This window comes from Alosa alosa, chromosome 9 (genome assembly GCF_017589495.1).
Source record: "Alosa alosa isolate M-15738 ecotype Scorff River chromosome 9, AALO_Geno_1.1, whole genome shotgun sequence".
Lineage (NCBI taxonomy): Eukaryota > Metazoa > Chordata > Actinopteri > Clupeiformes > Clupeidae > Alosa > Alosa alosa.
The window spans coordinates 33,932,406-34,000,081 of NC_063197.1; the positions used below are offsets into that span (position 1 = coordinate 33,932,406).

The 67,676-nt window shown below is 42.5% G+C and overlaps 5 protein-coding genes across 7 annotated transcripts in view; 1 reads left to right on the plus strand and 4 right to left on the minus strand.

Moving 5' to 3' along the window:
* Window positions 1-5,529, minus strand: part of xpr1a (xenotropic and polytropic retrovirus receptor 1a) — a 110,193-nt gene extending 104,664 nt beyond the window's left edge. For both annotated transcript variants that reach the window (XM_048252527.1, XM_048252526.1), the window contains exon 1: window positions 5,090-5,529. In XM_048252527.1, the coding sequence (XP_048108484.1) occupies window positions 5,090-5,158 (69 nt within the window). In that variant the 5' untranslated portion in view covers window positions 5,159-5,529. The remainder of the gene's footprint in view (window positions 1-5,089) is intronic.
* A 3,253-nt stretch (window positions 5,530-8,782) lies between these two features.
* LOC125301263 lies at window positions 8,783-17,670 on the minus strand. The gene is made up of 7 exons (XM_048253700.1): window positions 14,920-17,670; window positions 13,991-14,320; window positions 12,336-12,662; window positions 11,433-11,477; window positions 11,081-11,237; window positions 10,717-10,802; window positions 8,783-10,423 (listed from the first exon to the last, which is right to left on the minus strand). The coding sequence occupies exons 1-7, from the start codon at window positions 15,275-15,277 to the stop codon at window positions 10,410-10,412; spliced, it is 1,317 nt and encodes a 438-aa protein (XP_048109657.1). The 5' UTR covers window positions 15,278-17,670; the 3' UTR covers window positions 8,783-10,409.
* An 8,024-nt stretch (window positions 17,671-25,694) lies between these two features.
* On the minus strand, window positions 25,695-36,504 carry LOC125300802 (interferon-induced protein 44-like). The gene is made up of 5 exons (XM_048252932.1): window positions 35,313-36,504; window positions 31,132-31,144; window positions 30,709-30,875; window positions 27,294-27,394; window positions 25,695-26,951 (listed from the first exon to the last, which is right to left on the minus strand). Exons 1-5 carry the CDS (start codon window positions 35,536-35,538, stop codon window positions 26,664-26,666), a joined length of 795 nt encoding a protein of 264 aa, XP_048108889.1. The 5' UTR covers window positions 35,539-36,504; the 3' UTR covers window positions 25,695-26,663.
* A 3,484-nt stretch (window positions 36,505-39,988) lies between these two features.
* Window positions 39,989-52,202, minus strand: ifi44g (interferon induced protein 44g). The gene is made up of 8 exons (XM_048253025.1): window positions 52,040-52,202; window positions 50,175-50,355; window positions 50,014-50,068; window positions 49,173-49,392; window positions 44,462-44,614; window positions 43,820-43,991; window positions 41,066-41,166; window positions 39,989-40,817 (listed from the first exon to the last, which is right to left on the minus strand). Exons 2-8 carry the CDS (start codon window positions 50,347-50,349, stop codon window positions 40,602-40,604), a joined length of 1,092 nt encoding a protein of 363 aa, XP_048108982.1. The 5' UTR covers window positions 50,350-50,355; window positions 52,040-52,202; the 3' UTR covers window positions 39,989-40,601.
* A 10,486-nt stretch (window positions 52,203-62,688) lies between these two features.
* The window catches only part of LOC125300869 (interferon-induced protein 44-like), a 15,265-nt gene continuing 10,277 nt past the window's right edge, over window positions 62,689-67,676 (plus strand). For both annotated transcript variants that reach the window (XM_048253026.1, XM_048253027.1), the window contains exons 1-2: window positions 62,689-62,730; window positions 66,427-66,492. The gene's annotated coding sequence lies outside the window, so the exon portion shown is untranslated. The remainder of the gene's footprint in view (window positions 62,731-66,426; window positions 66,493-67,676) is intronic.

Consider the following 67,676-nt stretch of genomic DNA (forward strand, 5'->3'; position numbering starts at 1 on the left):
GAGAACGCTGGCCAATCATACATATACTCCAATCCACACACTCAAAAACACAGCATTTTATGACCAGCCTCTGATGCATGCATCTACCCTGACGGCACAGATTTGTACAGAGAACAAGGTTTGCAATCATGTCCCAACATGTAATGTAATTAGCATGCAATGTAATGAGCATGTGATGCTAATCTGCAGCAATTACTGTATGTGCAGGTGGATCTGTAAGAATCACTATTGTATGATTTTTTTCTTCCAATAGACATTCTTAGTGTCAATTATAAATGACAAAAGCATACTGTAAGCATATATAAGGTGATGTCTAAGCTAAGCATAAGGTGATGTCTAAACTAAGCATATATATAGTGATGTCTAAACAGGCCAAACATGACAGAACCGCACCAGCAGGGTCCTGTCTGATCCACAAACGTATCGTATCTGATCATCGGATCAGATCCTCACCTATTGTTTACCAGCAGCACCATCCGGCCCAGCTCTGGCTTTGATCCGGCACAGCTCCGGCCCAGCTCCACCTGACTCCCATCAGATGAGGGCCAGAGGTAACTGCCACCTGGGATTGGTCGGCCATTAACACCAATCACATGTTTATGGCTTTGGTTCTAAATAATATCGCTGCTGCACTGCTTTGGTTCTAAATAATATCGCTGCTGCACTGCTTTGTGTAGAGCCCGTTGAAGCCCCTGTGGCAATGCGAATACACACACACGGACACACACACACACACACACACACAAAAGCTCAGAGATGCGCACACATACACTAATCGACACACAGCCTTCAGGTCGCTCTGGCTAGACTTGACCGCTCACAGGCATTACTGTGGATGCGTTTCAACCCCCCATCAGCCCTCTGGCCTCTCCATATCTCAATCTAAACGAATCAATGTGCCCTTCAGTGGAAAAGCCCAGCTCAAACCCTGCACAGAGCACAGGTACTGCTAACCAGCCCGACGGTCCCTGACAACTCACAGCACAGGTACTGCTAACCAGCCCGACGGTCCCTGCACACAGCACAGGTACTGCTAACCAGCCCGACGGTCCCCGACAACTCACAGCACAGGTACTGCTAACCAGCCCGACGGTCCCTGCACAGAGCACAGGTACTGCTAACCAGCCCGACGGTCCCCGACAACTCACAGCACAGGTACTGCTAACCAGCCCGACGGTCCCCGACAACTCACAGCACAGGTACTGCTAACCAGCCCGACGGTCCCTGCACACAGCACAGGTACTGCTAACCAGCCCGACGGTCCCTGCACACAGCACAGGTACTGCTAACCAGCCCGACGGTCCCTGCACACAGCACAGGTACTGCTAACCAGCCCGACGGTCCCTGCACAGAGCACAGGTACTGCTAACCAGCCCGACGGTCCCTGCACACAGCACAGGTACTGCTAACCAGCCCGACGGTCCCCGACAACTCACAGCACAGGTACTGCTAACCAGCCCGACGGTCCCGACAACTCACAGCACAGGTACTGCTAACCAGCCCGACGGTCCCGACAACTCACAGCACAGGTACTGCTAACCAGCCCGGACGGTCCCTGCACAGAGCACAGGTACTGCTAACCAGCCCGACGGTCCCTGCACACAGCACAGGTACTGCTAACCAGCCCGACGGTCCCTGCACAGAGCACAGGTACTGCTAACCAGCCCGACGGTCCCTGCACACAGCACAGGTACTGCTAACCAGCCCGACGGTCCCTGCACACAGCACAGGTACTGCTAACCAGCCCGACGGTCCCTGCACAGAGCACAGGTACTGCTAACCAGCCCGACGGTCACAGCACAGGTACTGCTAACCAGCCCGACGGTCACAGCACAGGTACTGCTAACCAGCCCGACGGTCCCTGCACAGAGCACAGGTACTGCTAACCAGCCCGACGGTCCCCGACAACTCGTCTACATCGCAATCTCCGGCAATCTGCCATGTCCACTGTAGCTCCATCTTGAAGCCATTGCCAGATATCAAATCAGCCTCATTGATATTGACAATTTATTGAGGCTGCAAAACAGCATTCCACAAAGCTGTAATTGATCCCAAATCACTTTTCCTGGTCATGAATTGATCCCAAATCACTTTTCCTGATCATGAAATTAAGATTTAAGTTGTATATTTTCTGTCTCTGTGGTGGCAAACCCAATCTGGCGCATTTGCAACAGAGAGTGAGTAACGAGAATCCCATGCACATGGACACGCATGCACCTCCAGTGTCCCCACTGCGGCAAACATCAAGGCTGCGCTGCCCTGCACTGCCCTGCACTGCTGGAGAGACACAATCAGACGCAGACCTGCAAGAGCTCATTATTCACTCAATTAGTCGTCCATTCATCAATAGGGAGGGATGCTCGCTTAACCTCTCTTAGAGCAGACTTGTGAACACGCGCAATAGAGTGCACCACCCTCACGGATAAACACACGCCATAGAGTGCACCACCCTCACGGATAAACACACGCCATAGAGTGCACCACCCTCACGGATAAACAATAAAAGGGGAAGTGGAAGCAGCGCCTGTGGCTGCTGCGGATCACACACAGCCTGGTTCACACAGCACACACAGCCTGGTTCACACTCGGGGCATCTTGCTAGAACAAACCCACCAACAACACAGGCAGCACAGATACACACATCACCCAGCACAGATACACACATCACCCATCACACATCACACACATCACCCAGCACAGAGACACACATTACACATCACACACATCACCCATCACACACATCACCCAGCAGAGATACACACATCACACACATCACCCAGCACAGATACACACATCACCCAGCACAGATACACACATCACCCCGGGACATGGATGAGTATTTCACACCACAGAACCATAGCAGGAAGATTACTGCACTCAAGTGCATCTTCAAGATGGCTCAGATCAATTGAGAGATTCCAGGACCCTGTTGCATCCCATCAGCACAAGCAGCAGCTCTTTGCTTTGTGTGGAGCTACAGTATGAGCACATCCATGGAAACTGTACTTCATAACCACTTGTATTACACACACACACACACATTCACCCTGGTTTTCATTTGTCTTAATGAGGTCCACCAGATCTCTCTCACACACACACACACACACACACACATTTCCCCTGGTTTTCATTTGTCTTAATGAGGTCCACCAGATCTCCCAATCTATTTTGTTTGCTCTCATGTTTGTATTTGCATTCCAAGTAGATGACCAGTGAAGAGATATGAAAGTTATTTAATGTCACAATGCCATCGATCTTTTCATCCTCAAACCCTGAGATATGTGCAAGAACAAGCACTACACACTTTAACGCAGACAAAAATTCACACATGGGTCACAAACAATATCACAATGGTGGACAAAATGGTGGAAACGAAACCATTGTTTCCATAATCCTCATATATTAGACTATGAACAGCTTCAGAATGGCAGTCTGTCGTGAAATACACCTGAACAAATGTAATTAAAAAATCTCTTCCATAAAGGATGTCTTGTTAATTTCCTGTCCATTTGTAAAAAACATTTTTGAGTATGTGCTTTCAAATGGTGACGTGAAGACACAATTTTCCTTTCAGTAAACAACACTGGAACGAAGACCTGAAGAAAGCTTCCGCCATTTCAAATCATCGCATAACAGAGACACCAACCAAACTATGGCTCTGTCTACCTGCCGCTGACTAAATCAACAATATAAACCAGGGAGATGTACAACATTACAAATGAAAATGCCAGGAATGTCTTCTTAAAGATACAGACTTATATTTGCATAGTATTTCACATATAAACACCACAAGAGAAACATTTTTGATGAGGCAGTGGTGAATTGCGTGACATTAATTCTCATAACCTCTGGAGGACCTTCTGTCTGTTTATATTTTATAAGACTAAATGCATTTGTGCAATCCTGTCTTAATAGCACACTTACTATTTCAACCAGGAATTAGGTGAACATGGAGCATTTATATTTTATAAAAATAAATAAATAAATAAATTGTCAAATTGTGAACTGAAGCCAACCTATTATAACTTAAGTGTCTTCTGCTAAAACCTTAGTAATTATTTATAATCACGACTGTTCATGATGATACCAGGAGGCATTAAAGATGAGGAGGGAGAATTCTCTCCACCTCTTCACAAAGGAAAGCAATATCAAATGTGATACCAAACAAGGCTGATTGATAGGCACCTGACCAATGGATGGCAATTCCAGCTGTTTTATTTTCCAACATATCTATTTCGACAGATACCCATTTAGGCTATATTTAAGAGTGTAGGTTCTCCAAATTAAGGTTGGATTATACTATTAGGCTAATATTATATTATATAGAGGCCTATTCTTATATGTTAGCAGAGCGATGGGGGAATCCATAAATTATTTAACATTGTACTGAAGCTTAATAAATAAATGTAAAAAAAAAAACATAGTCAAAACACAAACCCCATGCATATAAAAAGACAGTGTTATATCTGAGTGTACTTGCTAATAATGAAATGCAAATTGACCGGTTAAGGGTCAGATTGCGACCCACCCTACGAATTAGCGACTGAGAGACAAAGAGCTCCACCGGCCACTCGTACTGACAGCTTGACCCACTACCGCCTGCGATCCCTCCATGGGCTTCTTATTCTTACAATGACATATTTCGCGACAAAACAGACTACACGTGGACAAAAGCTATTTAAAATGCTTTATCAACAACCTTGACACCAGTAGCATGAATGACTCAAGTAATGTAAATGTTATTGATGTTTATAACACTAGTTGAAGTAAAGCCATTTCCATAAGCAGAACTAATAACTCTTTCTTTTCGTTTTGCCAACAGACTCCTTTCTTTCAGTTTATAAGCAGAACTCATAAATTCATGTCATTTAACTCGGCGTACAGTTAGATGACCAAACGGATGCACTAAAAAGCGACCTGTAGTCCGTGCCACTAAACAGGTTTTACGCATTCGTTTAATTTTTGTAAAACCGGAATAGAATGCTCTATGGCTGAATTTAAATGTATTGTGCGATTCGTTAAAATGAAAAGTGTCGGGAAGAACAATTACAAAAAAAATCAAACATCCATACAATACATGATCGGCTACCTCATATTGGATGTATTGTTTTCTCCACTCCGGCGTAATGTGAGCCGAAATATGCTCTCCAAATTTCATCCTGCCGGAATTGCTATTTCCTCAAGCGCCTTAAATCCAGACGGGACAGTCTTCAGGTTCGCTCAAGCTTTGCTATTTATCCCAGCTAACTTGCTGGTCCACATGCGTTTTGCTCGCACTCCTGAGCAATCTGTTTTAGCCTTGTTCAAGCAGCCGTAGTCGAGACGTGCTCTTTCCTACATGCTATTTCGTGGTAGGCTAAGCGCTCCACACACGCAACACGAGGAAAGCTCCCGTCCTTTAACAGGTGGCCGAGTACGGTGCAGCGGCTCCGTTGCGACCGTCATGTAGAATGACTTTCTGTGTCCCGGTTGGGTCTGAAGTTATATCAATCCGCCATCACAGCCGGTGCAGCGTGTCTGCGTCACCGACGTGATCCAACGCTGCACTTCGACTCACAATAACAGCACTGCAAAGCCTTAAAATAGTATGAATTCTCACGACCGGGAAGAACAAATTTATAGGCGCAGGACGGCAGACTGTCTTTAGCCAACTGGCTGGCTATACGATAGCTGAATATGGAACTGACGCAATTGGAAAAAGACTTTCCAAATCCAGACCAAATAGGACCAATACATTAAGTACATATCCTGCTCATGGAGGTGTGATAGTCTACTTGATGTAGCCCTCGTTTAACTGGGTTCTCCTAAAAGATAAATAAGGATATTGCTAATTTAAATCCGCAAAATCAAAACAGGTTACTTTAAAAGTAAATATCTCCACAAAGCAAGCGCTCTGTACTGTTCAGACTGCCAACCAGAAACACATCAAATTGAGGCAGGTCGTTCTTTAAATGCGTCTTGCTTTAATTAAATAAATCATTTTTTACATCAAACATTTAGCCTTAAACGTGCCAAATGCTCAGTAGATATATAGACTTGCCCCCAAATGAAAACCAACCCTTTGATCACCTTGCTCTACAGATACATGGCAGCTATTAGATGCATGGCACCCCATTTTAGAGCCAGTTACTCTACTCAAGTGTAGGCCTAATTCAGTATAAATAGTTGAAGTCTAGCCATGCACAGAAGCCCTCTCTTACGCAGGGTTTTGACAGCATCGCATACCGCCCGCGCCACACCTGGGAGTCGCGGCTTTCACACAGCCGCATCATATGTCAACATCGCCACCCCGTGGTCAAGTCCGGTATTGAGAAGACGCGCGCACTAAGAAGAAAGGGCTTCTCTCCAGAGACGCCACCGGCCAAAAGCTTGTTTTAACAATCAAAGAAACAAAGATATAAAGAAGCCATATCAATATAAATCTGTGTAAGAGCTGGCTGTAGGATGTATAAAATATTTGAGGCCATAGACACAGTCACATTCTGTGGAAAGGCATGGGTTTGTCTGTATAACTGTGTATGTCTGGGTATGTCCGTATAACTGTGTATGTTTGGGTATGTCTGTAGGTCTGCGGACAGACATGGGTATGTCAGTATAACTGTGTTTGGGTATGTGGACAGGCATGGGGCAGTAGGAACGGCTGAATGCCCTTGAGCAAGGCCCCTCACTGCTCCCCGAGCGCCGCTGTTGTTGCAGGCAGCTCACTGCGCCGGGATTAGTGTGTGCTTCACCTCACTGTGTGTTCACTGTGTGCTGAGTGTGTTTCACTAATTCACGGATTGTGAATTGGGATAAATGCAGAGACCAAACCACACCCATACAGACGTGACCTAGACCCACAAATACAGAACCATATTCACAAACACCCCTCTCAGACCCGAAGACCCCATAAAGTGGGGGTCTGGTGGGCAGCCGTGGCCTACTGGTTAGCGCTTCGGACTTGTAACTGGAGGGTTGCTGGTTTGAACCCCGACCAGTAGGAACGGCTGAAGTGCCCTTGAGCAAGGCACGTAACCCCTCACTGCTCCCCGAGTGCCGCTGTTGTTGCAGGCAGCTCACTGCGCCGGGATTAGTTTGTGCTTCACCTCACTGTGTGTTCACTGTGTGCTGAGTGTGTTTCACTAATTCACGGATTGGGATAAATGCAGAGACCAAATTTCCCTCACGAGATCAAAAGAGTATTTATACTTATACTTACTGGGTATGTCAGTATAACTGTGTATGTTTGGGTATGTCTATATAACTGTGTATGTCTGGGTATGTCGGTATAACTGTGTATGTCTGGGTATGTCGGTATAACTGTGTATGTTTGGGTATGTCTGTAGGTCTGTGGACAGGCATGGGTATGTCTGTAGGTCTGTGGACAGGCATGGGTATGTCGGTAGGTCTGTTCTGGGATCGGTCACCAAAACACCGCCCTCTGGAACCTCATCAGGGGCGAGGGCTGGGGGAGGGGCCGGGAGAAAGCTCTGGCATCGCCATGAAATCTGAGTGGGCGCCCAACATAGGTTTGGGCACTCTAGAAGCCTTGTGTGTGTGTGTGTGTGTGTGTGTGTGTGTGTGTGTTTTTTTTAAACGTGTGTGTCTGTTTTTAAGTGTATGTGTGTGTGTGTGTGTGTGTGTGTGTGTGTGTGTGTGTGTGTGTGTGTGTGTGTGTGTGTGCAGTATTTGTACAGTATGTGTAATTCCATAACGGTTTCCCGTTGTGAGCTGTAACTTGACCTCTTTAATCTCTTTGCAGACAAGGCAGATGAGCAGACCTCATTACTGCTCATTACAGATGATTTGAAATATACTTTCACTCCACTCAGATTTGATGGACTCCAGTTCCTGCTGTATGTTCTCTAGTGTTTGTGTTCCTAAAGTACTCACTGCTCCTAGTGCGCGCGCGTGTGTGTGTGTTCGTTTACTACTTATGGACGAGTGAAATTAGTCCAAGAGCATTAGCTCAAAATTGTACACAAACCCGGAAACAAATTTGTAACAAGCTGCATTTTTCAGGATATGTTCAGAATACCTTCAGGAATAACATACTAAAAGTCCCCGTGAATCCCCCTTGTGCTTTCTGAGATATTCAAGATGGCGTCCAAAATTGCCGCTATTTGGAGATTTTCCATATCTCAGGCTTAAAACATAATACAAATGCAATAAAAATGTTTAAATATAAGTTTTCTCATACAAGGAATCCAAATTCACCATTGACACACTGCTAAAATTAAAGTTAACCAAGATTACAAGGTCAATGTGACACGAAATTCACATAGTGTACCCATTAAGCCCAGGCACCATTTAAGCCCATTTGTAACTTTGTCATTTTTTAGAAAAAGAGGGGCCTGTCTAATGCTATTCATTATTTTGTCTAATCACACAATGTCTTTTTATGTTAGTTTTTATTTGGCACCAATCACATTTGACAATATTGAATAAGGCTCACTTACATCTGTGCAGTCTCAAGGAGGCTCAGATAAAGTCACTTCAAAACTCAGATAGAGCCTCTTTTCAATTATTTTCAGCCACTAAGTATGTAGGTTCATATTATGTAAATTGGGAGATTATTGTTTGTTTTGTGTGTATAAACAGGTAGTTCAGTGTCATTTTTTACCATTTGGCTTTATGTAGAAAGATGAGTTATGCTAGTTAGTGCAGTGAGCAAACCATTGTCAATAGTCAATACATGTAGCCCTACTGATAGATATGTAATGGGAGTATTTTGCTCTCCATAAATATCCTCTGCGTTGTGTTTTTAAAAGAAAAGTTGAAATAATGCAACGTGACGTTTGAACTGGGTCTTACTGAATTTGTTTATTTTCGCACACAGGCTATCACATTCAGGTACTCCTGTTGAGAGAAATCTGACAAGCCAGCCTGGGGTAGTGGGACACTTAGTTAAAAGTTAATTTTCGCAGAGCATAGCCCCACGTCACACCTACACCACACCCCCTTACCCTTAGATTCCCGTAGGAAAATAAAGAAAATACAAAAACTCCAAAAAGAAAAGCACAACTCATGTGGGGAAATTCAGGGAAACAACATTAACCCTGCTACAGATACACTGCTTAAGGATTAAAAATGAGTGTACAAACTATATGTTTTCTGATACATTTTACAAAAAAAAATAAGGATTTGGATGGGTGAAATAATATTTTAGCCCACCTTGGAAAAAGGCATTTTTGAACATAAAAAAATGCCTTTTTCCAAGGTGGGCTGAAATGATACACTGACCCAAAAAACAGCTAGCGTAAGCTAAGTTAAAATAAGAATTCCTTGTTAATTCAGAGAGTTTGGCATAATAACTATGATGGCAAGTTTTAAAGCATATTTAGGCTACAGGCATTTCTGTATACATTTGATCATGTTTATAAACCATCTTAGTGTCTATGAAAAATATGTGAACTTAGAAGGTTCAAATCTCTCATGTTGTGAGCAACTTGCGTGACAAAAACAACAGATTTATTATTTAGCAGCTGCATTTTACCAGTGACAAAAGTGATTTTGCAACTTTGGTAGCTCTTGGTCTGAACGCATAGTTAGACAACAATGAGACAGCAATTTTCCCTCTTACCTTTATAATGTAATAGCACATCATATTATATATAATGCTGACTTCATATAATGCAGCACCAATGCCAGCTTTACTAAATGATGAGGGAGAAACTGAAGAATCAACACCAATTTCTGATGATGAGGATGATGACTGAAGTGATTTATTATTATGAAATGTCTCCATTCAATAAACTAATGATGAACTTGACTTACTTACCCTAAAAAACATATATATTCAAAAAAGCCTCTTGTGAACATCCTGTGTTGCTTGAGAAGCGTTTGTGGTCAGAGGTGAAATAAGATGCACAAACACCTTGAGCTTCTTCACCTCATCAGCAACACTCAACGGGGTGACGCTGATGAAGACGCTGTGCATGGGAACGTTGGATGTGGTCGTGGGAACGTTGGATGTGGCCGTGGGAACGTTGGATGTGGTCATGGGAACGTTGGATGTGGTCGTGGGAATGTTGAATGTGGCCGTGGAAACGTTGGATGTGCGTGGGAACGTTGGATGTGCATGGGAACGTTGGATGTGCATGGGAAAGTTGGATGTGCATGGGAAAGTTGGATGTGCATGGGAACATTGGATGTGCATGGGAACGTTGGATGTGCATGGGAAAGTTGGATGTGCATGGGAACGTTGGATGTGGTCGTGGTCGTTGCACCTGTTAAACATTCTATAAGTTACTCTTATGCTCCGGCTCTTCCTTTGCTCAGAAGTGGCCCATTGAGTGTGACTGATTCTGTGGTCCGCTTCAGGGGGGCTAGAGTGTCCTGTTCCGTTAGCATCGAGGGGCTAGTGGGCGATCCTGTTCCGTTAGCACCGAGTGGCTATTTGCTTCGCCACCTCATTTTCCTGTGTAATCTCATCTGTTCATTTCTAACAAAGAACAATGGAAAGATATTACCTTACGCATCCACAATGGCATTCACATATTCCTCCCAAAGCAATGCATCTAAATGGTGGGTGTAGGCTTAAACTAGTTGCTAAACTGTGGTTAACAATTTGGTGAAACATTTCACACTGTAGGCCTACCCTCACAAAAAACCCCTTACACGGTACAGAGCAGTACGTGAACATGTCACACTTCACCCTGAAAGATGTCCTCAAGACAGGAAGCCTTTCAAACATACAGGAAATCTGAAATGTAACTGATTGCGTCTTTGACTTACCCCAATGCTTTTTTATCGCCACTGCCAGACAAACCAGGTAAACCACTGCAAGAGGAATTTTCAAAAGTATTTCCAGTGAGGGGATCCTGCAGGGTGGATTGAGAGGATGTGTTATGTATCAGGTTATGGTTATGTTACTTAGCAGACACTTTTTATCCAAAGCAACTTAGAACATTACCTTAATTACAGTAATGACGATAAGCAGAAAACTATTCACTAAAATAAAAGATTTAATTATAGTGAAACAAATTTCAAATAATAAACAGCCTAAAACTCAGCATGATGTTTTAATAAATAGCCTAATGCTGAGAATAACCAATTACATACATAATGAATAACTTAATTAATGAGCATAAGATCGTACTTCACAACACTGTGTTCTGAGTGGTCCTCTTGCCCTGGTGCCTCATCTGAGAGAGCTGGCTCCTCTTGCCCTGGTGCCTCATCTGAGAGAGCTGGCGGGGCGGCCTCTACACTGGTCTGCAGCAGGGCTGTAGCTTCACTTGCAAATGGTGTTTTCACTGTTGGTCAATTGAGTAATAAATGAAATCAGAACCCTAACTGTAAATCAGTCAGTGAGATACACATGCATGCTGTACATACACACACACACACACACACTGTACTGTACATACATACATACATACATACATACATACATACATACATACATACACACATACAGTACATACACTGAGAACAGAATTAGGACTGACCAGTTTGGACTGCTGTGGTGGTATGAGTTGTAGATGTTGTCTCTCCTGTCAAAAAAAGAATACAAAGGTATTGTTCATGTCATACCCTTAAGTTGGATGAACTGAAAAACAATTTGAATAGATAGTTTTGAAGATCTGATGCTGCATGTCCTTAATGGCACCAAATAAGGCATATACTAAATATGAATAGAGTTAAACAATGTTACAAAACATTTGTTATCCATACAGTAGATGAATATATCCTCAAACTCTCTGCTTAGAAAAAAATAATTCCAATGAACAACGAGTAAAAATACTTCATCTGGCAGTGGAGTGAGTAAATGTACCTTAACATCGCCTTAAATCTTCAGTCTAATCTTAAATTAAGATACAATTACATACTCCACTGGAAGATACATTTACTTTTTATGTCTTAATTTAAGAAGATTTTAACCTTTGAAAGGTTAATCCTAACCTCTAACCCTAATCCTAACCTCAACCCTAACCTTAATCCTAACCCTAACGTGTTATGACAAAAACCGAATGTCACTTAATAACATAAAGCGTTATGTCATAAATGTTTATGACTTGTTTATGACACATTCATGACAGTGTCATGTCATTCTTATGTCGACACTGTCAAGTAAAGTGTAACCGATTAATAACACTTGGTAAGATATACGTTTTTGCAGGGATGACCAAACTCACGTTGTGTGACGGGAGGTGTGTTAGTGCCAAACTCACGTTGTGTGACGGGAGGTGTGTTAGTGCCAGACTCACGTTGTGTGACGGGAGGTGTGTTAGTGCCAAACTCACGTTGTGTGACGGGGGGTGTGTTAGTGCCAAACTCACGTTGTGTGACGGGGTGTGTGTTAGTGCCAAACTCACGTTGTGTGACGGGGGGTGTGTTAGTGCCAAACTCACGTTGTGTGACGGGGGGTGTGTTTGTCTGTGGGGACACGGACACATACACGGGCAGCTGTGTGTCTGCTCCTGTGCACCAGTACCAGCCGGCGTCGTTGGGCGTCAGGTCCCGCATGGTCACGCTCAGTGCTCCGGTCCGAGGGTCTGCGTCCAGCGTGTACTTGTGCAGCCTGGAGGTGCGGCCGGCGGTCAGACACACACTCGAGCCGCTCCGGCACCACTTCTTCTCCCCGCTCCACAGACGGCCGCCGTAGAGGCACCGCACCTGGACCAGACCGCCAACAGGTCCGGAGAATACTCTGCTCTCTGAGTACAACTCTGGAGGGCCTGAGATTATAAACACACAGAAAACACACTGATCTCTGAGTAGAACTCTGGAGGACCTGAGATTAAAAACACACAGAAAACACACTGATCTCCGAGTACAACTCCACAATTTAGTATTTCAAATATGACTAGGAAGCAATTAATTATTCTCTGTACATATTTAGGCTACACCATATAGATTCAATATGTTATTACATACTTACATATATTCTTACATATTCATTATTGACCTATCACCTCTATAGTTCATTTATAAAAACTGCAGTAATGTGAATTTAATGTAAGTTAATTATAGTGGATGGAATCCACTATCTTGAAATCTCCTGGCTTCTTCTTCTTATAACCTTTTCTTTTTACCTTTTCAAAAGTTAATGCGGCTCTAACCGTTTAGATTTTTTGAAAAATAGGGGATTAAAAATGTTAAAAAGCTAATTTCCCCCCCATAGACTTGAATGGAGGCTGTGATGTCATAATGGCCTAAAGCCAGCTACGCTTGTTAAGCTCCCAGAGTAGTTCCCGGGCTAATCAGAACACTGGCACAGGTGTCACCTGTGAATCCAACTGTCTCAGCTTCTAATGCATACAATCTGACGCTCCCTAAAACTACACATTCTGTTTAAGTGTTTCCCGTGTGTCAAAATAAAAGTCACAGCCATAGCTCATTTGCGCATTATATCTCCAGAACGGCTTGACGCACATGCTTAAAATGTGGTATGAGTGTTTGTATGCACTCAAAGATGAAGTGAGTTGATGTTGGAGGTCAAAGGTCAAAGGTCAAGTCCATGAATACTCTGAGCGCGATATCTCAAGACTGCCTTGACATACATGCCTGAAGTTTGGTATAAGTGTTTGAATGGACTCAAAGATGAAGTGAATTAATGTTGGAGGTCAGGAATCAGCAGCTTTATATATATATATATAGTATATATATATATATAGTATAAGTATATATACTCTTTTGATCCCGTGAGGGAAATTTGGTCTCTGCATTTATCCCAATCCGTGAATTAGTGAAACACACACAGTACACAGTGTACACAGTGAGGTGAAGCACACACTAATCCCGACGCAGTGAGCTGCCTGCACCAACAGCGGCGCTCGGGGAGCAGTGAGGGGTTAGGTGCCTTGCTCAAGGGCACTTCAGCCGTGCCTACTGGTCGGGGAGCAGTGAGGGGTTAGGTGCCTTGCTCAAGGGCACTTCAGCCGTGCCTACTGGTCCGGTTACAGGTCCGAAGTGCTAACCAGTAGGCCACGGCTGCCCCACAAAAAGCTTTTCATCCACTATTGTAATTCCTCTGGCATTACATTTCTAGTGTTAATATTATCACCTGGTGTGACTGTTATTTTCAGATAAGCTTTATCATCAGACCCTCCTCTGATGTCCACAGCGCACCAGTAGACGTCTGAGTCTTTGTCCTGCAGGTTCCTTATGGTCACAGTGAAGACCCGCTGGGTGATGTCATCACTAATGGACACCTGGGCGTCCGGAGGGCTTGGAACACTGCTGGATCGGGTCAAGACACGGCAGGTGTCCCAGGTGTAACCGCGGCACCAGTACTTCACCTGCGCTACGTACTTCTCCTCGTAGTGGCAGGGCACGACGGCCGACCCTCCACGCTGCACGGTCAGATTACGAAGAGTCCTCACGCCTCCCAACCCTCAAAACAGAAAAACATTAGTCTGTTCACTGGATGAGCTAAAACATAAACTCTAAAGCCTGACACAGGAGACTCATCATCACAAAAGCCTCGTTAGCCATAAACATCACACCTAGAACACTGGCCTATACAACGGAGAAAATATATATCTTACCTGCAAATCAAAACACATGTTTAATCAGGGTTAATCAATAATTCAAACAAAAATACTTTTGTACATTTTTCTTCTAGATATTTTCAACAATCTAACACTACGGAGGGCCATGGTGGGAATTAACTTTTTATAGATGGGAATTTATTTTAGGAGCAGAAAACTCTTACGAGAAACGCAAAAGGGCTCTAAAAATAAATTCTGACCTCTACAAAGATAATTCCCACCATGGTTCTTCGAGGGTTCCAAATATGGTTATGGCTAAAAGATTTAGCTGATGCTTTAGTGCAAAGCAAATTACAAATACAATAGTTACAAATGAACAGTAAACAGTTTTAAAATGTGAAAACAGCAATAATAAACAATAATGTCAAAGCAACAATACAATATTATGTAGCTTATGCTGCAAAATTGCCACAAAAGAAAGTATTTTCTTTTTTGTGCTCACTCTGCACGCCAGTGAAAAGACAGACCAGCACACACAGCACTGTGGCCATGATCATGCATCCAGCAGTGCAGCAGCTGCTCTGCTCTGCGTTTATAAGAAAACAGAAGTCACTCTCCCCCAGGCCCTTACAGTAACCACAGAGCAGTAAAGGGAGGGCATGACATTCGCACAAGACAAAGGAAGCGGGGGACCAGCACTGCGGCTTGCACACTATTGCGTTCTCTCTCTGGCCACTGTGACATGGAAACAGAGAGCATTGTGGGTGCACAGGAAGTATTTTACATGTACAATATGCACGTTTATGTTTCCTATGAGTTTTAAAAACATGTTGGGTTTTTTTGTTAAAAAAGTCTTCCATCTGCACCCTCCCTCTACATCTCAGCAACACTGAAGAGTTGCATTCCTCACATGAAAGGCAAACCACACTCTCAGCTGGTAACACGAAAAGCAAACCACACTCTCAGCTGGTATCTAAAATCATGAAAAGCAAACCACACTCTTAACTGGGAACAGATAATTCCACTAGATATTAATTAAATTAACTTTAGTTGAGTTTCAGATATGAGTTGATTCATTTTAGACTAATATGGTCGTCCAGGTTGCAGCTTGCCAGCTCGAAGCTCACATGCTCATTATTCTGCAAGGGTGCAGGAGATATTTTCAAATTGAGGGGGACCAAATTGTGAGCAAAAACCCAGATAGTGAATTCCAGCTTCTAGATATCGGACCACCACTTCTGACCCACTGTCGATCATCATAATATTTTAAACTTGCCAACATATTAAGATAATAACAATGATTGTTTTCAAAATATGTTTTGATCAAAATGGTCAACAGTGGAGGAAGGGCAGAATGCCAGATCTGGCCTCAGATCAGCTTCTTGTTATGTGGGAGGTCTCAGCTTTTTATACGCTTATGCAATTGAGTTATTTCACACTGCTTGGGCCAATGGTTGAATACTCTAAAAGCTACATGGGATGTTGATATTTTATGAAGCCATGAATGAACAAGAGTTTACAGGTCATCATATGCCTGTGATCCAAACACACATGATCAAATAGGTAGGCCTACTTAAATTGTCTGGTATAAAGTTGTCAATCAAATGACCAAATCAACATGCACTCTCCACTAGTTACCAGTTATTGATGTAATGTTAGAAAATGTGAGGGAACACTTGTAATGGCTTTACAAGTTACCAGAACACATGGTAAAGACCAAAGAAATGAATAATTACAATGATTTGCAACTTACTTTTCCCTTATAATCAACTATTAACAACATTTTACCAATATTTAAATACTTTGAATTAATTAAAATATATAAAACAAATATTTAAAATATCTGTCAAATATTGAAACAAACATAATATCTAGGCTACACTTCAGGCAAATGCAAAACTATCTCTTTGATTAAGGCTAAATAATTTCCCCATTAAAAAAACAGGCTGTAGCCACGTTGTCATGTTATCTATGCATATATGCAATATGCCAACTGACATTTGGGGGAATTTCCTGACTATTGCATTGCACATTGGCCCTCTGAAAAAAAATATGTTATGCTTTTTTTTCTGGATTCATTTGGATTTTCCTCGTGCTTCAAAGAACTCGAGCTTCAAAGAACTCCTCACATCTGTGACATGCACAAGTAAGATAGCCTAGCTAAATTCCCAGCTTAGCTTGTTTAGGACCCCCGTGAACACTATTTGATAGGATACAGTGTATCCTATACAGAGATACCTTTACTGTCTGAGGAATTTATGCACCAAGGTAACTCAAGTTAAGTAAATTAATTGTGTCTTGTAAATTATGCCTGAAATACGTGTTTAAGAAGTTAAATGTGGTGTAAGTCAGAGTTACTCATCTTGTATGAAAATGGGTCGATAACCAGTAGGCTAGTTGAGTTGGTTATTAAAACATAATCGCTAATGTCACGATGAGCAGAGGACGGTCTACAGAAGCAAGTAGCCTGGTTTAGTTCATGATGGTTGTTAGTAGAGAAACTGATCAAACATTTCAGATATCCAACTGTCAGTAGCAGAGTGAAAGTGGGATCGTGCAGTCTAGATGGCTATGGCTAGTGTTGATTATACTGTAAGTTTTATTTAGCCTAGCGTAGCCTATAGGCTATTATTTAGCATGTAAGGCGTTTTTTTTTCAAAAGTGAGGGGGACGGTTGCCGTCTCTTCAAAACTGCGTGTGCCATGTCCCCCATGTCGCTGGCTGGCCTGTTCACTTTAGACTTAGATTGAGATGTATATCATTCATATAGTTTTTCTGCGCTTGTGAATGAAGTATGCGGTTCAGTTGTGATTACCCGATGAACTGCAGGTTTGATAAATACCACGTAAACTGAAGAACCCTAGACGTGTTGCAGGTGGAAAAGTACAAATATGCTGTCCCTATCTGGACACAGAGATGTGTTGAAAACAACGCATTTTTAAAGTATTTCTCAGACAAAAAAGCAAAAAGGCTGCCACAAGACAAATCAAACAGAAGTCCATCTCCTCTACCATATGTTCAGCAGTAGGACAATCTGATCTATTTGTTACTGACTACTGAATACTCCTCTACATGTTCAGCATCTGATCTATTCCTCAGAGACTACTGAATACTCCTCAGTAGAAAATGATAAAAATGCTAAACTTGTCAGCGCTTGTCTTTCAACTCTCTGCTGATGACAGCAGCTGTACCAGGCTGTCAGTGAACAACAGACGGCACACCCAGACGGTTTCACCATCTTCACTGGAGATTTTAACCATGCTGATCTCAAAACTGTACTTCCAAAGCTACACCAGCATGTTGATTTTCCAACAAGAGGAGATAACATCCTGGACCTGGTCTACACTGCACACAAAGGAGCATACAAAGCCACCCCCCTCCCCCACATTGGACTTTCAGACCATATCACTGTTATGCTAATGCCCGCATCCAGACAAAGGGTAAAAGCGAACAAACCGGTTTGTAAGCAGGTAAAAGTGTGGCCTGAGGGAGCCTCTGATGCTCTTCAAGACTGCTTTGACACAACAGACTGGGAAATGTTTAAGCAGGCAGCCACTTACAACAACCGGACAGACATAGAGGAGTATACAGACACTGTAACCTCTTACATCACCAAGTGCATCGATGATGTGACCCACACAAAAGACATCATCACACTGGCTAACTGGAAGCCATGGCTGACAGGGGATGTCCTCAGGCTGCTGAGGGCCAGAGACAAAGCCTACAGAGCTGGGGATGAAGCTGGCATGAAAACAGCGAGAGCCAACCTGTCCCGTGGCATCAAGGAAGCAAAAAAGGAATACACTCACAAGATAACCACCCACTTCAAAGACAGCAGGAACGCGACAAAAGCCTATGGCAGGGCATTCAGGCCCTCACGGACTACAAGCCCGCGCCACAGAGCTGTGAGAGCAACATCCCTCTGCTCAACAACCTGAACCGCTTTGCTCGCTTTGAAGCACAAAACAGCACCTGCCCACAGAAGACCCATCCCCTCTACATGAGCAGCCCCTGTGCCTCTCTGCCGACAGCGTGAAGAGGACACTTGCTGCCATCAACACCCGTGAAGGCAACAGGTCCAGACAACATCCCAGGTCGTGCGCTGAAGGACTGTGCAGGGGAGCTTAAGGATGTCTTCACAGACATCTTTAACACTTCCCTGAAGCAAGCCATCGTCCCATCATGTTTCAAAGCTGCCACCATCATACCTGTGCCGAAGAAAACTGCTCCATCCTGCTTCAATGACTACCGCCCTGTGGCACTGACACCCATCATCATGAAGTGCTTTGAGCGGCTTGTCATGTCACATATCAAAGCCATTCTCCCCCACCCTGGACCCCTTCCAGTTTGCATACCGAGCCAAGCGGTCTACAGAGGATGCAATCTGCTCTGCCCTCCACCCAGCCCTCACCCACCTGGAAAAAAAAGAGACTCATTTGTGAGATTGCTGTTTATAGACTTCAGTTCTGCATTCAACACCATAATACCACAACAACTCATCTGCAAACTTGACAAACTGGGACTCAGTACCTACCTCTGCAACTGGCTACTGGACTTCCTCTGTCAGAGGCCCCAAGTAGTAATGTGTTGGCAACAATACCTCAAGCAGCATCACACTGAGCACAGGGGCCCCCAAGGCCGTGCTCAGTCCGCTGTTTCTTCACCCTGCTGACGATGACTGCACTGCAACCTACAGCAACAATCACATAGTGAAATTTGCTGACGACACAACTCTGGTGGGTCTCATCACCAAGGGCTTACGAGACTCAATACAGGTTGGAGGTCGACCATCTGACCACGTGGTGCAGGGACAACAACCTCCTGCTGAACGCCAGCAAGACCAAAGAGATTGTTGTTGTTGACTTCCGGAGAGGTCACACCCAACACCTGCCACTGACCATCGACGGTGCTGTGGTGGAGAGAGCGAGCAGCACCAAATTCCTGGGGGTGCACATCAGTGAAGACCTCTCCTGGACCACCAACACTGCATCACTGGCGAAGAGAGCTCAGCGCCGCCTGTACTTCCTCTTGGAAACTCAGGCGAGCAAGTGCTCCACCAGCCATCATGACCACATTCTACCGAGGCACCATCGAGAGCATCCTCTCGAGCTGTATCGCTGTGTGGTGGGGCGAAGCTGCACTGAATACAACAGGAAAGCCCTGCAGCGCATAGTGAACACAGCTGGAAGGGATTATTGGTGCTTCACTCCCCTCCCTGAAGGACATTTACACCACCCACCTCACCCGCCGTGCGACCAAAATTGTGAGTGATGCAAGTCACCCCGCTCACAATCTGTTTGATCTACTGCCCTCTGGGAAGAGGTACAGAAGCCTGCGCCCCCGCACTACCAGACTCACCAACAGCTTCATACACCAAGCCGTGGGATGCTGAACTCTCTCCTCTCCTCCCCCCCTCCACCCTCAGCTACATAACATCCTGGACATTGGACCCAAAATGGCCGCCTGCACTACTCCACTTGCACACTTGCACACTTGTACACTTTACAACTGGTGTTGTTGTCCTGAAACACAACACTTCTGCTGCTCTTACATAACTTGCACCACTATGCCACTTTCTTCTTACTTAGGTCAAACAGAACTACCCAAGCCTTTTATTGGCCTGAATTTGCACTAGTATTTTTATTGACTGTCTATGCACAATTTCAACCACATTTTGCTGCTCTTATTTTTTCATTATTATATGTGCCCTCTTATTTACTTATTTACTTACTTTTTTGTTTACTTGAATGTTATGTTTGTCTGTGGACCTAATTGGTAAAATATGTCTTGTCTTCACCGTGGGATAGTGAGAAACGTAATTTCGATCTCTTTGTATGTCTGGAACATGTGAAGAAATTGACAATAAAGCTGACTTTGACTTTGACTTTGACTTTGATGACGAGTGTGGAAGGATGTAACTTCCTGTGCTGCCTCTCTCTGGCCCCTGGTCTCTGAGGTGCAGGTCCACGTACTGCAGGATGTGGTCGAGTGCTCTGAGCAGCAGCGTGTCTGTCCTCAGAGTAGTTCTTCACCGGCACGATGGAGGAGAGGGGCATGCCCAGCAGAGCACTGGCCTTCACCATCTACACACACAGAGGACCAGACCGTCCATAGAGGATGGGAACACACACACACACACACACACACACACACACACACACACACAGGACCGGACCGTCCATAGAGGATGGGAACACACACACACACACACACACACACACACAGGACCGGACCGTCCATAGAGGATGGGAACACACACACACACACACACACACACACACACACACACACAGGACGGACCGGCCCATAGAGGATGGGAACACACACACACACACACACACACACACACAGGACCGGACCGTCCATAGAGGATGGGAACACACACACACACACACACACACACACAGGGACCGGACCGTCCAAAGAGGATGGGAACACACACACACACACACACACACACACACAGGACCGGACCGTCCATAGAGGATGGGAACACACACACACACACACACACACACACACAGGACCAGACCGTCCAAAGAGGATGGGAACACACACACACACACACACACACACACACACACAAAGAGGATGGGAACACACACACACACACACACACACACCGACCGTCCCATAGAGGGATGGGAACACACACACACACACACACACACACACACACACACACACAGGACCGGACCGTCCATAGAGGATGGGAACACACACACACACACACACACACACACAACACAGGACCGGACCGTCCATAGAGGATGGGAACACACACACACACACACACACACACACACACACACACAGGACCCGGACCGTCCATAGAGGATGGGAACACACACACACACACACACACACACAGGACCGGACCGTCCATAGAGGATGGGAACACACACACACACACACACACACACACACACACACACACACACAGGACCGGACCGTCCATAGAGGATGGGAACACACACACACACACACACACACACACACACACACACACACACACAGGACCGGACCGTCCATAGAGGATGGGAACACACACACACACACACACACACACACACACACACACACACACACACACACACACACACACACACACACACACACACACACACATAGTCTTATACTCTTACTTGCCTGTTCCTCCTGCACGGCCCTCCTCCTGCCTGCTCTGATCACTGATGATGTCCAGGATCACTAGAGGTGCCGTTATTGTCCCTGTAGTGGTCACTGGGCAGACCAGATGTGATGTCACCACAGCACCATGCCATTATATACTCGCACTTCAGACAAGCCACTTGCTGCAATATTCAATATTCTCCAAAATGATCGGTGTCACTGACGAGTAGACGAGTAGAGCAGCCCTACCATCGGCATCTTGGAAACCACAGAGCAAAAGTACTGTAACGTGTTAGGGGTGCGTAGATGGACAGAAGAGAGTGAGATACGTGATGCGGTTGAACTGCAGGCTGTCACCGATGGGCATCAGGTGTCAGGATTACAGATTGGGGAGTACACAGACATCCGCACTCCTGCATAGAGCAGCTCATACCCCCTCTGATGACATATACACCCCTTTGGCCCCAGCAGACTCCTGGGTAACTAAGTTCCTTTGGCCCCAGCAGACTCCTGGGTTCCTTTGGCCCCAGCAGACTCCTTGGTAACTAAGTTCCTTTGGCCCCAGCAGACTCCTGGGTAACTAAGGTCCTTTGGCCCCAGCAGACTCCTGGGTAACTGAGTTCTTTTGGCCTCAGCAAACTCCTGGATAACTAAGGTACTTTCTCCTGTACTGCTACTATAACTCAGAGTTCTCATTACTGCTTCCTGTAAACAACACAATAACACATAAACAACTGCCAAACACACACTCACCCAGGGCGCTGATGAGCTCTCTGAGCTGGTGGAAGGTGGACTTCATGGTGTCCGAGTAGGAGGAGATCTCCAGGCCGCTGACCACAAAGGCCACACAGTGGACCTTCTCTGCAAAGGAAGGCTCCTTCACATAGCCTGGTGTGTCCGACACAACAGGACAGCAGGCGCTGAACTAGCGAGAGAGAGAGAAAAAGAGAAAATGAGAGAGAGTGTGTGTGTGTGTGAAAGTGAGAAGTCAACAACATAATTCAGGTCATATCATTAAAGCAGTAAAACTGGCGAGTGCCATCAGAATATCATCTTGTTTCCAAAAGCTAAAAAGACACCTACATAAGGGTTTCATGGTCAGATGACAAGTGCAGACAGAATATTTCATAATTGTCCACACTGATAGCATTTACCCCACGCCTCACCAGAACTCCTCTACACCCCATAATACTCCACCATACTACCATACACATTTACTGCACACCTCACCAGAACTCCTCTACACCCCATAATACTCCACCATACACATACACATTTACTCCACACCTCACCAGAACTCCTCACCACCCCATAATACTCCACTATACTACCATACATATTTTCTCCACACCTCACCAGAACTCCTCTACACCCCATAATAACCTGCAGTAATACAGCATCAGATTGTGCTTATGAGTTAATTAAATATCATACTCTACATGCGTAGTGTACATATGAATACCAGTAGCCTAATGCGTCCTACATACTCAACGTTCCCGACCGAGCGTGACAATGTGACGTCAAAAAGACGTAGATCTCTCTGGCGCTCCAGGATTTTGGCCGGGTAGCGTATGGTAGCGCACCACCAGAGCCCATCTACGGAGAGCCTGGCCACTCAGTATTAAGTCCCATTGTACCGAATTTTGGTTGCAGTTCCACCAGAGTTCCACTGGGGGCGATCGCCATGAGTGCAAAATGAATAGAAGTCAATCGAGCTAGACGGCTAAATTTGTCTCTTTCACCTGATTGCCGTTGACAAATCTCAGATTTGCTTGTATCTTGTATAACTTCAACATGGGTTATAGGTCAAAAGTTGAATGAACGAGTACTTATGTCCTTTTGATTTCTTACAGATTGGGTCGTTGTTGCCCATAACACGCTAGCATTGTGCTAATGAATGACGAATTCAATGGAATACAATATTCAAATTACTTGAAAAAAAATGATATCCCGAGAAAAGTGGATTTTGAGGGGTACAGCTCCATAGACCTCCATTTATTCTGCACTCGTGGACGAGCGCCCTCATGTGGAACCACAGGAGGAACTGCAACCAGTTCAAAAACAAACTCCAAAACTCCAAAAACGTCAACTGTAACTCTAATGATATTTGGCTTAGTCTCACCATTTAGAGTTGTGAACAGTGGCCCCGCTGCAACGGTCTCTCCCTTCCCAAACCTGACCGGTCTGACCCGTCTGGACTCGGCCGTTGTGGAGAACAGACTCGGAGGTGCAGTCCCATCAGCACCAGAGGCAGGTGTGTCCAGTGCAGGTAAGGCCGAGAGAAGAGAGGCATTTGAGGTGGCAAAGCTGAACGCAGGTGTCTTTTCCTCTGGCTTCTTCTCCATTGTTTTCAATGTTTTCCATTGTTAACAACTTTGGTGAGAGTTAAATAAAAGATCAATTGAATTAAATTCAAATATAAGGGATTATAAGAATCAATATTTTATAACAATTTGATGTCAACAATATTATGTCAACAACATTGGTTTTAGAGTTGAATGAACATTGTTCATTTAGAAAGTCATTTACAGTATCTTGCAGATGTCTAATGCTATGAAAGAGCGCACAACTCCTTATTAGAACGTGCAAGGCGGAGGTGCACTTCTGTAAATATTGGGGCAAACCTGTAAAATGGTTGATGTTTAACTCTGAGTTTACTGTATGAATTTAGAGTGTGTGTTTTTTTTTTGTGGTGGTAGTCCTAGCAGTCTAGTATCATTCCGAGTCTGTACATTACGTGACTATGATAAGTGATGACTTTCCTGTACAATTGTGAGTACTTGCGAGAGGAATCGTGCTAAAATTGTGATTAACTCGGTGGGCAGAGTTTTAACACAACACCATTGGTCTTTGGAAAACCCTCATCTCATAAGCTACCTCTGAATGCTTCAGCAATGAACAACCATACCTCTGAAAGCATTGGTTGATATACAAAAAGAATGTTATGCTCCATTTATACAAATTATTGCAAAGACTGAATTATTTTATTGTTGAGTTAAAAGTGGCAAAGGTACTTTGCAAAGACTGCATGTAACATTCAGGCTAAAGATCATATTGGTCTCTTTTTCAAAAGCAAATAAACACACGACTCATGTAATATTGTACTCACCTCACAATATAGGTAGTATGTCTGGGCAATCTGGGGAAACTGGTTTCAACTAGACAACAGAAGAAGTGACACGACCATGAAGAGAAAACGAAACCTAAAAAGTAACTTTATGGTTGGTTATCATATCACCTGCCAGGTAACTTTTAACCAGGTAACTCTGCTTCCGCCAATAGGCTCTTTAGCTTGCTGGATCTGGGTCAGTTCAAAGTCCTATAAGTCCACATTATTCTGTACGCTGCATTGTTGTGTTTTGTGTTGATGTACTGAGGTGTATACACATACATAAATACAGATTTCCCCGATTTTCCTCTACATAATACATATTATCCTGTTCAACTGCTTCCTCTGCCAAAAACTGTTTCAAAATAAACCTCACTACAATAATTCACTGTTAAACAATTTAACCCTTTAAACTACTGAACGTTTTGAACTGTTCAGCCATTGTAACTGTCACTCATCATTAACTATGACTCCACTGTAGCTAGATAGCATTGTTAGCATAGTTAGCATTTTTAGCAAAACTGCTAGAAAACATTAGCTAAGTAACATTGTTAGCATAGTTAGCAAAACTGCTAGAAAACATTAGCTAAGTAACATGTTTAGCATAGTTAAAATTGTTAGCATAACTGCTAGCAAACATTAGAGCCATTCCAACTTTCAGTTATCGTCAAATATCTACCTATCAACAGCCATTAAACTATTTGAATATCAACATTCATTAAACTTTCAGACTGTCAACAACTTTTAAACTATTTACATTCAACTTTTAAACGGTCTACTTTTAAACTATCAACTTTTATTAAGCTATGCAACCACCATATCTATGCTAGCCTCACCGTAGTTACCATCTCTGTATTATCTATTTTAACTGTACATGATATTTTACATTACAACTTTTGCATTTTCATGCACTGGTAATTCCTTGGAATTGCATTTCTAGTTAATAAATATGACTTTTGTTTGAACAATACATCATGAGCTCATATGTTTAGGACTTAACATCTGTGTAGACACAAGAAAACCACTTGTTAGTGAGGCTGGTTGGAAAGAAGTTTAATTTGCTTTAGGGAGCATAAAGATCTGAAGTGATTGAAAGAGATAATTTGGTCCGTTGACTACAAATATACCGTGTTCCAGAGTGATGGACATTTCCGTCACAGAGGATGCTCAGTTGGTCAGGTCTACACGTCAGATGACTAAATGATCAATACATTTTCTTCCCTGATGGCACAGGCATATTACTGGATGACAACTCCAGGATTCATTTTGGACTCAAATTAGGAATGTTTTCACACATCCTATATTGGTCACCACAGTCTCCACCATAACCCATTAAACATCTTTGGGATGTACTGAGGAAGACTTCACATGTGGAGCTTGTATCACCAGCAGACATGTTGACATCGACAATGGATAAGGGCCCACCCATGTGGAGAGGGCTGCAAGAGGTTGAGCTTTATGCACGGGCTGCATCGTCCCCCAGCTAGGATGGGGTACTCTATAGTGCCTGTAAAATAATGCCTGATGTTTTGAAGAGTGGAAGCTTGTGGTGTTTTTGAAAACTATAATAATTTCAAAGATGTGTCGTCATCTGTTTAGTTTTCCTCAGCCCAAGAAGGGATGCCACATTGTGCTTACAAAGGAATAATGTTTTGAAGTGGATAAGCTCATGGTATTTGAATCGAAAATGAAGAGTAGCAGCTGATTTGTTCAATTAGGTGCCTTTTTCATAGAAATCCAATAAAAAAACAATGCTGAATGCTATTTTTGTTGCCAGAAAAGTACTGCTCTAAAAGCAGCTCTGTCTGACAACAGACGTGAGACTTTACTGTTCCCAGGGGGCAGTTCTCCGGCACAGCCCTGTACAGTACTGCAACAGTACAAACTTCAAAACCAGTCATAGGAAAAATCAAGATTTAAGAGAGAGAATCAAGACAATCTGATGTATTGCTTTTGGAACTATTATTCCTCCACAAAATTGAGGCTTGTAGATTTGTCACAATCTTTCAGTCGAACAGCGATGAGGGTTTTGGTGCAAGTGATAAAACACTCTGAGCATCATCTGCGTCGTTTGCCCTCTGGGCTGTCACAGAGTCTGGACTGTGGTAACCTCCTGTGTTGCCTCTCTCTGGCCCCTGGTCTCTGAGGTGCAGGTCCACGTACTGCAGGATGTGGTCGAGCGCTCTGAGCAGCAGCGTGTGTGTGTGTGGGTCCAGCTCCAGCTCCTCAGAGTAGTTCTTCACCGGCACGATGGAGGAGAGGGGCATGCCCAGCAGAGCACTGGCCTTCACCATCTACACACACACAGGACCGTCCATAGACGATGGACACACACACACCACACCACACACACACACACGTCACAACATGTATATATACAGCTCTGGAAAAAGAGACCACTGCAAATTTGAATATGACGTCAACTCATTCCAATGTCACTCAGCAATCGTAGGATGACATCCGAGAAATGTACAGTGGTCTCTTAATTCTTTCCAGTTGCATACACATCAATTTTGTCAATATACTTTAAAAACATTAATTCATATACAGTCACAGCTCCCCCCAGAACTAATGTTTATTCATATGGGAGTCTCACTGGTTAAAACCCTCCTCTAACACACTGTGTCAGGTCTTACCGCATATTTCACTGGTGAACTCTTATACACCTGGGAGACGTCACTGGCTGTCTTGGGACACACTTTATCCACATGAGTCAACAGCGCCACCTGGTGTATATCTGCAGTAACATTGAGTAGATTCTCAGTCTGAGACGTATGTTTTTCACCATTTCTAACACTAAACCCAATTCTCTGACCCAAATGCTCAGTTGCCTGAACACATTTATTGAATCGATCACACTTTTGGCAAAACCATAAACAGTTTTCACCTAGTTAAAAACAATTTGCAGACTCTTTTTGTGAAAAACTCAAAACACATTCTCATGAAATAAAACACATGTTGCATTGCATAATGGTAATCACAAGTGGCAAAAAGTGAACAAAAATAAAGCACAAATGTCATAAATTCAACTCAAAACTGATCACACTTGTTTCAAATGATGGGACACAACCATAAGCTAGTTCAGAGTGCAAACAGGTTGCTGAACAGTGCAGGTTCATATCAACAAAGGATAGAAAATATCAGTGAGGTTTTTATTTAGAGCACATTGTAGGTTATACACTGTAATCTTCCTCTCATTTACATAACTGAAAATTGTATTTTCCAGTACCTTTTACAATACTTTATTTTTAGTGAATGCACATGAAATGCTGAATCCACTTTGAGATACAATATGTACTTACTGTGTGTATTGTGTGTATTACTGTGTAATTTCTCTGGGAGATATATTCCCTGAACACTATGTTTTCCCTTTTCTGATGTGGTGTGTACCGACTGCTCAGTAATGTTTTCATTTTGAGTGCTGTGTGAGATGATCTGAAGACATTGTTTGGTTTTGAGCACAGGTACAACTGTTTTGAGGCCATTGTTTGATTTTGCAAGAAGATATTAGTTTTTTGTAAGTACAGTTTTGAGAAAAGGGTGTAAAGTTCCAAAAAATGTGTTTTAGCAATTGTGAAGAACTGTAAAACTTTCCTGGGGGCCACATATAATTACAGTATAAAGAGGAAAAAACGCACACACATCCCGATCTAATCCTGGGTGCTGGACAAAACACTTACGATGAGAGAGAGGGGAAAAAAAGTCTGCAACACCAGTATATGCTCCCAAGTTATAGTTTAATTATTAAACTATAACTTGGGAGCATATACTGGTGTTGCGGACTTTTTTTCCCCTCTCGGCCACATATAATTAAACAGGAATTATACAGGTACAATGACAGATTATAGATTATTGATCGGCACTGTGTTTAAGACATTGTTTATGCCTTGTTTGTGGACAGATTATAGATTATTGTCCGGCACTGTGTCTAAGACATTGCTTATGTCTTGCTTGTGGAAAGATTATAGATTATTGACCGGCTCTGTGTCTAAGACATTGCTTATGTCTTGCTTGTGGACAGATTATAGATTATTGGCTGGCACTGTGTCTAAGACATTGCTTATGCCTTGCTTGTGGACAGATTATAGATTATTGACCTGCAGTGTCTAAGACATTGCTTATGCCTTATTGACCTGCACTGTGTCTAAGACATTGCTTATGCCTTGCTTGTGGACAGATTATAGATTATTGACCGGCACTGTGTCTAAAACATTGCTTATGTCTTGCTTGTGGACAGATTATAGATTATTGACCTGCACTGTGTCTAAGACATTGCTTATGCCTTGCTTGTGGACAGATTATAGATTATTGACCGCCACTGTGTCTAAGACATTGCTTATGCCTTATTGACCTGCACTGTGTCTAAGACATTGCTTATGCCTTATTGACCTGCACTGTGTCTAAGACATTGCTTATACCTTGCTTGTGGACAGATTATAGATTATTGACCGGCACTGTGTCTAAGACATTGCTTATGCCTTGCTTGTGGACAGATTATAGATTATTGACCTGCACTGTGTCTAAGACATTGCTTATGCCTTGCTTGTGGACAGATTATAGATTATTGACCTGCAGTGTCTAAGACATTGCTTATGCCTTATTGACCTGCACTGTGTCTAAGACATTGCTTATGCCTTGCTTGTGGACAGATTATAGATTATTGACCGGCACTGTGTCTAAAACATTGCTTATGTCTTGCTTGTGGACAGATTATAGATTATTGACCTGCACTGTGTCTAAGACATTGCTTATGCCTTGCTTGTGGACGGATTATAGATTATTGACCGCCACTGTGTCTAAGACATTGCTTATGCCTTGCTTGTGGACAGATTATAGATTATTGACCGGCACTGTGTCTAAAACATTGCTTATGTCTTGCTTGTGGACAGATTATAGATTATTGACCTGCACTGTGTCTAAGACATTGCTTATGCCTTATTGACCTGCACTGTGTCTAAGACATTGCTTATGCCTTATTGACCTGCACTGTGTCTAAGACATTGCTTATGCCTTGCTTGTGGACAGATTATTGACCGGCACTGTGTCTAAGACATTGCTTATGTCTTGCTTGTGGACAGATTATAGATTATTGACCTGCACTGTGTCTAAGACATTGCTTATACCTTGCTTGTGGACAGATTATAGATTATTGACCTGCAGTGTCTAAGACATTGCTTATGCCTTATTGACCTGCACTGTGTCTAAGACATTGCTTATGCCTTATTGACCTGCACTGTGTCTAAGACATTGCTTATGCCTTGCTTGTGGACAGATTATAGATTATTGACTGGCACTGTGTCTAAGACATTGCTTATGCCTTATTGATCTGCACTGTGTCTAAGACATTGCTTATGTCTTGCTTGTGGACAGATTATAGATTATTGACCTGCACTGTGTCTACAAACATTGCTTATGCCTTATTGATCTGCACTGTGTCTAAGACATTGCTTATGCCTTATTGACCTGCACTGTGTCTAAGACATTGCTTATGTCTTGCTTGTGGACGTGCACATGTTGCGTAGATGTTGTTATTAGACATCTCTCTCCAGTCAGCTCCAAGTCTGCACGGGGTACAGTTCCTTTGGCCCCAGCAGACTCCTGGGTAACTAAGTTCTTTTGGCCCCAGCAGACTCCTGGGTAACTAAGTTCCTTTGGCCCCAGCAGACTCCTGGGTAACTAAGTTCCTTTGGCCCCAGCAGACTCCTGGGTAACTAAGGTTATTTTTCCTGTACTGCTACTGTAACTCATAGAGTTCTCATTACTGCTTCCTCTAAACCAGTGGTTCTCAAATGGGGGTACAGTATAGTACACGTACCCCTGGGGGATGGAGTCGTGGTTGAAGCGTAGTGGTAATTCTTGTGAAAACACGGAGGGACAAGTGGCTTTTTTTCTCAACTAAAAATGCTTTGCGCTAGTTAGGGGGTACTTGGCTGAAAAAATATTTCACAGGCGGTACATCACTGAAAAAAGGTTGAGAACCACTGCTCTAAACAACACAATAACACATAACAGATTCTTCTCTCTGTGACAAACTGCCAAACACACACTCACCCAGGGCGCTGATGAGCTCTCTGAGCTGGTGGAAGGTGGACTTCATGGTGTCCGAGTAGGAGGAGATCTCCAGGCCGCTGACCACAAAGGCCACACAGTGGACCTTCTCTGCAAGGGAAGGCTCCTTCACATAGCCTGGTGTGTCCGACACAACAGGACAGCAGGCGCTGAACAAGCGAGAGAGAGAGAAAAAGAGAAAATGAGAGAGAGTGTGTGTGTGAAAGTGAGAAGTCAACAACATAATTCAGGTCATATCATTAAAGCAGTAAAACTGGCGAGTGCCATCAGAATATCATCTTGTTTCCAAAAGCTAAAAAGACACCTACATAAGGGTTTCATGGTCATATGACAAATGCAGACAGAATATTTCATAACTGTCCACACTGATAACATTTACTCCAAACCTTCCCAGAACTCCTCTACACCCCATAATAACCTGCACCAATACAGCATCAGATTGCGCTTATGAGTTGATTACACATTACACTTACAGTACGTGGTAGTGAGGAGAGGGTCCTCATACCACGCCCAGCCATACCATCCATTCTCCTGGCAAATGTACGATCACTGGACAACAAAATGGATCACATACGACTGCTGAGATCAACGAACCGGACAGTAAGTAACTGCTGTGTGCTCGTCTTCACTGAAACTTGGTTAAATGACAACATTCGGACTCTGCTGTACAACTGGAGCAGCTAGCATGCTATCGAGCAGACAGGGCCATTGTAAAGGGAGGTAAATCACCGAGGAGGAGGAATCTGTGTTTACATCCGGTGACGAATGGTGCGGGACACTGTAGTAGTATGCAAACACTGCTCACCACTGGCAGAGTTTATGATCATAAAGTGCCGACCTTTTTACCTGCCAAGGGAAATTACTGCGATTCTGCTAGTTGCAGTATACATCCCGCCTACCAACAACAACAGGCGATAAGAGCGGCTCTTAGTGAACTGTACCAGGCTGTCAGTGAACAACAGGCGGCACACTCCAGACGGTTTCACCATCTTCACTGGAGATTTTAACCATGCTGATCTAAAACTGTGCTTCAAAGCTACACCAGCATGTTGATTTTCCAACAAGAGGAGATAACATCCTGGACCTGGTCTACACTACACACAAAAGGAGCATACAAAGCCACCCCCCCCCCCCACATTGGACTTTCAGACCATATCACTGTTATGCTAATGCCCGCATACAGACAAAGGGTAAAAGCTGAACAAACCGGTTAAGTAAGCAGGTAAAAGTGTGGCCTGAGGGAGCCTCCGATGCTCTTCAAGACTGCTTTGACACAACAGACTGGGAAATGTTTAAGCAGGCAGCCACTTACAACAACCCGGACAGACATAGAGGAGTATACAGACACTGTAACCTCTTACATCACCAAGTGCATCGATGATGTGACCCACACAAAAAAGACATCATCACTGGGCTAACTGGAAGCCATGGCTGACAGGGGGGTCCCTCAGGCTGCTGAGGGCCAGAGACAAAGCCTACAGAGCTGGGGATGAAGCTGGCATGAAAACAGCGAGAGCCAACCTGTCCCGTGGCATCAAGGAAGCAAAAAAGGAATACACTCACAAGATAACCACCCACTTCAAAGACAGCAGGAACTCACAAAGCCTATGGCAGGGCATTCAGGCCCTCACGGACTACAAGCCCATGCCACAGAGCTGTGAGAGCAACATCCCTCTGCTCAACAACCTGAACCGCTTCTTTGCTCGCTTTGAAGCACAAAAACAGCACCTGCCCACAGAAGACCCATCCCCCTCTACATGAGCAGCCCCTGTGCCTCTCTGCCGACAGCGTGAAGAGGACACTTGCTGCTATCAACACCAGTGGGCAACAGGTCCAGACAACATCCCAGGACGTGCGCTGAAGGACTGCGCAGGGGAGCTTTAAGGATGTCTTCACAGACATCTTTAACACTTCCCTGAAGCAAGCCATCGTCCCCATCATGTTTCAAAGCTGCCACCATCATACCTGTGCCGAAGAAAACTGCTCCATCCTGTTTCAATGACTGCCGCCCTGTGGCACTGGACACCCATCATCATGAAGTGCTTTGAGCGGCTTGTCATGTCACATATCAAAGCCATTCTCCCCCCCCACCCTGGACCCCTTCCAGTTTGCATACCCCAGCCAAGCGGTCTACAGAGGATGCAATCTGCTCTGCCCTCCACCCAGCCCTCACCCACCTGGAAAAAAAAGAGACTCATATGTGAGATTGCTGTTTATAGACTTCAGTTCTGCATTCAACACCATAATACCACAACAACTCATCTGCAAACTTGACAAACTGGGACTCAGTACCTACCTCTGCAACTGGCTACTGGACTTCCTCTGTCAGAGGCCCCAAGTAGTGCGATGTTGGCAACAATACCTCAAGCAGCATCACACTGAGCACAGGGGGGGCCCCCCAAGGCTGCGTGCTCAGTCCGCTGCTCTTCACCCTGCTGGACGCATGACTGCACTGCAACCTACAGCAACAATCACATAGTGAAATTTGCTGACGACACAACTCTGGTGGGTCTCCATCACCAAGGGCGGCGAGACTCAATACAGGTTGGAGGCTCACCATCTGACCACGTGGTGCAGGGACAACAACCTCCTGCTGAACGTCAGCAAGACCAAAGAGATTGTTGTTGACTTCCCTGGAGGGTCACACCCAACACCTGCCACTTACCATCGACGGTGCTGTGGTGGAGAGAGCGAGCAGCACCAAATTCCTGGGGGGCACATCAGTGAAGACCTCTCCTGGACCACCAACACTGCATCACTGGCTTAAGAGAGCTCAGCGCCTGTACTTCCTGCTGAAAACTCAGGCTGAGCAAGTGCTCCACCAGCCATCATGACCACATTCTACCGAGGCACCATTGAGAGCATCCTCTCCAGCTGTATCGCTGTGTGGGGGAGGAAGCTGCACTGAATACAACAGGAAAGCCCTGCAGGCGCATAGTGAACACAGCTGGAAGGGATCATTGGTGCTTCACTCCCCTCCCTGAAGGACATTTACACCACCCACCTCACCCATAGAAGGCGACAAAATTGTGAGTGATGCAAGTCACCCCGCCACAATCTGTTTGATCTACTGCCCTCTGGGAAGAGGTACAGAAGCCTGCGCTCCCCGCACTCTGAGACTCACCAACAGCTTCATGCACACACAAGCTGTAAGGATGCTGAACTCTCTCCCTCCTCTCCCCTCCACCCTCAGCTACATAACATCCTGGACATTGGACCCACAATGGCCGCCTGCACTACTCCACCTGCACACTTGAACACTTGCACACTTGTACACTTTACAACTTGGTGTTGTTGTCCTGAAAACACAACACTTCTGCTGCTCTTACATAACTTGCCCACTATGCCACTTTCTTTATTACTTAGGTCAAACAGTATTTTATAGTATTTTTACAGTATTTGCACTAGTATTTTATTGACTGTCTATGCACAATTTGGACAAAATTTTGCTGCTCTTATTTTTTTCATTATTATATGTGCCCTCTTATTTACTTATTTACTTACTTTTTTGTTTACTTGAATGTTATGTTTGTCTCTTGGGACTTAAAATTGGTCAAATATGTCTTGTCTTCACCCGTGGGATAGTGAGAAACGTAATTCGATCTCTTTGTATGTCTGGAACATGTGAAGAAATTGACAATAAAGCTGACTTTGACTTTGACTTTGAGGGTCCCTAAAGCCAAACCCGAAGAGTATCGAGGTCTTTATGTGGTCGGATAGAGAGTCCAGAATGAATTTCATCAAGCCAGTACCTTTCCTCGAAATGTTGCTGCTGCAGCTGGCATCTTTAGGGGAAAGTCCGTAGATGCCAAAAAAGACCGTAGATGCCAAAAAAAGATGCCAGCTGCAGCAGCAACATTTCCGGAAAGGTACTGGCTTGATGAAATTCATTCTGGACTCTCTATCCGACCACATAAAGACCTCGGGATACTTCGGTTTGGCTTTAGGGACCCTCTACTCACTACCACGTAAGTGTGATGTTGTTTGGAACTGTAGAAGAGGTATAAAAATAGCGTTTTGTAGTGGCGAAATGACATGCCCGCGTCACTTCCAGGCTAACGAGTTTTGACTAAAAACGGTAAAATCGAACTTTCTCAAAACACATCTGAATGACATGATTTTGATGTCAACTCAATGTATGTACTCCCAATCATCCATAAATTGATCTAAAGTGCATTTAACTCCGGATAATTCCTTTAACAAAGCTCAACTCTACTTTACTCAGTTTTGGTACCAGGCAGCCCATACAGAAATATTGAAATATATTTTTATTTTTTATATATTTCGAATATTTACATATATTTCAAAAACATATTGTGAAAATAAATTTCAAATAATTTTTGTTGTGCATGGGCATATAGAAAAAAATATAGAGAAATGGGCATATAGAAAATCAAATATATTTTTGTTGCGTATGGGAGGTACCAGTTTGTCCTAATGGAAATCCAAAAAATCGAGTAGAGTCGAGGTGAGTTGAGCAGGTGCCATTCGGTGGAAAACAGGCATTAGTCCCTTTACAAAGTTATGTTTTAGTTTGATGATGAAAGAAGGAAAAAAATCACAGTGTTTGAATACTTGAACTGTACCTCCAATGATATTTGGCTTAGGCTCACTATTTTGAGACGCCGACACAGCTGCCCTAAACCCAAAAGGTCTGGACTCGGTCAGTGTGGAGAACAGACTCGGAGGGGCAGTCCCATCAGCACCAGAGGCAGGTGTCTCTAGTGCAGGTGAGGCCTTCAGGAGGCCAAAGCTGAACGCAGGTGTGTTTTCGCTCGGCTTCTTCTCCATTGCTTTCAGTGTGTTTTTCATTTCATTTCATTAACAACTTTGATGAGAGCTAAATAAAAAAGTGAATTGATCAAATATAAGGGATTTTAATAGGCAACATTTTATAACAAATTGATCTTAACAATATGAATAAAACAGCATTGGTTTTGTAGTTGAATAAACATTTTTCATTTAGAAAGTCATCTCTTTAGCTTCCAAGTGTCTAGTGCAACAGTCCTGCCCCTTCTCCGAGAGAGCTTAGTTTCCGGAAGTAAGTTTCCCATTCATTTCTCCAATCTACGTCTGGAAACATCTGTACATAAAGAGTTTGAAACCTTAGGCTAACCAGCTACGATGTGACTCATATTCATACAGCATATTATTTCGAGAAAAAAACGAACAGAAAAACTAAATAAAGGTACAAGACTGTCTCCATATTTTAATTTCCGAGTGAAGGAACTACTCATCCCATGAGCCTTTTCAAACTTACCCATTTCGAACATTTGCAGCCTAACGATAGTTTAACATGCTTCTATTTTAATCTCACAAGAAGATGACTTCCTACCCTTTCCATTGAGTAAATTCAACTTTCAAGATGAGAAAAACAGTTTATATCGGATGGCCACACATCGGTTCTGACACCCTTGTTATCCATCTTGATTCCAGCGAGGGAACAGTGACAAACACTTCCATGGCAACGGCGATCTAGACTAGGCTTTTGGGTAGTGTAGTGCTTTTCTGTTAAATCGTGAATAAAAATTTTTTTTCTCAAAAAGGTTGATGCCCCATTAACTTGAGCATGTACAATCGCTTAGTCATGTCGTAGCTGGTTTTAAGTCTACGGTTACGATTTTATACATACAGTCGGCATCTGGTCATAATCATGGTTACTGCCCCCAGTTACAGTGGTTACCGTGGCTGAAACGCCCCCCATGGGGGAAAACTTAGGGGCGGATTGTTTGTGCGATAGACTCTGTACTATTTAACAATTATTTATAAAATTATCTATCAAAATAACAGTTGCAATGTGCAATATTAACAAACACCATACAAACTACACAACACTATACAAATATTTAATTATATTGTAATAAAAAAAAGTGCATACAACATAAAAACTGAAACAAGAACAGTGAATTAATGTACACACTACAAACTAAACATGAAAGTGCAAAAGAAAGTGCTAAACAACATTTTCAAAATGTGTAAAGGTGATCGAAGTCACTGCTTATTACAAGTGACGGACCATTTCTGTATGCTTATTTTCATGCAGGCTGTCAGACCATTGCACTGCAGCCTGTTCTGCAAGTCTGTCTTGATCTATACACGGAGAGTGAAAGAAGTTTAGATTATTATACACTTTTGTGTAAGATTTACAATTTTGAATTAGAATGTTTGATGATAGATAGCGCGATGACATTCTACCATCAGATGCCGCTGTTCGGACGCTTCACACCATTTGAAGGCATATCACATATACCCGTAAATCCTCAAATTATGGCCGGGATTCTATTTAGCCTACTGTATAGCAGGGAGTGGTCGATTCGGACAAATAAAGGCTGGCCCCCAGTAGCCTAGGGCTGTCAGTCCACGAGCACTAGAAGACATTGTTTCGATTTAACTCAATGAAATTAAAGAGCTCTTCTTCATTTTTTATATTGTTGGTTGGTTTAATACTTTTGCCAATTAAATGGTTGTCCTATGTTCTCCACACTCCAGCGGCAAGCACAACAAAAGCACTATGTTCTCCAGCGGCAAGCACAACAAAAATCTTTGGGACGTTACCTCAACCAAGAGCAACCTAGCGGTGAGCGAAGCGCATGCCGTGTACAATGTGATAGCCCCTTTATTGTGCAAAGCGGAGGTGCGCTTCTGTAACAATGTGATAGCCCCTTTATTGTGCAAAGCGGAGGTGCGCTTCTGTAACAATGTGATAGCCCCTTTATTGTGCAAAGCGGAGGTGCGCTTCTGTAACAATGTGATAGCCCCTTTATTGTGCAAAGCGGAGGTGCGCTTCTGTAACTATTAGTTCATGCCATTATGCTGAGTGTGTGCCTGTAAAAATGGTAATGTTTAACGCTGCGTTTAATGTCTGAATTCAGAGTGTGTTTTCTTTGAGGTGGTCATTGTTCTGTTATCATTTTGAGTCCGGGACCTCTGAAGTTTGCCTACAAAAGTTACCCAAAGCTGCCATTTGGGTAGCAAAAATCAAAGTTTGCCCAGAGAATGTCTAATAAGGGGAGAACTGCCACTCTCAGAAAACTTCCGGTTTCTGAACTGGTTGCAGTTCCTTCTCTGGTTCCACGTGAGGGCACTCGTCCACAAGTGCAGAATGAATGGAGGTCAATGGAGCTGTACCCCTCAAAATCCACTTTTCTCGGGATATCATTTTTTTTGCAAGTAATTTGAGTATTGTATTCGAAAGGGGAGGCAAAGAAAATACACTTGGTGGAGTATTATATTTTTAAAAGTCACTTAATTGTTCTAAAAAGCCTTTCAAACGTGTCAATGACGTCATTCATTAGCACAATGCTAGCGTGTTATGAGCAACAACAACCCAACCTGTAAGAAATCAAAAGGGCATAAGTACTCGTTCATTCAACTTTTGACCTATAACCCATGTTGAACTTATACAAACTACAATTAAATCTGAGATTTCTCAACGACAATCAGGTGAAAGAGACCAATTTATCCGTCTAGCTCAATTGACTCCCATTCATTTTGCACTCATGGCGATCGCCCCCAGTGGAATTCTGGTAGAACCGCAACCAGAATTCGGCCAGGCTCTCAGTAGACAGGCTCTGGTTTGCCGTACTGACCTACCGGAGAGATCACAGTATCCACTCAAAGGCAGAGGGCAAAAGTGGGTAGAAGAAAACGTTTGCATTTTATTTGTTTGTGAGTTTAAAAGGTGCGAAATTCCAAACCCCCATGTTATTTTCCCATCGCAAGACACCGCATCTCAAACAGCTTTTTTTTATAGGCGAACATCAGAGGTCTAGCCTCTTGCGAGAACTCTTGCACGAGATGAATCATGCTAAAATTATGATGAGCTTGGTGGGTAGGCCTATGAGTGTTAACAAAAGGTCGGTCTCTTGGGAATCATTTAAGATACTTCCGAATGCCTCAGCAAAGTTAAGCCATACTTCTGAAAGCATTTCTGACAAGAAGGACCTTAGGGTAGGCCTACAGTTTTACAAAAACTAAACTGTTGAGCTGAAAGTAGTCTGAGTGACAAATGTGTAAATTATCTCGTGTAGTATTATAGCCTACTCACCTCACAATCCAGGTATCGTGTCGAAATCTGGGGGAAATGGTTTCTACTACAAAATGAAAGAAGACGAATCATGAAGAGAAAACGAAACCTAAATATAGCCGCAAGCGGCAATTATGGGCCCGAGCACCTACGGTTCCGCGACCCGTGCGTGCAGAGGAAATTTGAAAGACAACCGCTTATCCCGCCTCTCGGATTAAGCTGTGCCAATGGATAGTTCCCAGACCCTACATCTTGATGTGGGTATGGCTCATCAGGCTAGTCAAAGGCCAGTTTTTGTCGTTTTTGGTATTAGCGTTTCTTTTTAATGCAATTCGGTGATGACGTAACTTTGGGGGCTACATAATCTGTGCATATTCAATTCAATGCATTCCTATGGAAATCACGGTTACACTTTCAACATAAAGTTTGTATATTTACATTTTGAATTTCGTAACAGCATTTATATCACAGCTACCCTAGGATCTACCAAAGATAACAACGTTGTCTGATTTCAATTTAATAAATTTTTCTGAATTTTAGGAGGTCTCGTTATGGAGGCTATGTTTCCATTCATTCCTATGGGAAAAAGTTGTGGTTACACTTTCAACATAAAGTTTGTATTTTTACACTTCGAATTTCATTACAGCATTTATATCACAGCTACGCTAGGGTCTAACAAAGATAACAACGTCGTCCAATTTTAGTTTAATGCATTTTTCTGAATTTGAGAAGTCTCGGCTACATAATCTGTGCCTTTCAATTTCAATGCATTCCTTATACTATACTATATATAATATACATTTTTTCATGAATTTCCTGAGCCCATAAGAACCACTTCAATAAAGGCAAAGTAGCCTACAGCAGGATAACGCCAAAAGTACAGCAGGATAATGCCAACTATGATAACAAGAATCTTTATAGAAATATTAGGGCTTTGCACCTTTAGTGCTCAGGCGCTAACTATACAGTTGGCTATCACATCACCTTTCACCAAAACATTCTGTGGCACCTACCGTTCTTCCAGCAAAGGGCAGTCATTAGTTACCAGTGCTGGCCGTTGCACACTGTACACAGAGACTCATTCAGGACAAGTTTACCCGTCAGATGACTTCAATGTGATTATACTCTGTTAAGCAATGGTGTGTGTGTGTGTGTGTGTGTGTATGTGTGCAGGGCTTTAAGGGATGTCCACGTGAACATGCAGTCTCTCACCATGTGCAGAGGAGCAAAACAGAATCTGATTTGTTTGCCATTTTATTTTTAAAATATAAAGAGTAGCTGCTAAGCTGCATCCTATTAATAGGTGGCTTCTTCAAACACAACAAATACAAATGAAAACAACAAACCTTTTCCCCCATAGTGATTTCTTTCCCGGATGTTGAATGCTTTTGGCTACTGCTCTGACAAAAAGCAGACAACAGTGCAAATAAAAAGCCCAAAAATAGTCACAAGAAAAAACAGAAAACATGCGGTATTACAGAAAACATGTAAAAGCTGTAGCATAATCAGATTTATTTCCTTTTTAAACTATATTCTGAGAAATATGTTTGAGAATATTCTGAGAGTGTTTTTTAGCCACAGGCCCTTAAACTTGCCACCATCTTTCAATTCTCTTCTGAATCGTAAGAAGGTGTGTGTCCTGCCCTGTCGTCCCCTTGGAATTTTAGAGCTCTATCTACTTTCTGAGATATTGAGCTTCAAAGTCTCTCTTTAGATATAATGTCCTAAAATGCATACAACAAAAACACCTCACCTCACCTTCTTAAGTTGTCACAGAATAAGAATATGTCAATAACTCAAATTTGACAAAAATGCCAGATAGACCCTTATAATTTAAAGGGGAGGCTGTCTACTCTCTCGTATCTCGTGTGTGTCCTGCCCTGTCTGCCTTCTGGCCTGTCGCTGGCTGGTCTCTGAGGTGCAGGTCCACGTACTGCAGGATGTGGTCGAGCGCTCTGAGCAGCAGCGTGTCTGTGTGTGGCTCCAGTTCCAGCTCATCGCAGTAGTTCTTCACCGGCACGATGGAGGAGAGGGGCATGTTGAGGAGAGCTCCAGCCTGCACCATCTGGACACACACAGGGCACAGACCAGAGATGACCAGTTTCATCATGATATGATATAATATCGTAGACCACCTAACCATCATGTTCTAGTGTCCCTAACTGTAGGCCTACAGTATGTATCTTATTTTTAATGAATTACTGTCAGTGAAGAGGGGCTGTTTTTAAATAAAATCTTGGGCACCAAAATATCTGTGACACCCTGACTTTCAACTATGAATTAATAGTAATTATGACTTTTTAAGGGTATTACCACTTGCTTCAAAGATGAAATCTTGTACACTTGGGAGATGTCACTGGCTGTCTTGGGACAGACTTTATCCACATGAGTCAACAGCGCCACCTGGTGTACACCTGCAGTAACATGAAGTCGGACAAATATTTAGAAATTGCAGTCGGGTTCGGACACATGGGGGCGATATGCATTGGAAGCTTTACATTTAAAATTCCTTATTATGTTGGGTAACCAACAGGTCTGCTTTACATGATGCAAACGTTTGTTTTTTGAGAATAAAGTAAAATGTAAAAAAGACCTAATAGCTTTCTTTCTGTGTGCAAGATTTGTTTATCGTGACAACGCATTTCAGGCATGCCGCCTGAAATGCACACGCGTTGTCACGACTACATAAACAAATGGTTGCACATTTCGCACATAAGCACAGTCTTGGGTGACGTTATTGAGGATCATGTTGGCCTATGAGGGTCCAGGGGTGCTGTTAAACATTCCATTTTAACGCAGTTTGGGAGGGACAGAAATACCTTAACAGAGCAAGCAGGGCTCGCCTTCTGTCTAACTCAGCTAGGTGACTTAAACATTGGCTACCTGCATATCACTTCACTACTTGACAGTACCCTGCATCAGGACCAGCCCTAGGTAGCACTGCAGCCAACAGAGTGTAGCACTGTAGCTACCTGGCTGCTCTAGCTGTTGGCAGGGATGGGCAAAAATACATCAATGTATTTTAAAATAAAAAACAAATACCCTAATTTTAAATGTATCAAAATAAAGTATAAAATACATAGCCACACCATGTATCAAAATCAACTGTATTTTTATATTTTGAAAGTACCAAAAATACTCTTTAAAAGGAGCATGATATCACTTTGCAAACCCTCCATATCTATCTAATCTCTTCCTTCATTAGTACACTGACTCTGTTGATTAAGTGGACAGTGTTTGAGTTTTTCAGTTTTTCTCTGCCTACGAGACATGGCATAACCTGCAAACAGTCAACAGATCAACTATGCTGACCTGCCTGTTAAATCTCATCGCCTAAATACTGTATCAGAGATGCACTCAAAAAGTCATGACTGAACTTGTCAAGCGGTACAAAGTGGAGACAAGTCTCTGACATTGTTGATGCATGCCCAGATTGAACAATGTTGCAGAGTGTTGTAAAGTTCTCAAGAAACTGATCATTAAAATTCTCAAGAAACTTGAGGCTGGTATGAGGGAGTGTATTGTGTGTGTGAGCAAATTATTAAAATGTTCAACGTTTTGCTTTAGGCAATACATGGGGAAACTTGTTGAAGGCATGGGTGGATTATGAACTTTTTGGGGATGGCCAATACTAAATTCAATCAGATTCATAGCCTACATCCTGATTTGTTGATATTGAGGCAATGATTCCATGCAAAGGCTTAATTTCATAAAATGTGACCCTTTTGCCCCTTAGGCCTGGGCCCGGGCCTGCAGTAATCCATCCCTGGTTAAAGGGCAACCACATGGTTCCATGTGTTCGAATTGGATGATATAAGTTCTCAAGAAACTTGAGGTTGGTGGAGTGCATTGTGTGTGTGAGCAACCTACATGTTACTTATCTGCCTGAATCTCAATATTCTGATCACAACAACTCTGGGCAAATTTCAAGTCAGCACCAGTGCTGCATTCATTGTTTTGCACTTTTAGAATCACATCACCAAGTGGGTTATTGGTTTTACAAAAAATATTTGGCAGTATTTTTAAACTACAAACCTATAAAGTATTTTGATACAAAATATGATGCCATTTTTTTCCAACTAAAAAAATTCAAATGACAACATACTGTACTATTTTGTATTTTAAATACATGGCTCTGTAGACCAGCAATCTACTTGCCGAGGAGGCTCATAATTTGAGAAACGCTGCAGATCATAGAGAGAAAGCATGTTTATGAAGGCAAAGAAGGCATAATTTTGTTGTCACGCACTACTATGGAAAATTAACTTTCTGAGGACCGGCTCAGCCAAAAAAAAGAAAAAAGTATGCCAGATGGCCAGTCCAGCCCTGCGTTCAGGAATTATTTAAGAAAAGTGGAATGTGCGCAATGTTTCATTTAGCCCTCCTGATCGGGACGAATAAAAAGGCATGGGGGACGAAAGAAACATACAGTTTAGCCTGAGCTATGTAAACTTCCCATAATTTCAATATTTTACAACAAATGCTTATACATGTCATCAGAACATCGCTACCTGTAGCCTCGATGCGACGAGTGTTTATGAGTAAGCTTGATGAACCATAACTGAAAGGTTGTCTTAACATTACATTAGGATATTATTGTCATTAAACACTTTTACAAAAAATATAGGCCTAGCGTACAATTAACATTTACTGACCTAGCAAATGTCAGCGACTTAAGTGTGTGATTAGATAAATAGGCACTGGCAGATGCAATAGGTAAATAGATATCTTTGCGTGTTAGAACAAGCAGTAGCGTGTAGGCCAATATAGGCAAGCATGTTTGCCACTTACATTTCTGACGTCTGACACTTCAAACTGCTGCAAGTGCATCAAGAAAGGTCCTTAGACCATGTTAATGGCCAATCGTAGACTAGGATTTGGGGGTGGCACCTGGGGTGGCCAATCGAATCTCAAGGGTGGCCTGTGCCACCCGGAGCCACCCCTCTGGCTCCGCCCCTGCTGTTGGGTCGGGTTCGGACGCAACTCTGTCGGACGTGGGCCGGGTTCGGACAGAAATTTGCAGCCCGATCCGCACTCTAGTACAAAAGCCCCCCAGCACACACTCACCCAGGGCGCTGATGAGCTCTCTGAGCTGGTGGAAGGTGGACTTCATGGTGTCCGAGTAGGAGGAGATCTCCAGGCCACTGACCACAAAGACCACACAGTGGATCTTCTCTGCAAGGGAAGGCTCCTTCACATAGCCTGGAGTGTCCGACACAACAGGACAGCAGGCATTGAACTAGTGAGAGAGAGAGAGAGAGAGAGAGCGAGGAAGGGGGATGGAGGGAGAGGGAGAGAATGTCATTTTGTTTCCAAAAGCCTAGATAATGAAAAGGATATGGTGGGGTTGGCATCACCGCCTAGACAGTTGGCCCAGATTTGATACCCAAACACTTGAGACCCTGTCATTTTAGATGGAAAAAAAAAACAACATACCAATTTTGCTAAATACCATTTTCCCTTATCCCTTTAGATAAGTGTTTCATTGTCAGATGACAAATGCAGAAACAAATATCCCAAGCCGTGGCAATGATGTTGCAGGATGTGGTTGTCTCATTATGTTATAATCTGTTCTGAGAGCAAAGACAGGGAATAATATATATTCTTATCTAATAATGGTCTAAAACTATACCTAACTTCTTTATGATGAAGATAGAAAATGGCCCAACAGTTTCTATGCGATAAGCATCTATATTAATGTCCAAGTACCATGTGTCCCTCTGGAACGTGCCCCTTGATGACGGCCAGTGTGTCGTGAAGCGTGAGTCCGTTGGTCTCCCCGAGTCCCACCATGTCAGACAGGACCAGAGCCATACTCTCATCCACTCTCTCTCTGCTGCTGTACAGCTGATATGACTGCAGCTATGGAGGAGGAACAAGAGATGTACACATACAGACTCTTTAACTATTTAGGGCATGAACATCTACACTACACACTCAGGGCATGAACATCTACACTACACACTCAGGGCATGAACATCTACACACACTCAGGGCATGAACATCTACACACACTCAGGGCATGAACACCTACACACTCAGGGCATGAACACCTACACACACTCAGGGCATGAACATAGATAGATAGATAGATAGATAGATAGATACTTTATTGATCCCCAGGGGAAATTCAAGGTCTCAGCAGCATACATACAACACAAACACATTCTTTAACAGCAGAAGAGTAATTAAAGTATATAATATAAAAACACAACTAAGCAGTAAGGACAGTAGAAGATAAAGAATATGCTAAATATACTAAAATACAAATTATACTAACACTTAATACAATATATAAAAATATACTAAAATACAAATAACAAAATTACAAATTATACTAACACTTAATCTAAATCAATTCTTTTTTTTTTTAAATGTTTTACATTACAGCACATTTAGCAGACACTTAGCACATTACAGCACATTTAGCAGAAATGTTATCTTTATTGAAGCGTTTCAAAACAATGTAGGAATTCATTTTTTTTTACATACTTTCTGTTTTGTTATATGGTTTACAGATTCCTGGTACAGATGATCAGTAAGGGAAAGGAAAAAATAAAATAATTAAATAAATAAAATATAATAGAAAAGAAACCACATAGCTTTTCTATCTGAGGCCCTAGTGATCCTCATGCCAATATCAGATTTCTTCCCAGGCCCAAAGTTTTTTTTTTTTTTTTTTTTGTACATTTGTGTAAAATTAACAGTAGTAACATTTAGAACATAGGGGGAGTTTCACTACACTTCTCTAAAAGAAAAGAAAGAGAGAAAAAGGACATGCATATGCATAGACAATTACAAAAAACAAAATTACCAGACAAAATGTGATCTTAAGCCTATATGTTCAACATACCCAGTCCATTTAGACCATATCTTAGAAAATGTGTCAGTCTGAATTTTGAGGGAGTAGGATAACTTTTCCATAGTATATATATAATGAACCACATCCAACCAATCTCCTATTGTAGGAGATTCTTGTTTCAACCACCGTCTTGATATTGTTTTTTTGCATGCAACCAGAAGTATAAGTAACAACTTTTTATCCCTGTAATCCCATGTATCAAATGAGATGTTTCCTAAATATAAAGTGTCAAATCTGCATGGGATATTTACTTTGAAGGTCGCTTCCAGGTGGAAATGAATTTCCTGCCAGTATGCAGTTAGTACTGGACAATCCCAGAAAACATGAAAGTGATTGGCCTCGTTTGTTCCACATGCCCTCCAACAGGCTGGGGTATTTGTGTTCGTTGTTGTAGTGGTGCTATAAAAAATCTAGACAAATTCTTCCAGCTATATTCTCGCCATGTATTTGAACATGTTATTTCCCATTGTAGTATACATACATTTTCCCATTCTTCTACAGATATTGAGAAACTACCTTCCCTTTCCCATTTCTCTTTAATATATAGAGTATTATCAGGACTAACTTTGCGCAACCCGTGGTACAATCTAGATACAACCTTCTTGCATAATGATGAATTGGTTGCTCCTTTGAATACTTCCAAAATACCTGTCTCTTGCCCTTCTAACGCCCTAGTTAAATTTTCATGAAAGTAGTGTCTAACCTGGAGGTACCTATAGAAATCTTGGCGTTGTAGTCCATGCTCTTGCTGTAACAAATCAAAGCTCTTAAGTGTTCCTTTATTTACAAAGGTATGGTAATTGGTAAGGCCCACTTTGATCCAAGTCTTAAATCTGGAGTCCAGACTATTAGGAGAGAAATCGGTGTCAAATGCACACCATCTTAATATTTTTAGAGTATGTTCCAAATCGCAGAGTTTTATTGTCTTCTGCCATGTCTTCAATGTAGTTTTAATCCAGGGGTTGTTGTTTTTATCCATCATGTTGTTCATCAGTCTAACATCTGCCATTATCGCTGCCAAAGGAATCGGGTGGGTCATATTGCTCTCTATATCTTTCTGTATATCGGTCTGTATTAATTATTTTAGGTAAAATCTTGTCTATTCTATGTGCTAGTATTGATGTAAGTAATTTAGTCTATATTTAGTAGTAGTAGTAGTAGTAGCAGTAGCAGTAGCAGTAGTAGTAGTAGTAGTAGCAGTAGCAGTAGCAGTAGCAGTAGTAGTAGTAGTAGTAGTAGCAGTAGCAGTAGTAGTAGTAGCAGTAGCAGTAGTAGTAGTAGTAGCAGTAGCAGTAGCAGTAGTAGTAGCAGTAGCAGTAGTAGTAGTAGTAGCAGCAGTAGTAGTAGTAGTAGTAGTAGTAGTAGCAGTAGTAGTAGTAGTAGTAGCAGTAGTAGTAGTAGCAGTAGTAGTAGTAGTAGTAGTAGTAGTAGTAGTAGTAGTAGTAGCAGTAGTAGCAGTAGTAGCAGTAGTAGCAGTAGTAGTAGCAGTAGTAGTAGCAGTAGTAGTAGTAGTAGTAGCAGTAGTAGTAGTAGCAGTAGTAGTAGTAGTAGTAGTAGTAGCAGCAGTAGTAGTAGTAGTAGTAGCAGTAGTAGTAGTAGTAGCAGTAGTAGTAGTAGTAGTAGCAGTAGTAGTAGTAGTAGTAGTAGTAGTAGCTAATAGGACGAAAACTTCCACAATCAAGCTTGCAATGAGCCTGATTCTCTGTGCATAGTAAGGTATGGTAAGGTGCTCTAAGGTGCTCTGTGTGAATGAGTGTCATGGTGGTAGTGCAATGGTGATAGTAGTCATGGTGATAGTGCAAATGAGTAAGTCAACAGTGCAACAATGCAGAAATAAAGTAAAGTAAAGTCTATATATCTATATATTTAACTATTTAAGAAAATGTATAAGTGTGGCCACAGTTCGGCTGTGGCATGGAGGGGGGGGGGGGTTATGCATATTTGCTAATGTGCTAATATAGCACGCAAACAGTGAGGCATAAAGACAGTGGTACAAGTGGCTAGTGGACAGACAGTACCAAACATGGAGGGGATGAAGAGGCAGACAGACTATGCAGAGAAGTATATCTCTCCTCTTCCCTTAAGTGAGGCATTGAACAGTTCAGTGGCCCTGGGGACAAATGACTTTCTCAGTCTGTCAGTTGTGCAAGGCAGTGAGCGAAGTCTCCAGCTGATCAGGCTCTTCTGTTTAACAATAGTGCTGTGGAGTGGGTGACACTCATTGTCCAAGATGTTGATCAGTTTGTTCAGGGTCCTTTTGTCAGATAGTGAAGTGATACACTCCAGTTCAGCTCCCACTACAGAGCCAGCTTTCCTTACCAGCCTGTCAATTAGCCCCACATCCTTCTTCCTTGTGCTTCCACCCCAGCATACTACTGCATAGAAGGGACGCTGGCAACAACAGACTGGTAGAACATCCTGAGGAGCTTACTGCACACATTGAAGGACCCGCAGCCTCCTCAGGAAGTACAGCCTGCTCTGCCCTTTCTTGTAGAGTGCATCAGTGTTGGCTGACCAGTCCAGTTTATTGTCCAGGTGGAGACCCAGATACTTGTAGGTGCTAACCACCTCCACATTGACCCCATCAATGTGAACTGGTAGCAGAGTGGGCTTAGACCTGCGGAAATCCACCACCATCTCCTTGGTCTTTGAAGTGTTTAGTTGAAGGTGATTGAGTTTGCACCATTGCACAAAGTCCTCCACCAGGCTCCTGTACTCCTCCTCCTGCCCGTTCCTGATACACCCCACAATTGCAGTATCATCAGAAAACTTCTGCATGTGGCATGACTCGTTGTTGTAGCAGAAGTCAGATGTGTACAGGGTGAACAGGACTGGAGAGAGCACAGTTCCCTGTGGCGCTCCGGTGCTGCAGATCACAGTATCAGAGAGACAGTTCTTCAGTCTGACAAACTGTGGTCGCTCGGTCAGGTAATCTGTAATCCAGGTTACCAGGTGAGCGTCCACACCCATCTGCAAGATCTTGTCTCCCAATCTGAGGGGCTGGATGGTGTTAAAAGCACTTGAGAAATCAAAGAACATGATTCTCACAGCGCTTTTCCCCTTGTCCAGGTGGGAATGTGTCCTGTGTAGAAGATAAGTGATGGCATCGTCCACGCCCACTTTCTCCCGGTATGCAAACTGTAACGGGTCTAGTGCATGGCATACCTGGGGTCTGAGCATGCCTAAGACCAATCGCTCATCATCTACACATACTCAGGGCATGAACACCTACACACACTCAGGGCATGAACATCTACACACATTCAGGGCATGAACACCTACACACACTCAGGGCATGCTTTCTCTTCACTTGTTTTCAGATTAATCATATACCTGCATCTTAACACTGAACCCAGCAATTATAGATTTCTTACAAATTTAGTTTCTGATGTCCACGAGTGTCCAACTAATTTACAGTATATCGGCATCATTGGACAGGACGGCTGTGATGAAACCACCAGAACAGATCACACAGAGGTAGATGATCTCCAACCAATCAGAATGCATAATGCATGCAATTCACCCCATCACCTCTGTTGTCATGGTCACCTTCTCTACCTTTTTGGTGAAGCTGGTGGACGAGCCCATCGCGGATGAGCTGGAGGACGAGCCCATCATGGCCCTGTTCACGACCCGTCCATAGAACATAGACTGGACAGAGCTGATGAAACTGGACTTGCCCGCTCCGACCGGACCGATAAGCAGAACTCTGGCAGCAGGTACTGAGTCACAGGCCGGCTTATATGAGCGGATGGACTCCATCAGAGCTGCATTGGTCCTGTTGGAGTTTTGTACACAAGTAAGTATAAGTATATATACTCTTTTGATCCAATGACTCTGCATTTATCCCAATCCGTGAATTAGTGAAACACACACAGCACACAGTGTATACACAGTGAGGTGAAGCACACACTAATCCAGGCGCAGTGAGCTGCCTGCATCAACAGCGCACTCGGGGAGCAGTGAGGGGTTAGGTGCCTTGCTCAAGGGCACTTCAGCCCTACTGGTCGGGGTTCGAACCAGCAACTCTCCGGTTACAGGTCCGAAGTGCTAACCAGTAGGCCACGGCTGCCCGTAAACATATACAACATATCAGTACAGGAAAACGACTAGTACAACACAACACAGATGGCAATATAAAATATACTGTAACCATAACCGAGCTTAAGGAGTAAAATAAAACACTCTAACTGTACAGACATGCAGCCCTTAGAGACTTACAGCAGATTATTAGTACATTATTCTGCAACAGACAACTGAGGTTAGTAGATAGATAAGTAAAGTTCATTGTGTGACATGTCCTGAAGAAAAAGGAGCAATAGCATATAGCATATTAATGTCCGATACAGTCAGCCACAGGAAATACAGAACAATATTAGGCAGCGTCCTATGAACTTACTCCTCAGACCAATCCATCTGTCGCCACGGAGATTCCTGAAAACTGGGCCAGGATGCTAGACGGTGGAGAGGGAGATGGTTTAATAAATCTGCATCTATCAGTCGGAAATGATGATGAAAGTAGGGGAAAGACAAAAGGTCAGTGCAATACTTGAATATTACCTCCAAATATATTTGGTTTATTCTCACCACTTTGGCTTGCAGTAGAAGGCAACGTTGATGGGTCTCCATCTTCAACTGAATCTATTTCAGGTTCAGCAGGGGCAGCGGCAGGGGAGGGGGAAGCCTTTGCACCAAAGGCGAACATAGAAGCTGTACATGTCTTCTTCATTTGCATTCAGTTCTTAAAAAGTATAAACGGATAAATGTAAATGTCCTGTTACTTCTGCACTGTTTATCTGTTTACATTTACTGCACTGCACTGTTTACCTGTTTACATTTACTCCTGCACTGTTTCATCAATGCACTGCTAACACCCAATTCTACGCATCATATTTATTTTCTTATATTCCATAATCTGCCCATAAACCTGTGCAATATACTGTACATATATACAATGTACTGTATGTATTACATGTATTATATGTTTATACTTATACTTATATTTACCATTTCTGCTGTAAGTGCATGTTGTGTGTGATGTCTGTATGCTACCGAGACCATGCTTTCCCCTAGGGATCAATAAAGTATCTATCTTTCTATCTATCTATCTATCTATGGCTGCAAAACAAATTGCCCCTTGCGGACAGAGCCGGACAGTAACGGAGTACATTTACTTGAGTACAGTACTTGAGTACAATACTTGAGTACAATTTTTAGGGATCTGTACTTTACTCGAGTATCATTTTTGGGGAGTACTCATGACTTTACTCAAGTACATTTGAGAGGCAAATATTGTACTCTTTACTCCACTACATTTCTATCCATAACCGTGAGTACCCGTTACTACTTCTACAAAAAAAAAGGAAAAATCTTGGAAACCCTCAATTTGTTGTTTCCCTCTCAAACGTGATTGGATTGTGCAGGCGCCACTGATTGGGACAGCCTATCAGCAATCACCTTCAGCTTTCCTCACCAAAGTCAACTCCATGGTCAGATTTAGATAAGAGACGAAACCATGGATCTAAACAATGGATGAAGATGCAGCAGGTCCATCCCGGGAATGTGCCAACCTATGGCCCCACCTCGCCAGACTATTTAAATTTTCTGAACAAGTTAATGATAGTTTTCGCTTCAAGTGTTTCAATAACAAAATAGTATTTTGTATTTGAAATATGTATTTTAAATACATGTATTAGAAATACTGCCCATGGTAAAAACATTAAAATGACTTGATTTTACTTCCAATTCCTTTTACATTCTCCAAGGTATTAACATTAACATTTTTCATAACTCCATGTAGGACGTTTAATTAATTAATTAATTAATATTTAGAAAATGTAGGCTACTCTTGTACTCGATACTCAAGTACTTTTAAAAACAAGTACTTCAGTAGGCTACTTTTACTTAAGTAGACATCTGACTGTTACTTTTACTTGTACTTGAGTACAATTTATCAAAGGGTATCTGTACTTTTACTCAAGTAATGAAGCTGTGTAGCCTACTCTGTCCGCCTCTGCTTGCGGATAATAAATATGTGTGGCGTGTGCTTGGTGCCTGCATCAAGTGGTTTTCCACTTGTAAAACGTAAGGTGCACACAGTATGTTTGAATAAAAACACATATGTGTGTGCTTCACCTCACTGTGTGTTCACTGTGTGCTCTGTGTGTTCACTAATTCACGGATGGAATAAATGCAGAGACAGCAGCGTGGCGACTGCGTGGCGACTGCGCTGCCAGTCCTGTTTCATTTCAGCAGCCATGTTAACAGGTTAGAGCCACTCTATTCCTTCCCTATTTTTCACGTGACACACGAGTGTGTTGGAACAACAGCTTTCTGCCTTTATATGATTTTGATGTTGTTCTTTTCTCACATAAACACAATTATGTGAGAAAAACTATTTTCACTACAAATAATGTTCTACTCACATCACAATCCAGGTAGGCTGTCGAGATGTCGCACCTCTGGTGGAATGGTTTCCGCCTCTCTGAAAACCTGGAGGACAGAAAGGAGATACTGTAAGCATCAAGAGAAAACGAAACCTAGTCAAATGAGAACACACCGTGGCTAGCCTGGCTCCGCCTGACTGTATTTCTGCTCACGTTCGATTCACTGAGATACGAGCTCCTGTCAAGGTGTTTATGTTTCCCTCAGGCATTATATGACGCAAAAACGGATGTTTTATAGGCTACCTGAAGGCATGCGTGCGGACTGCAGTAACTTATTAATCCTTTGTGGGTTGGAATGTGTGCCCAGCCTACCACACCCTAGACAATTTGTGATTTCACTCTGGACAACCAGCATCTCAAATTCTAGCCATAGGCTATGCAGAGGAATTAGGCTTCTAATGCAAACTGGTCTGGCAACCTTTGGTTGTTCCATTTGGTAATTATGTTAACGCTTCTCAAAGGCCGAGCCCCACACCCATTCTACAATTGTTGGTATTATTTTTGCATACTTCAGAGGCCAGTGCATGAACCTTTTGCTTGTTATCTTCATAATACGACCATTTGGAAGATTATGCTTTACCATGAATCTCATGTTCTCAGTTAGGGAACAATGTAGTCATTTCTTACAATTATGTACTCTGAACACGTTTAAACATAACACAAAGCCCTGTGATTATAGCTTGGGCAACTCTAATGTTCACCAACTGTGCAAGCAGGTGTCATTAAAATTACAAAATTTCACCTTTCCTGAGCAGTAGATCCCTTCTTAAATTGCCCTGCTTTATTGGATGATTACTACAACAGTGTTATACAAAATATGTGGTCAACCCTATGTTCCCACAGCCCAATGGTCCCACGGCACGTTTCTAGGTTAGGTTAAGGTTAGGGTTAAGGAACATAGAGCTGTGGGAACATAGGCACGCTCCCTAAAATTCAGTACAACTTTTGGCATGATCATCCGCAAACACGATATCAAGGAACCGGTTGCTATTATCCCCAAGGGCAACACAAACAGGCTTGTAATGAAGCATGTACTTTATGAGCTAATGATTTCCTTTGTAGAATTCTGGGGTAGAAGATGAGATGGAGGAAGCTAAGAAATAGGCTGAAGCATGCGGAACTGGTAGTGAGGGTGCCAGGCTAGTGTACACACAAGAGACCAGTGGATGAGACAGTTGGCGAACCGGTGGCTGTGTGTGTGTGTGTGTGTGTGTGTGTGTGTGTGTGTGTGTGAACATCTGTGTAATTTGTGAAGGTTTTACCATTTGTTTAAATTCTTGTACACTTGGAAGGTGTCACTGACTGCCTCGTGAGAGACTTTATCCACATAAGTCAACAGCGCCACCTGGTGTTCTTCTGCAGCCTACAGAACACAGTATGAGTACAGAACACTGTATGAGTACAGAACACTGTGAATAGAGAACACTGTGAATACAGAACACTGTGTGAATACAGAACACTGTGAGTACAGAACACTGTATGAGGTCTACAGAATACTGTATGAGTACAGAACACTGTATGAGGTCTACAGAACACTGTATGAGGTCTACAGAACACTGTATGAGTACAGAACACTGTGTGAGTACAGAACACTGTATGAGGTCTACAGAACACTGTATGAGTACAGAACACTGTGTGAGTACAGAACACTGTGAATACAGAACGCTGTGTGAATACAGAACACTGTGAGTACAGAACACTGTGTGAGTACAGAACACTGTGTGAGGCCTACAGAACACCGTATGAGGTCTACAGAACACTGTATGAGTAGAGAACACTGTATGAGTACAGAACACTGTGTGAGTACAGAACACTGTATGAGGTCTACAGAACACTGTATGAGTACAGAACACTGTATGAGGTCTACAGAACACTGTATGAGTACAGAACACTGTATGAGGTCTACAGAACACTGTATGAGTACAGAACACTGTATGAGTACAGAACACTGTATGAGGTCTACAGAACACTGTATGAGTACAGAACACTGTGAATACAGAACACTGTGTGAGTACAGAACACGGTATGAGGTCTACAGAACACTGTGAGTACAGAACACTGTGTGAGTACAGAACACTGTGAATACAGAACACTGTGTGAGGCCTACAGAACACTGTGAGTACAGAACACTGTGAGTACAGAACACGGTATGAGGTCTACAGAACACTGTGAGTACAGAACACTGTGTGAGTACAGAACACTGTGAATACAGAACACTGTGTGAGGCCTACAGAACACTGTGAGTACAGAACACTGTGTGAGTACAGAACACTGTGAATACAGAACACTGTGTGAGGCCTACAGAACACTGTGAGTACAGAACACTGTGATTACAGAACACGGTATGAGGTCTACAGAACACTGTGAGTACAGAACACTGTATGAGTACAGAACACTGTGAGTACAGAACACTGTGTGAGGCTTTGCTTAAACCTTGTTTGAGATGCACAATGACAACTACAGATACCACAGATGACTTATTGTTGTATACGTTCATTTTTTCTACTTTGAAGTCTTGAAGGATGTAAAACTAGATGTACCGCCGAGCGGTACAAAATATGACCGCCGCCCAGTCCAGCACATTTTTTTCACAAAAATAAATCACGCTGAAAGGCCTATATGATTCTGTCTCACTAAATTGCATTATCCACACTCAATTCTCACTGATATCTGCTAGACAACAAGTACCAAAACATGATTAGTTCATAGATTTCACATGTAAAATTCATTTTATACAACCCCACCTCCATCTTGCCTGTTCATAATTCTGAGAAATTCTTGAAATGTGTGCATGTACATGTTTATGTTATGTGTGTGTGTGTGTGTGTGTGTGTGTGTGTGTGTGTGTCTGTGTGTGCATGCTTGTGTGTGTGCCTGTGTATGTGCCTGTGCCTGTGCATGCAAGCGTACATATGTCTACTGTGTGAGTATGTGTCATACGTATGATTACTGTGAATGTATGTGTGTGTGTGTGTGTGTGTGTGTGTGTGTGTGTGTGTGTTTGTGCACATGTGTGCACATGAAATGGGTTAACATGACCCCTGGAGGCAAACATACGGAAAAAAATGGTCATCCTAGGCCCTACAGTTCTCAAGATATTCACAGAGAACTGTGTCTGCCCTACCCTCCTTTCGGGGGGTCCAGTTCAGCGTGGGGGCTACAGATCAAAAACGAAAAATGACGGTTCCATGCTATCCATGTGGGGGTACATGCCCACCAAGTTTTGTGTACCCCGGTCTTTCAGTGTCCCAGGAATCCTTGTTGGTTTACGTCACTAAATGTACACATAAATGATTTTATTGTAAGGCCCCCCATGAACGAAAGTACACAAAACTTGCAGTTTTGACCTTGTCAGCCAGAGATATTGTGATGAAAACACCTAATTTTTTGCTTTTTAATTTTTAACTCGGTGGCGCTCTTCATGAAATAAGTGGTAATGGGATGGGTTGACATGCCCCCTTAAGACCAACATACATAAAAAAGGTGGACCTCCTAGGCCCTACGGTTCTCGAGATATTCACAGAAAACTGTCTCCGGCCACCTACAGGCCAGTTGGGGTATAGTAACATAAATTAATTTATTGTGTGGCCCTACATGAACGGAATTCCACAAAACTTGGCGTGCATACAGAGGGTGTCATAATGATCCTACACTTCCAATTTCGTGCAGTTTTGACTATGTTAGGTCACAGATACCTTCAATTACAACATCTCATTTTACTTTTTGTGTTTAACTAGGGGGCTATACATGAAATGAGTGGTTATGGAATGGGTTGACATGGCCCCTGAGATCAACATACAAAAAATGGTCCTCCTAAACCCTACGGTTTTGAGATATTCACAGAAAACTGTGTCTGCCCTACCCTCCTTTGGGGGTCCAGTCCAGCGGGGGCTACAGATCAAAACGAAAACGATGGTTCCATGCTATCCATGTGGGGTTACATGCCCACCAAGTTTCGTGTACCCCGGTCTTTCAGTGTCCCGGGAATCATTGACGGAAATTTGGGCATGCGAAAAAAAAAAAAAAAAAAAAAAAAAAAAATCTGACTAAACCTGCGAAGCGGCGGTCATAATAAAATGGGAAAGTACACAGAGCTGTGTGGACATCCTCTGATGCAGTGTCCACGGACCCCACTAGGGGTCGCCAGAGATTTACAGGGGTCCGCACAATGTTGCCTGGGCTGAGGATGTAAGTAGGGCTGTTGGAACGAATTTCGAATATAAATCGAACATTTAAAATGTATAGGCTAACTTTAGTGAAAACAAAATGCTTTTGTCACGTCTAATGCACAATCTAAATATGGCAGAAGCAATGCACCCACGGAGATCACCACTCCTGACCATTTCAGCGATGTGTGGAACGTTTTTGGATGTCCATCAGAAAACGGAAAAATAACAATTAGCCTAACAATGTCGTAATCTGCAGAATATGTAGCACCAAGCAACCTGAGTGCACATCTGATAAACGCTACACCCTGACAAGCTAGGTAGGTAAACAGTCCGAGGAGAGGAACCGCGCAGCTAAAGCTGGCAAGAATTAGTTTTTTGCCTCCCTCCTCTTGGCTATGTCCGGTGCTTTTGTCACTTCTCTGATAGGCATAATGGTTCATGGAATCGCAGGCCGATAGAAAAAAAGAAAGCAAACTTTTCCCCAATCAGGAAATACTTGCTAATTTGGCGTCATCAAACATAGAGGCATTCAATAAAGTGGTAGTAGTATGGGCCTTCATTCAGTGTGTGTGCGCAGACGTGCAAAAGAAATTGAAACCACTCAAGTTGCACAGATATCGTTGGTAGACTGAGCTTTTGTTCAATATAACAAGTCAACCACGCGTTTATAGTGCCATTGGCAATGCATAAGCCACGTTTATACAGTGTATAGAGATGCATCGTAAATAATAGGCAAAATTTGAGCATTAAATATTCAAATATAATTTGATTATTAAATAATGAATGAAATTTGAATTGGGTTATGGAAGAAGATCGACAGCCCTATTGTAAGGTTACCAAAATTATATTTGCACACATTAAATGTATAAATCCCAATAACACACCCAATTGGATAATCAAAATTCTGTATAATCTAAATTAAACATATTTTTGTTTCACATTTAAATTCATGTAGCTATTTATTACCTCTGACTTCTGAACTTAATACGTTTGTAATTAATCACTTTATTATTTTTGTGTGTGTATGCGGGTAGGAGTTCGGGTAGGGGGCCCTGGCTTGTCTTAGACACAGGCAAGGGGGCCTTCAAGGAAAAAGGGTTGGGAAACCCTGCTCTGATGAAATGGACACCACCCACTCACTCAGGGTGCTGATGTGCTCCCTGAGTTGGTGGAAGGTGGAGGTCATGGTCTAGGTCAGTGGAAGTCGTGGTGTGGAGGTCATGGTCCAGGTCAGCAGAGGTCATGGTGTGGAGGTCATGTGTGGAGGTCATGGTCCAGGTCAGCAGAAGTCATGGTCTAGGTCAGTGGAAGTCGTGGTGTGGAGGTCATGGTCCAGGTCAGCAGAGGTCATGGTGTGGAGGTCATGTGTGGAGGTCATGGTCCAGGTCAGCGGAAGTCATGGTGTGGAGGTCATGGTGTGAAGGTCATGTGTGGAGGTCATGGTGATGGTGTGGAGGTCATGGTGTGGAGGTCTCTCGGTAAGTGGAGGTCATGGTGTGGAGGTCTCTGGGTCAGTGGAGGTCATGGTGTGGAGGTCATGGGTGTGGGAGGTCTCTGGGTCATGGTGTGGAGGTCTCTGGGTCAGTGGAGGTCATGGTGTGGAGGTCTCTGGGTCAGTGGAGGTCATGGTGTGGAGGTCATGGTGTGGAGGTCTCTGGGTCAGTGGAGGTCATGGTGTGGAGGTCTCTGGGTCAGTGGAGGTCTCTGGGTCAGTGGAGGTCATGGTGTGGAGGTCATGGTGTGGAGGTCTCTGGGTCAGTGGAGGTCATGGTGTGGAGGTCTCTGGGTCAGTGGAGGTCATGGTGTGGAGGTCTCTGGGTCAGTGGAGGTCATGGTGTGGAGGTCTCTGGGTCAGTGGAGGTCTCTGGGTCAGTGAAGGTCATGGTGTGGAGGTCTCTGGGTCAGTGGAGGTCTCTGGGTCAGTGAAGGTCATGGTGTGGAGGTCTCTGGGTCAGTGGAGGTCATGGTGTAGGTCTCTGGGTCAGTGGAGGTCATGGTGTGGAGGTCTCTGGGTCAGTGACCACAAACACCACACAATGGACCTTCCTGCACATAGCCTGGCATGTCCGACACAACAGAACAACAGGCACTGAACTAGTGAGAGAGAGACCATAATTAAATCCTTAATTAATCCATACATAAAAATGGTGATGTTTCAAAAGCCAACAATATACCTAGATAAAGCTTCCATGGTCAGATGACAAATGCAAAAAGAAATATTGAATGCTGATTTTATATGGATTGAATGAACGGACGGCCTCTGTCAGAGACTCAGAGACTTTGTTTATTATTCCTAACCCTTAGAACCCTAAGCTGTTTTTAGGGCATTTTCACAACCTTTATTCATAAGGATTTATTCTGGTCATTGTAAGTGCCACACACACATATTATATATTGTTTTTTTCAGCAGAGTCTAGGCTATCCATTTCATGTATTAGTACTAGCATTGATTTTATTTTGATTTTTAAAGAATTAAAATATAAAAATCATATTATAAAAATTCTTATATTTTGACCTGTATCTCACCACAGCAAGCTCATAGCTCTACATGCATTTCATGTGTGTGTAAAGCTGACTGTCCTGAAACGGGCAATATAATTGCCATGTTGGAGGGATACTCTGGGGCTGAGCAATTTACAGAAATATGTGGTGTGTGATTTACGGAAATAAATGCCATTTTTTATTTAGTGATGAAAAATGACCATTCTGCGCTCCATATCTGTGACACGAACTGATCTGACCTGACTTGACCCAAGTTTGCCTGTTAGCATGTGTGACTATGGTGTATGCACTCATGATGATTCTCAACTTTTTACTGCATTGCCATGAACAAAGTAAAGGAAAAAAAGGTGTTTCTTTGTTGAACAAATTGGGATGCAATGTGAGCCTTGAATTGGATGCCATGCAGGAATTTGCTATAGGATCTCAAAACCGGATTATGAACATGTTTTGCCATAGAGAAACACACGATAGCGTTGGATTATAAACATGCTTTGCCACAAAAACAGACAAAAACGTGGGGTAAGTCCAGCTATATGAAGTTATTATTTTGCTGTCACTTCGTCTGTTTTAAAACCCAGAAGGATGTATTTGGTATCAAATGATAGCTCTGTGTCTCCTCTTTCATCTAACATGCGTGGCATTTATATCCGACCACGGGTCCGCGAGTAATTACTCCGAGAGTAATGGGTGTGCAGCGTTGGTTTGTGTACATGACGTTAATATTTTGCAGTCACTTCGTCTGTTTGTATAAGCCAGAAAGATCGATATCCATGGTACCAATGGATAGCCCTGTTTCTCCTCTTTCATCTGATATGCTTGCCATATCTATGCGATCACGGGTTCGCGAGTAATTCAAACGAGAGTAATGGGTGCGCAGGTGAACGCAGAGAAGTATAGACTGTAAATATGATGCAATTTGATTTAATTTCATGATTTTTTTTAATTTTCATACTTGATCGTACAGACAAGTGCGTAGTCTCTTTGGAAAGCCCCACTTCTTCTCTGTCATGCAATAAAGGTTTTATCTAGTTGCGATGAACAGTCGCGGAGCAATGTAACAGAGAAGAAAGGGTGTGTTTTTTGACGCACTTTGCGTCAATCGGGTTCTAAGGGTGGATCTGTGTATAGCACATGCTTCAACACAGAGACTAGTATAAAAAAAACCCACTATAACCCTCCTTAGAGAGAGCTGTCAAAAAGCTAACATTAGCCCACCATCTAAAGAAAAAGAAAAAAATAATATATTGTATTTACATAGATAGATAGATAGATAGATAGATATATACTTTATTGATCCCCAGGGGAAATTCAAGGTCTCAGTAGCATACAGACAACACACACACACACATTCACTAACAGCAGAAAAAGCTAACATTAGCCCACCATCTAAAGAGAAAGAAAAAAATAATATATTGTATTTAACAACCAGAGAAAATACATGTCTTGAAGAAGAAATGAAAGCTAACTGCTGTCTAGTCAAGCTGTGTAGTCAACCTTGCACAACTTTAGCACAGAAGGCCAACTGGCATGATCATCTGTAATCAGGACACATGGAACCGGTTACGAGATTGCCCTGCAACATTGCTGGAAATTTTAGCTGCCCCATGCATAATGCTATCTGCCTCCAAGGCAACACAAACAAGTTTGCAATGAAGCATTGCCTGCTTTATGAGATAATGATTTCTTTTGAAGATGCTGAAGATGGAGGAAGCTAAGAAATAGGCGGAACTGGTAGCGAGTATGTGGAACTGGTAGTGAGGGTGCCAGGCTAGTATGCACACAGGAGACCAGTGGAGACAGGAGACAGTTAGAGACTTTGCAGATAAATATAAAACAACATTTTTGTTGGATTTAGCTTTTCGAGGTGGTCACTCAAATGGGCTGTTAAGGTGTTGAAAGCTGCTGAAGAGGAGAACCGGTGACTGTCTGTGTGTGTTTGTGTGTTTGTGTGTGTGTGTGTGTGTGTGTGTGTGTGTGTGTATGTGTGTGTGTGTGTGTGTATGTATGTGTGTGTGTGTGTGTGTGTGTGAGCAGAACTCATTAGTGCCTGAGGCTGCGCGGGGCCCTGCAATGTGATTAACGTCACAAAACAATCACCACATTTCTCTCCGTCACTCACACCTGTCCTGCGATTTTCATTTGACTACAATATCTAAAGCTTTGGATTCCCAGTAGTTAGTTTTGCAACAAACTGAAACATGTTTTATGATATTGTGTAGCATTCATTCAGTCATGCATTCATTCAGTCATGCATTCATTCATTCATTCATTCATTCTCCATCCACTCCAATCCTTCACCATGTGTTCACGTTGTTGGCACCCCTCACCAGGAAGCCAGATTTGGGCAACAGTCTTTTCTGCAAATCTGGGTGTGCCACATACAACTTCAACTTTATTTTTATTATTACTGATCCTGGAGCCAGTGTAGCTCAAGTGGACTCCAGAACACTTGTATATGTTCTTTGTTTCTTGGTATTTATGGTTATGGTTATGGTTATGGGATTTTGCAGACGCCTTTGTCCAAAGCGACACACAAATACAAAAACAACATAATATGTAAAATATAACAGGGAACAGATTAGAATGTTGGTCAAAGTATAATAAGGAGAATAGCAATAATAAACAACAATGTCAATTCAATCAATAGCCTAATAAAATAAGCAGTGAAAATGAGGGAAAAAGCAATAATGTCATTAAACAATAGTGTCCATTCAATCAATAATTTAAAAAACAATGACATGGTAGGAGAATATAAATAATAAACAATAATGTCAGATTAATCAGCGGCCTAATGGAAATAAAACAATATTATACAAACTTATATTTCCAATACAAACAATATTTCCCCACACAAATCACCTGGTTTCTTGGTATTTCCCCACACAAATCACCTGGTTTATTTGATCTTAACTGTGGATATCTATCTTTTGTAATACTGATGGTGCATTTTTGCAAGTCACAGTATGATCATCATGTTGCTGTTTTTCAAGAATGTTGACACTGTCAGGAAATGAACTCTGCTTCTGATTCCTTCTTTGCATACATTATTTAAATATGTGTTCAAAAGAACTTACTGGCTCTGCTGGTTCTGTGATTCATGGCTGTTCATGGCTTAATCACAAATGTGCAGGCAGGCATACAGTATGATTTTAAAGGGTGGGTTTTAAAATTACCTATAAAATATGCATTGCTTGCTAGGTTTCATTACCTCTTGATTCTCATTTTCTTCCTTCAGTTTTCAGGTGAGGCTGAAAACAGACGCTCTGCCAGGTATTGCCAACCTACTTGACTTGTGACTGAGGTGAGTACTTGATATTCCAATTATTTGTAAATTTTCCTCATGATTATCATCACATTGTCATGATAGGAGATTAATATTCAAACTATTACACTGAGTTTTTTTTTTATTAGCTTACAATAAAAACTGATTGATGTAAAAAAGCACATTTTTATACCTCTTCTACAGTTCCAAACAACATTGCACTTACGTGGTAGTGAGTAGAGGGTCCCTAAAGCCAAACCGAAGTATCCCGAGGTCTTTATGTGGTCAGATAGAGAGTCCAGAATGAATTTCATCAAGCCAGTACCTTTCCGGAAATGTTGCTGCTGCAGCTGGCATCTTCAGGGGAAAGTCCGTAGGAGTCGATTGCCGAGTGTGGAGTAACACGCTCTGGAAATTCACAATTTCGTCTCCGTTTTTTAAATTTTTTTTTTCAAACATAGTCCAGTATTTCTTTCGAAATTGAAATGAAGTTGTATGCAACAGCAAACCCTAGCTTACTAACAGGTTGGAATTTTGAAATGTCACGTGACGTGATGTCGTGCAAGGACGTGATGCAATCGACTCCTACGGACTTTCCCCTGAAGATGCCAGCTGCAGCAGCAACATTTCCGGAAAAGGTACTGGCTTGATGAAATTCATTCTGGACTCTCTATCCGACCACATAAAGAGCTCGGGATACTTCGGTTTGGCTTTAGGGACCCTCTACTCACTACCACGTAAGTGCAATGTTGTTTGGAACTGTAGAAGAGGTATACAAATAGCGTTTTGTAGCGGCGAAATGACATGCCCTGGTCACTTCCAGGCTAACGAGTTTTGACTAAAAACGGTAAAATCGAACTTTCTCAAAACACATCCTAATGACATGATTTTGATGTCAACTCAACGTATGTACTCCCAATCATTCGTAAATTGATCTAAAGTGCATTTTACTCCGGATAATTCCTTTAAGTAATAAATGAATGCAGCAAAACATTATTCACTCAATAATGCTTTCAGAGGTATAAAATACATGGTAGTCCACTCCTGATGCATTCAGATGTAATAGTGGTCCAAAAACATAAATAAGTTTCAGCAATGTAGGCGCGCTCACTCAAACACTTAATAAAATATTTTGGGTGCAAGTTAAAAATGTCAGTCTTGAAGTGGAAGAAACCACACTCTCTCTGAAGACGGCTTGACGCCGAAACGCATTTGTGGTCAAGGGCATGGTGCAATAAAACCTTTTATAAGTGTAATACACGAGAGTGCGGTTTCCTCCACCCCAAAAACCAATAGTCTCGAGACGAAACTCAAAGAAGCTCACCACAGTTTTGGAACGATTCCATAAATTAAAGTTATTACTTTTGATTAAAGCCACTGGGCTGAATCAGTGCTTCTGTGTCAGAGTGAGTATACGCAGCAGTTTGCCTTGGCACGTTTCCCGTCCACGAACGCACCAGGGTATGACTGACACGCTTTTCCTCAACAGGAAGTGTTTTTGAAAATGTTTTTCTGAATATATGCCTAGGGCTTATAAAAATAAGATATGTGTGATAATGAAAATAAGAAAGATGTGTGATAATAAAAACTAGAATTGCGTTTCCGAGGAACTGAAAGAATGGGTTTGATCAGGTGCAGCTCGCCAAAAGGATTGCGACGGTGCCTCATTTTTGAAAATCAGGCACACGGATCAAAAGTTATCTGCACTAAAGGGACACCAGGCAACGTTTTCGTGTTAATTACTCATCTTCGTAAGTCGGTATATGGTTAAATGACTCATTACAGGGCGAATGAAGACTCTCACCCCGCCTGCCTGTAGGAAGAATATCCCGCTTGCAAGTTCAGTGTATCGCACCCGCCAACCGAAGCAGTTTCAGTTTCCATCCTGCAATAGCGCAGCTAGTGATTGTTGCAAACGTGTATAATGGCAGAGCCGGGCGAAGAAGCAGCTTAAAACCCTTGACGGAAGACGCAAAGAAAAGGAAAAGAGCTTCAGACCGAGCGAGGGGGAGTTTCGTAGAGAAAAAGCATCAGGCTTGCCTGGTGTCCCTTTAACGTAACGTCCAATAAGCCAAAATGCATTTATAATGTGGTTGCTATGCTGGTTGCTAGAGTTATCATGCTTGTTGTAATGGTAGTTGTTAGGGTCGAATTATAGTGGTGGTTTCGAGGTTGTTGCTAGGGTAATTAGCATGGTTGCTAGGGTGTTGCTAGGGTAATTAGGATGGTTGCTAGGGCATTACTAGGTTGATATTATAGTGATGTTTGCTAGGTTGTTGCTAGGGAAATTAAAATGGTTGCTAGGGTACTGGTGGTTGCTATTTTAAATAACACAGTTGCTATGGTGGTTGCTAGGGTTAAAGCCAATCAATAGGGCGATTCGACTTCATGTAGCCGCCTGCAGCCGTCTTAAGCTGACTGCATAAAGTGATTATTTTAAGAGATACGTTTTCAGACCTTTGTAATGCTTCATACAGTGATGCAGGTCTACTGCTGTGAATAGGCTACATACAACTTTGATCATTTTTACAGCCTACTAATAGTTAACTTTGGCCTTGGTGCCCTGACATGTGGCCTTTGTGCCCCCCACCAAATATGCCCAACTGAAGGCCAAGTGGCCTTGCCCCTAAAATGGTGAAATTCCAAGACTGGTTAGCACCATCATCTTGGATAAAGTTCTCTTTCAAGCAAGAACGTAACATTGTGTTGACGACACCAGCCGTGGCCCACTGGTTAGCACTCTGGATTTGTAACCGGAGGGTTGCAGGTTCGAGCCCCGACCAGTGGGCTGCTGTTTGTGTTTCACTAATTTACCGATTGGGTTAAATGCAGAGACCAAATTTCCCTCACGGGATCAAAAAAGTATATATACTTATACTTATATATACAAATAAACCAGAATGCATTGCAACACCAAAACACATTTATTTTCCGTGAACATAATATATATTATACATTTTCATACTTGTGTAGTTTGTAATAGTTTGAATATTAATCTCCTATCATGACAATGTGATGATAATCATGAGGAAAATTTACAAACCATCGTTTTAAGTGTCATGGTTATGTTGGCTATACACAACCACATTCTGATTAACTGTGTCTGTAAGCTCCACAGATTGTGGCAGGGCATTGACATGATAAAACGCTTCTTACAGGGTTATGATGACTGACATGACTTGTATATGCGTTGACTGAATTTGTGACATTGGTGCTGATTAGAAGTATATGAAGTTTGAGTGAATGAGAATATGTTATGTTCTATACAGCAGTACACATGGTTGGGGTTAAATGGTACTGGACAGGCATTGAACTGGGCTTCATGAATTGGCAAAATATCTTTTTTTAATTACCTGTATGAACATGGATTGACTTTAAAAAAAGATGGGACAGCGTCTTTTTTTACATGACCTTTACAACGGGTGCTGGTTACACATTAAACTGGCTTTGGTTATAGAAAACGAGGCTTTGGTTGTAGAAAATTCATAAAGTCGCTGTATCTAAATGGAGTAATAGCTCACTGCTGTTTATTTCTTACCAACGATGGAACTAAGAACTATTCTTTTTTACTGTTGTGTATTTCTTACCAATGACGGAATAGATTCTTTTTTACAGTCCCACCTGACACCCCAGTGCTCCCAATACAATCACTCTACCCTATACTGGATGTCTACAGAAGTTACCAAATATAGTTTTTTTGCCCCATAGTGGGAAAGGAAAATAATGGTGTGAATCACCTTCACAGCTATAAATGCCCAGATTTAGGGTCTGGGTTGTTTGCTTTTGATGCTTGCTGTACATATCTGGTTGTGCTAGTACTGGGTGATGCTGACTGTTCTTCACTTGTGTCTAGTAGCCTATTTGCCAAAGACATCTGCACTGGACTGGCTCCCCCTGATTGCCTTCAATATTTTTTTTTTTCAAATATAGACTATTTAAACTATCATTTTAATACTTTGTGGTTATAATTTATTATTGCACATCTATTGTCAAGTATGCAGCACAGCAAATCTACCTTACTACTTGGCTACTTTCCATTTAGCATATATTCAGTTGTATCTAAACCAACTAAAGTTTGACTGAAATAGTATTAAATCATTGAGCATGATCATCCGCTATCATGATACATGGAACCAGTTAGGGGATTGCCCTGCAACATTGCTGAAAAATGTAATTGCCCCATATATGATGTTATCTTCCTCCAAGGCAACACAAACAAGCTTGCAATGAATTTACTTAAATATTCCAAACAGGAAGTGACCTTATATCTCAGACAATCTTTGGTCACGTACTGTAAAATCTCTGACTGTTGTGGACAGGGTGTGTTGGAACCTGAGGAGGTGGAGGCGCCCAATTTAACCTCTGACCATAACCATAAATATGCATTGTTTGCTAGGTTTCATTACCTCTTGATTCTCATGTTCTTCCTTCAGTTTTCAGGTGAGGCTGAAAGCAGACGCTCTTCCAGGTATTGCCAACCTACTTGACTTGTGACTGAGGTGAGTACAAAATTGATATTCCAATTATGAGCAGTGTTTTTTATTTACTTGCAATGAAAACTGATTGAGGAAAAAGAGCAGACGTATCATATTTAGTGGTGATCATATTTAGTCTGTAGCCTCCTGGCAAAGCATCCCTGCCAGCCAGGGAACACATGGGGCCTAGTGTTCATATATAGTTTTAGGTAAACACAGCCACTGGGCTGAATCAGTGCTTCTGTGTCAGAGTGAGTATACGCAGCAGTTTGCCTTGGCACGTTTCCCATCCACGAACTCACCAGGGTATGACTGACATGCTTTTCCTCGACAGGAAGTGTAGGCTATATATGCCCAGGGCTTCTTTTGAATTTAGGATGCCTGGGCAGATTACTGCTCTGCCCCCAATGATGACACAAAGAAGAAGAAGAAAATGTAAAAACACACACAGCATTTGAAGCTTTAATATCAGCTTGATATTAATCAATTAATTTAATATCACACGGTCGGCATTTGAAGCTTTAATATCACACAGTCGGCATTTGAAGCTTTAATATCAGCTTGATATTAATCAATTAATTTAATATCACACGGTCGGCATTTGAAGCTTTAATATCAGCTTGATATTAATTAATTAATTTAATATCACACGGTCGGCATTTGAAGCTTTAATATCAGCTTGATATTAATCAATTAATTTAATATCACACGGTCGGCATTTGAAGCTTTAATATCAGCTTGATATTAATCAATTAATTTAATATCACACGGTCGGCATTTGAAGCTTTAATATCACACGGTCGGCATTTGAAGCTTTAATATCAGCTTGATATTAATTACTTAATTTAATATCACACGGTCGGCATTTTAAGCTTTAATATCAGCTTGATATTAATTAATTAATTTAATATCACATGGTCGGCATTTGAAGCTTTAATATCAGCTTGATATTAATTAATTAATTTAATATCACACGGTCGGCATTTGAAGCTTTAATATCACATGGTCGGCATTTGAAGCTTTAATATCACACGGTCGGCATTTGAAGCTTTAATATCAGCTTGATATTAATCAATTAATTTAATATCACACGGTCGGCATTTGAAGCTTTAATATCAGCTTGTTATTAATTAATTAATTTAATATCACACGGTCGGCATTTGAAGCTTTAATATCACACGGTCGGCATTTGAAGCTTTAATATCACA

Bases quoted from the DNA above. Each gene is read 5' to 3' on its own strand.
- ifi44g (XM_048253025.1), bottom strand. From the start codon at position 50,349: ATGCAAATGAAGAAGACATGTACAGCTTCTATGTTCGCCTTTGGTGCA. The intron at 49,393-50,013 runs GTAAGTTCATAG...AAACTCCAACAG, and splicing joins CAGATGGATTGGTCTGAGGA to GACCAATGCAGCTCTGATGG. The intron at 41,167-43,819 runs GTGAGTGTGTGC...ATGTTACTGCAG, and splicing joins AGAGCTCATCAGCGCCCTGG to GTGTACACCAGGTGGCGCTG.
- LOC125301263 (XM_048253700.1), bottom strand. From the start codon at position 15,277: ATGGAAGACTTTTTTAACAAAAAAACCCAACATGTTTTTAAAACTCAT. The intron at 12,663-13,990 runs GTGATAATATTA...TTATAATCTCAG, and splicing joins GAAAATAACAGTCACACCAG to GCCCTCCAGAGTTGTACTCA. The intron at 10,803-11,080 runs GTACGATCTTAT...TCCACCCTGCAG, and splicing joins TCAGAACACAGTGTTGTGAA to GATCCCCTCACTGGAAATAC.
- LOC125300802 (XM_048252932.1), bottom strand. From the start codon at position 35,538: ATGAAAAACACACTGAAAGCAATGGAGAAGAAGCCGAGCGAAAACACA. The intron at 27,395-30,708 runs GTGAGTGTGTGT...ATGTTACTGCAG, and splicing joins AGAGCTCATCAGCGCCCTGG to ATATACACCAGGTGGCGCTG. The intron at 26,952-27,293 runs GTAAGACCTGAC...GTGTGTGTGTAG, and splicing joins GTTCACCAGTGAAATATGCG to ATGGTGAAGGCCAGTGCTCT.